Below are 51,946 nucleotides of genomic sequence, written 5' to 3'. Positions count from 1 at the left end.
TCTAAAACAAATACTGAAAAGTATTGAAAAAGTAGAACTACTAACAGGTGTTTTCACCTGTAAGAGTAGGTATGTGTCAGTGCATTTGCCAAGCTGTTAAAAGCAGCTTCTGCCCAGTAAGTGATAAAAGGCTCTATTTTTATCCACTAAGAATGCTGATATGGTATGAGATGTGTGGGGAAGATGTGTTTGATCAAGGTAAACTCCCAATTTAAGGAAACTTACAGGATAGCGAATCTCGTGTACTCAGACTTTCAGAAAGAAGATGAAAGATCAGAGTGCTTAAAAATCCTATTTAAGTCAAAACACTTCAAAATACTAACAAATCTTATTCATTATCTGATAAATACAAATTTAAATATAAGAGAATGCAACAAGTTATTTGAACCTGAATGCAGAGAATAAATACTTTATTAACTGATTACAGTTGAAAGTCACAAACAAAAAAAGGGTATATTAAGGCAGAGCCATATATATATATATATGACATACATATATATGACATATATATATATAGACAAATCCAAGGACTGTTACCGATTTACATTTTAATAACCTCTGCATTTTTCTTTTACACATTTAGGCAGTGTGCTTTCTTTTCTTCTCCGTTAAAGAAACAAATCTTAGCCAATATCTCAAAATCGTATTTTGATTATTTAACAGGGTCGTGAATTTAGACAATGACTAGTGTATCAAATGCTAACTGATGGTTTTCTCAGCATATTCTGTGCGTGGGGGTATATTTATGTTGCTGTGGAAAATCTGATAATCATCTTCTCTTTTCCAGTAAAACTAACAAATAAATGATTTTAATGGTCTTAACTAAACTAAGCTTGGACTTCCAAGTCCATCAAATGCCCAAAGTATATTATTCTGTGTCCTTCCTTAACCCTCCTCTGTGTGTTAAATGCCTGTAGAATACAACCAATGGCTGTACTTCAGACCTCTAAATTCTGAGTTTTTCAAAATCCCGAATGACTTCCTTATGCAAAGTGGCGATACAAATAGCAACCCTACATAGTGAAGACTATTTGTTCTTCTGTATAGCTCCCGTTTATAAAAATGGGCAACCACAAAAAAAAAAGAATAAATTTAGTCCATCTGAAAAAGCACTCCAGCTCCCTAATTCCACTCTTGAAGGAAAAGGCAGAGGCAAGTTTACATTATCCCAGAAAACTGAATAATGGCTTTATTTGGTATCTTCATGAAGCTTCTCCTTCCGTAGGAGACGTTGGTGTTGTAGGAGAAACTGTAACTGGTTTTCGTGTAATTCTGTCCAGTTCCGCGTGAACATCTGATAGGACAGGCTTCTGGCCTACGTTGAGGGAAAAGAAACAAGATTTATATGTAAGTCAAAGTATCTTTTATACCAATGTAAAAAAGTAATACAAACAGAACCACTTTAAAATGGAGTTGGAGCTGCCATCCCAGAGGATGACTCCAACCTATGGAACGTTAAAACAAAGCACAATAACCTTGGAATGGGCTGAAAGCATTGTATCCTAAACAACTGTTTTGCAAAGACAATAAGAAATCAGATTATTATGAGTACAGAACTAAATATTAAAAATGTTTAGAATTAGCATCCTTAATGTTAGCTTATCTGCACTATAGAAATGTCTTCTTACTGACATAACTGATGATGTAAGTGATATAATTGTTCCCTTTCTATTTCTCATAAGGTCCCCTGGCCTTGGTCTCCTAACTCCATTTAGGTTTCTCCCTGAATCAGTGTTTCCTGAATAGCTATTCTTTTGGATCAAAAATAAATGCTTATTGCCTCTCACCTAGTCTTTTAGTTTTTGGTTAACACTAAGTTACATAAACATCCTAATTTAAAAATAAATTCCCTCCTTTAAAATAGTGTATTACCAAATGGAAGTAAAACTAACACCTATCATTTAATGTCATAAAGATATTTTCAAAAAAGGCACAGGACAGTAAGAAGAGTAACACAGAAAATAACTAAATTTTGGAATCTGGACAGAAGATGCACGCACTGTAACAAAATAAATATTTATAGTACTGAGAAACTGAGGAAAGCCAAAGCGTCATTCAATTTATACCCAGAAACCTGTAAAAGGTTAAAAAAACAGGGTATTTGTGACAAGGGTGGCAAGAAGGTGAGTTTAAAAAAGGAGAATGGCTTAAAAAGTCTGTTTAAAGAGCAACAAAAGAAAAATAAACATCAAAATTCAAAACTGTTGGCGCAGTGGATAAAGCGTTGATCTGGAAATGCTGAGGTCGCCGGTTCGAAACCCTGGGCTTGCCTGGTCAAGGCACATAAGGAGTTGATGCTTCCTGCTCCTCCCCCCTTCTCTCTCTCTCCTTCTCTCTCTCTAAATGAATAAATAAAATAAAAATTAAAAAATTTTTTAAAAAATTCAAAACTGTTGTGCTACAAAGGACACTATTAAGAAAAGTCAAAGGACAACCAACACAATGGGAGAACACATCTGCCAATCCTTTATCTGAGGAGGGTCTAGGAAACAGATATTTAAATATCACTTAAGATTCAACAGTAAAAAGACAACCCAGTTTAAAAATGGGAAAATGATCTGAACAGACATTTCTCCAAAGAAGACATATAAATGGCCAATAAACACATGAAAAGATTCTCAACATCGTTAGCCAACAGGGAAATGCAAATCAAAGTCACAATGGGATAGAATTCACAAACACTAGGATGTTCACAGACACTAGGATTGTTCTAACCAGAAAGACGGACCGTAACAAATGTTGAAGAGGATGTGGAGAAATTGGGATCCTCAGACCCTGCTGCTGGGAATGTAAAATAGTGCAGTTCTGAAAAACACCTTGGCAGTTCTTCAAAAACTTAAACATAGAATTACTACGTGACCCAGAAATTCCACTCTTAGGTATGTACCCAAGAGAAATAAAAACAGATGTCCACACAAAAACAAACATTCGCCTAACCAGGTGGTGGCACAGTGGATACAGCATCGGACTGGGACGCAGAGGACCCAGGTTCAAAACCCCAAGGTAGCCCTGGCCGGTTGGCTCAGCGGTAGAGCGTCGGCCTAGCGTGCGGAGGACCCGGGTTCGATTCCCAGCCAGGGCACACAGGAGAAGCGCCCATTTGCTTCTCCACCCCTCCGCCGCGCCTTCCTCTCTGTCTCTCTCTTCCCCTCCCGCAGCCAAGGCTCCATTGGAGCAAAGATGGCCCGGGCGCTGGGGATGGCTCCTTTGCCTCTGCCCCAGGCACTAGAGTGGCTCTGGTCGCAACATGGCAACGTCCAGGATGGGCAGAGCATCGCCCCCTGGTGGGCAGAGCTTCGCCCCTGGTGGGCGTGCCGGGTGGATCGGTCGGGCGCATGCGGGAGTCTGTCTGACTGTCTCTCCCTGTTTCCAGCTTCAGAAAATGCAAAAAAAAAAACAACACCCCAAGGTAGTCTGGCTTGAGCACAGGCACATCAGGCTTGAGTGTGGGTTCATCCAGTTTGAGCACAGGCTCACCAGCTTGAGCACAGGGTCGCTGGCTTGAGCGTGGGATCATAAACATGACCCCATGGTTGCTGGCTTGAGCCCAAAGGTCACTGGTTTGAAGCCCAATGTTGCTGGATTGAGCAAGGGGTTACTCGGTCTGCTGTAGCCCCTGGGTCAAGGCACATATGAGAAAGCAATCGACGAACAACTAAGGTGCCGCAACAAAAAAATGGATGCTTCTCATCTCTCTCCCTTCCTGTCTGTCTGTCCCTGTCACCAAAAAAAAACAAAAACAAAAACAAAAACAAAAAAACCCATTCATAGCAGTATTATTATTCATAATAGTCAAAAAGTGGAAACGATTTAAATGTCCATGAACTAATGAATGGATAAATAAAATGTGGTATATCCATATAAGGGAATTCTGTTCATTAATAAAAAGAAATAAAATACTGAAATACTGAATTGTGGATGAACCTTGAAAACATGTGAAAGGCGGCAAATACGCATGATTCCATCTATACGAAATCTCGGGATAAGCAGGTCCACAGAGACAGACAGCAGATTAGCGTTGCCGCCGGACTTCCGGGGGAGGGCAGGAGTAACTGCCGATAGGCTGCCGGTTTCTTTTCCGGGAGATGAAAATATTCTAAAATTAGATTGTGGTGATGGTTTGCATAACTCGGTAACTAACACTATTGAACTGTCCGCTTTCAATGAGTGAACTTCATGGCATGTAAATCATATCTCAATGAAGCTGTTTAAAAAAATTTTTAGCTCTAGGTATACCTGACTTTTTGGCAGCTGGTGGTAAGCCAGTGGTCCCGCCTCCAGCTGCAGCGCCGGGGCTGCCGCCACCAACACCCGGGCCTCCTGGGGACCCAGTCTTTTTACTCAGCAAACTGTTGAAAAAATTTGCCAGGACACCTTCACTTGTAGCTCCAGCTATAGAACAAAAAACAAACACTTTCCATCAGAATGTTATTATTCTATAAGTTATTAGTTTTAGTAATCACACACAGAACAATACACTTAAAATTAAAGAGCTCTATATTCCAAATTCAAGTCTAGTTGGACCTTTAGGGGCTTGATAACTTCTCTAATCTACTCACACTTAAAACAAAATATAAGCAACCTTTAAATGTGTAAAATATTTATTTAAAAATTAGAATGTTATTTTTAAAAGGCCAAAAGTATTTTAAACAAACATGTTAGATGCTAATATATCTCTGCTTTGAAAGGAGTTCTTTGAAAATAACTGATAAAAACCATCTGCCTCAAATATTACAAAAAGTTACCAAATCCTCCTATATGTTTATGCATGCAGTTTTTTCTTCATGTTAATTACAGGTAACCTATTATAAAAACATGAATTTTTTCAATGATCTACCATAGGATAATGACTAAACACAAAGCTTTTATAAAGCTTACATCAGAGAAATGACATACAAAGGCTATACTGTAAAATGGCTCTCAGTATGATTAACTATGAGATTGTATCTATGGAGACAAAGGTGAGAAGCTATTGCACAAAAATGAAAATTACTATGGCAAAATGGGGTTCTAAGTAGATTTTTTTCCTATTGAAAAATGTGTTGTTTTCTCCGTGAGAAATGTACCTTTCATGTTTGGATCAATTTTTTTGGACCCAGCAGGGATGGGTGACACGCTGGCAACATTGGATGACACTGATCTGTTTGGAGTTCGAGGGGAGCCTCCTGGGACTCTTGGTGAGGCATCCTATGTAAGAATAGGAAAGCCATAATCATAAAAACCGAAAACTTCAATTTCACGAAAGTTATAAAAAGAAATTACTTAGCAACTGTACCCCATCTGTTCTACTGGTACTTTTACATTGCAAACCACTGACAAAAATGTTTAGCAATCGTGTCCTCGTTATTAGAAAACACAAGAGACCCATCACATTTTAGAATACTAACTTCCGCCCTGGCCGGTTGGCTCAGCGGTAGAGCGTCGGCCTAGCGTGCGGAGGACCCGGGTTCGATTCCCGGCCAGGGCACATAGGAGAAGCGCCCATTTGCTTCTCCACCCCTCCGCCGCGCTTTCCTCTCTGTCTCTCTCTTCCCCTCCCGCAGCCAAGGCTCCACTGGAGCAAAGATGGCCCGGGCACTGGGGATGGCTCTGTGGCCTCTGCCCCAGGCGCTAGAGTGGCTCTGGTCGCAACATGGCGACGCCCAGGATGGGCAGAGCATCGCCCCCTGGTGGGCAGAGCATCGCCCCATGGTGGGCGTGCCGGGTGGATCCCGGTCGGGCGCATGCGGGAGTCTGTCTGACTGTCTCTCCCTGTTTCCAGCTTCAGAAAAACGCAAAAAAAAAAAAAAAAAAAAAAAAAAGAATACTAACTTCCCCCTCAATGGAAAAAGAGGAATGTGTTGGATAATGAAGAGTGGTTACAAGGATAAGCTTTAGAGTCAGATCTGGGGTCCAACGTGGACTTACAGCCTACAAGCTATATACTCTCAGGAAAGCCACAATGTCCTTCAAAGCTTCCATTTCCCCAATAATAGCGCCTGCCTCACGGGGCTGCTGTGAGGATTTATACTATAGCACGTGAAAGTGGTTCAGCACAGTAACTGACGCATGACAAATTCTGCAAAACAGATCTTTACAACTTAAGTCATCTAAAAGGGAATCGAGTTAATCTTTTCAAATCTCACCAATTCCACAAAAAGTCTTAAATCAAGTTTATATCAAAGCATACCCATATGAGACATGTATATGATTAAAAAAGAAAGAACTAAAGCAATAAGCACTGCATTTTACAACTTTGTCAAGGTCGGCAATACTGACCACAGGCCTTCCAGCTGCAGTTGGTGGTTGCTTCGCTAAAAGGGACTGAGAAACACAAAAGAATTCTAGGTTAGATAGCCATAAGACGTCCTGCTGTATTTTTAAAGAAAATATATACAATAACAGTTTACCCATTAACCATACTCAGTCTGCTTCTGATGTAATTTCATACCTGTAGTTTCATAAGAAACACTTGGTCATCTTCTGCCATAATTTCCTTCTCGTGCACAAACTGAAACAAGCAGAGCAATGCATAAATGAGCAAGCCTAGAAACAGGAGAAGCAGGGCATTTGCTACTCATTTTTCCTAATTACTCAGAGACAGAAGAGCCATTACGTTTTTATTTCAGGGAAACCAGGAGCAACTTGCTTTTATGCACACCACCATCCATTTTCCACCCAGTAGCCAGACTGATCCTTTTAAAAGGTTAGGTCAGATTACATCACTCTGCTCAAACTCCCTCTCCAAACACTTTCCATCCCTCCTGGAATGAAATCCAGAGTCCTCACTGGAGCCAGAGGGAGGCCCTGTAAGACTTGAGCTCTGCCTTTCACCTCCTACCCTTCTTCTCCTCTCTTCACGCTTTTAGCGCACTCCAGCCTCCGGGAACGTGCACTCTGCCTTCAGCATCCTCCCCTCTTCTCACAAGCCCCGACCTTCCAACAACAGCACCCGGCCCAGCCTCGTCTCTCCCCTCTGCTTTACGGACCACCTGCGAGATGGCCCAGGTTTTGATTTACTGTTTACATCACACCCTCCTAGTTAGCACCACATCCCTGAACAATGGCTCCATAAGTACAGACAACTACAACAAAGCCAATTTGTGGATAAAAGAGAGACTGGGAAAAACTGTTGCTTTCTGATATATGTGTCTTTTTTAATAGACATCCAAACCAAAATACCACGCCAACCTATTTTTCATTTGACATTACTCTTCTTATTTCTCATTACCCACACAAATAAGACAGATGCTCAATGTAAATGTTTGGATTCTTAAGTAAGACTCATATTATATGTTAAATCAAAATTACTTTTTCATGAAACATGTACAAATTAAGTCAGTGAGAAGTACTATATGCAAACACTCATTTTTATACATTTCATAAACATCTCTAGTACTTAACTATATAACACCATCTACTGCTTAACATGAAATTAACATATGTGAAGAAAGAGTACCTTCTGAAACCTAATTTGAGTCAGAAGAGTAACAGGTAACAGTCAAGACAAAATATTTATGTGAATGGGAGTTCCTGGACAGTGTGGTAACTAATGACTGAGGAGAAGACCCAAGATCTGTGTCAACTAATAAAATTATTCTAGCAAGGCTTCCCTGGCTGTTGGCCGAGCTCTAGGTTAGAGAGTCCACAGGTTCTACCTATTCAGTATGTTCCAGATCCACATGCTCACTCACACTAGTCTAGGATTTCCATTAGAATATGGACGCTGAACTGATTTTTCTAATATAAATATGCTAAAGGCTAAGTCATGACTCAATAACTGAATAGCTGACTTATGTTTTGATAAAACAGATCTTTATTTTGAATGATATATTACCAACACCCAAATTACACTTGGAAACCCCTTCGACAGGAAAGAACACTTTTATCTTTCTACCTTACAATATGAAAATTAAGGACTTCCCCTTCAGGTAAAAGCCTAAATTGAGGCCCTGACCAGGTGACTCAGTGGATAGAGCACTGTCCTGGCGCACTGAGGTTTCGGGTTTGATCCCCGGGCAGGGCACATATGAGAAGCAGCCAATGAGCTCACAACTAAATGGAACAACGAAGTAGAAGAAGATGATGCTTCTTTCTCCCTCTCCCACCCCCTTATTTTCTCTCTCTCAAATCAATGGGGGGGGGGGGAGTCTAAGTATCGAGACTATATACTAAAACTATTACCTTTCGAACAGGTGGTTTAGTTATAATGTCTTCAAAATTATCTTCTGCTTTTAATGTTTGAAAATTTTCATGTAATATTCCTATTTTCTTATCATTATCCCACCCTGCTGGACTGGAAAGAAAGGCACGTGAGAAATTTTTAAGCATTTATATAGTCATTCTTTCTTTCAAGCCATGAACGCATTGAAGGGAACATTTTTATAAAAATAAATTTGAAAAAAATAAAAATAAAATAAAAAATAAATTTGACCAATTATAGAAAACTAATCTGCTTTAAAAAAAAATTATAGTGCTCATGTTATAGTTTACTAGTTTCCACTTAAAATGATTCTGAATCTTCCTGACTTTAAAAATGCCACTGTAGTTTATTTCGGGGGATGATGGTGGTAATTATTACCACCCCCCAATTTTATTCAGGTAACTTTTAAAAGCTTGTCTAAATTATACATTGGGTGCTTTAAGTTATCATTACCAATTAAAAAGTAGATATACTGATATATACCCCCAAAAGGTGGCTATAACAATGCCTTTTAGAAAGGACCCAGACCAGCAGTAACCCTAAAAGACAATGATAAATAGGTCAAGGCAGGTTACAAATAAAACAGTCTAGGAGATTCTCACCCACTCATCATGTAAAGTTCTGCTAGTCTCACCTCAAAACTGAAGGTGATGACTCACCATCAAACTGTAGCAACAATACATGATGAAATGATATATTTAAGTGCATACTTACATAAATACTGCATCTTTTTCCACTACAACAGCAGGAATCTTATACGGAAATCCATATAGCTTCTGAACGATGTATTTATATACTAAATCTATATTTTTGTTTTCTTTTACTGAAGTGTAAATAAGTGCTGCACCATCTGAATAATACCGTTAAAGAAATTTCTGGACAAATTCCATAAAGTTCTTGTTCTCAGTCTAACGTTCACAGCTGCAAGATTTATTAGTTTCAAAAAAAATATCCAAAGGTACATTATAGGGTAATCAAAATTTCAAAAGTATAAAATTCTTACATACAGGTTAAAATGCAAATAAAACATTTTATAACAAGCTATAATAAAATAAATCTCATTAATCTAAGAGAGAAATGGTAAATTTAGTAATACTGACCTCACTACTACCTGTATTTACACATTAAGAGGCCATTTGTTTTAAAGCTTCCTAAACTTCATGAAGGGGTATTATTTATCAACAATTGTTTTGTTTGCCTTTTCAGCAAAAATGGTTTGCACTTCTCTTCTGGTTTTTACTAGCTCCAGGAATGATGACTTTGGGGACAAACCTCAGGAGACCCACAAAGAGAGACGAGCCAATAGGTATTACCAGGAAGCCTTGAGAAATGTTCCAAGGTAGATTTCCTGACCAAAACTTGAGCTATGACAACCTCACATGATGATAATATTAATTAAATCAGATCCTAAGTTTTATCCAAACTACATGATAGATCAAGAGATCAAAAGAGGCCTGTGGGAAAGGGGTCAATGTGACAGATAATGTGGTCAGAGTGGCTATCTGACCTTTTATGACCATGCTAAGGGCCACTCTCTTGCACTGGCCATAGTGTCCTGAGAGAAATGGTAGCTCGGGTCAAAAGGGTGCGCTGGGAATAGACTGACTTCTGATCGGGGATATTCGTATTTCCTAGGACAAGACCCTAAAAGTGGTATCACTACTTACCATAAAACTCAGAAGAAACAAATATACTCTTAAGTAAAAAGCTTAATTGTGTCAACTTTTCATTAATGATCGTTCTCATGAGAACCAATTTGTGATAATTTGAAAAATTTCGAAGCTGAAAAATTTGTATTGCAATTAAAATGTTAAAGATAAAGATGATTTTGAACTGATGCCCTGACACACACACCTCACTTTGTTGAAGTGACTTGTCACAGTCTTTTAAAATCAACTAGCCCTACGCAGGTCTGAAATTTTCTTAGTGGACAGCCTCCTTCCTGATTACATTTCTGTATGTTCACTTTGAAGTATGGAATTAAATCCATGTTAAAAGAGACTGTTCTCAAATTTTGTAAGCTTCAAAGATAAAAAAGGCTATGTATACCTGCTTCCATTACTTCCACTTTTGTTTTCTTTTTAAAGGCTCTTATGTACACAAATGCCCTTTAATTCAACCTGACTCACCTATTATGTGACACAGGAGAGAAAGGGCCATGGAGCGGACAGAGAACTGAAGGAAAAGGAAAGGAAAACCACCAGTGTCGAGTGAGCCTATTCATTATTCAGCCACGCTTTCTACTGAGTGGTCCTTAAAGTAAATATCCATTAGTGAAAATGAAATCTACAGATACTATAAACATGTGTATATGACTTATTATTTCTACCTACTCCCAATATAATTCTTCACTTTTCAGACCCAAAAGCTCTGGTAGGAGAATGAAACTGCAAAATATCTGCTCCACAGCTCTCTCTTCGCTGAAGATATCTACAGTAAATTCTCTTAAAAGCATTCACTTCCAACCCTCACTTTATCCTCCTTTGAGATGTGTATGTTGTTCTTGGCTAATCTAATCCTTGCAACCTAGACTAGACAAGATTCCTTTTGATAGGTTTCTAACCTTGTGATCATTAAAATCACCCAGAAAGCATTTCAAAAGTATAGATTCTCTAGTTAACCATGGAATGTTCTAATTCAGTAAGTCTTATATGGGGACAGCTAGAGTTTGAAATCACTAGGTTAAGACTATCTGTGGAGATAACATACTAAACATATAAAAAATGAGAACACATAAGCCTCTGTGTTGATCATGCCCCACTGCCCACCCAATAAATGAACACCACCTTTTTTTTGCGTGGGGGGGAGGGGTAAGTGGTAGATCTGATTTCATTTATTCAGACTCTAAAACAGAATGTCAGTAATGACCAGCTAAAAGATTAATTCTAAGAGTACTGAATTAACCTATTTATAACTTAGAACTGAGCTTTTAAAAAGAGAAAACAATACATATTGATTTGATAACAATTTCATCTCATCATTTTAGGATAAAAACATAGATGGTATAAATACCACTTTTCAATCAGGATGTTTACAATGGCAACTCATTAGAATTTTCCACATAAGACTAATAATTATTTTTCTTAAGAATAATACTTTAAACACAGCAAATTAAATTTACATACTTTAATATGTGCTTTTATATCTCAAAATGCCCAGATATAAATAATTTGAGACCTAAAATGAAATTTCCAACCAGGGCAGAAGGAACAAATTTATAAAATTTCTAAAGTCCATCAATTTAATTCTTTTCTTTAAAACAAGCAAACAAACAAAAAACTTGGGTAAAGTACACTGCATCAATCAATGTATTAAAAGGATACACTGTAAACAAAACTTCCGGATATGTGACTGAATAAAATCAAAATGTTCATCTCTGTAGTCGTGTTCTTTCTCCAGCACACTGATGGCATCACACTGTTGAGATAAAATAATTCAAAATTAAATATAATGACTCAATCACTTCAGTTTAGGGTGGGGAAATATCACGAAACTACCCCTTTGATATGGTCATTGAACAAAAGGACCTAGACTATCAATTACTCCTATATGTCTAGAGACATTTAGCTGGAATCTTTATTTTATTTTATTTATTCATTTTTAGAGAGGAGAGAGAGGGAGAGAGAGAGACAGAGAGAGAGGAGAGAGAGACAGAGAGAAAGGAGGAGGGAGAAGCTGGAAGCATCAACTCCCATATGTGCCTTGACCAGGCAAGCCCAGGGTTTCGAACCGGCGACCTCAGCATTTCCAGGTCAACGCTTTATCCACTGCGCCACCACAGGTCAGGTTAGCTGGAATCTCAAGACTAATGAATAATTTTATTTCTTTAAAAGCATTGTTTTCTAGCCTGACCTGTGGTGGCGCAGTGGATAAAGCGTCAACCTGGAAATGCTGAGGTCGCCGGTTCGAAACCCTGGGCTTGCCTGGTCAAGGCACATATGGGAGTTGATGCTTCCAGCTCCTCCCCCCCTTCTCTCTCTCTGTCTCTCCCTCTCCTCTCTAAAATGAATAATAATAATAAAAAAAAGCACCTCTTACCTAAGAGTGTGCCTTATTAAAAAAAAAAAAAGGCATTGTTTTCTAAATTATATTGAATGTGGTGAGGACACTAAAGAGAAAGCTGTAGTACAGAAAGGAATGAAGAATAACAGGACAGTGCTAATTCAACTACTTACAGCCTAGAACAAAGTTTTCAAGATCTAAAATCTGTTCGAGTTCTATAAAACACTCTGCGTATCCAGGGAGCCTGCAGCTCTCACTATTGCCTCTTTGTTCCTCTGGTTATCTGATAACTCTACTGACCTTCATTTCTTTCCTCGTGCTTTTATCCACTCTCACTACAATTCATCAACAGCAAAGCAAGGGGGACTTACAGGCTATTTTTAAAATGTCACTAGTACAATCAATGAAACAATTTCTGAATTCTACTTGCCACAGAAAAATGTTACATAAAAAAAGGCATGTTCAAAACCACGGTATCCAAATAACTTCACTAAAACCCATCTAAATTGAGGTTTAAAATCTAAAAATAAACACTTAATAATGTTCATTATACCTAGTATTAGTTTGGGTTCAAATGTGGTATGTAATTTTTGTTGTGCGTATGTACATTTCATAGAACATAGAGAGTAATTATTTCAAATGACTAAAGATACTTATAATTATTATACTTTTGACACTTTTGGTGAAGCATGATAGTTTAGTAAAGAAATTTTTAATTGAAATAAGAGGATCTGGACCTGAAGCAAGAAACTCAGTCTCTCTGAATCTCAATTTCCAGTCCTTAAGCCGAGTTACTAACGTTCTTCCTCCACCCTGACAAACATATTCTTCCATCTCCCAACCCATTTAAAGCTCTTAAACCAAAGAACAACTGATAGTGCTTTCCATTCTGTGAAATACTGCAGATGATCTCTTCTGGCTTAAAATTTTTATGAATCATGACTCATTTGGTAACGATTCAGATAATAGACTTGACTTAAATGCTACCCTTCCCCAATTGTTACTGATAAATTTTGCAGTGTTTAAAGTAAAACTTAAGCTAGATTTAATTTTTTTATCATCTTTATCCCAAAGATGAATTCCATAACCTCTTTCAATTATATGTGCAAATTTTATGAAACAAAAATTATTAATAATTTTAGATCTCAAAAGGGTTTACTGTTCTGTCATTTTCTTAACTATTCCATGGCATTCTACAAACAATAAAGGCTAAATAGAAGATACATTTGAAATATAAATTATTTTTAAAGGAAATTTGGTTTTATTATAAAGTATATAAAGTGACAGACTAAATAAACAGAATTTTGATTTCAGCAATCCTATGAGAACCTCTTTAATAAATAAAAAACCCTTAATAAATGTGTTATCAACTTTACATAATGCGTGCTTAAAAGTTTATTTTATTTTAGGTGTTAGAAGTAGATGTTTAGGCCCTGGCCAATTGGCTCAGTGGTAGACCATCGGCCTGCCGTGTGAAAGTCCCAGGTTCGATTCCCAGTCAGGGCTCACAGGAGACAACCATCTGCTTCCCCACCCCTCCCCCTCTCACTTCTTTCTCTCTCTCTCTCTTTCTCTCACTCTCTCTTCCTCTCCCACAGCCATAGTTCAATCGGTTCTAGCGAGTTGGCCTTGGGTGCTGAGGATGGTTCCATGACCTCAGATCAGCCTCAGGCGCTAAAATAGCTTGGCTGCTGAGCAACAAAGCTGCGGCCCAGTCAGGCAGAGCATCGCCTGTAGAGGCTTGCTGGGTGGACCCCAGTCAGGGCGCAGTCAGGGAATCTGTCTCTGCCTCTTGCCTCTCACTTAATTAAAAAAAAAAAAAAAGTAGGTGTTTAAAAGTCTGTTTTATTTTAAGTACAAAACTTCTAATTTAAGATATTAGCATATAAAGATTTAATGTGGAAAAATTACAAAAATTAATACTTAAATTAACATCTTATCTGTAATTATGTCTACTAAATTGACTGTATAAGTCAAATTGGATTTTGGAAAATGATATTCAATCACAAACAGAATACCTGAAATAACATTTTCTTTCAAAAAAAATATATGATTAAGACCATAAAACCATATTGTGAATGTCATTCAATATTTTAAACTATTATTTCTATTTGTTAAGAAAAACTATCTAGGAAAAATAATATGTCAACTCCAAAAGGAGTCTAGGAAACAAAATAACTGTTCATCCCTGGTTCATATCGTAACAGAATCTCTAGGAAGCAAACTAACCTTTGTGCAAACTATTAGTACTGGAATGCCCAAGTTATGTGTAAGCGTATCCGCACCCAGAGGTAAAACCACACTGTCGTCTTTGTCTTCCTGTGACATGGTATTTCTTCTCTGAGGAGAGGCTGGGAAATCTTCTCCAGGCTCCACATATTCTTGAAAGTCCCTAATCACTGAAAATCAAAGTAAATAATTTAATAATAGTTTAGAACTTGCTTTATTTCAGCAAGTAGCTTTTCCTGCCATAATCTAAGTATATACAGTGTGTCTGTAAAGTCATGGTGCACTTTTGACCAGTCACAGGAAAGCAACAAAAGACGATAGAAATGTGAAATTCTGCACCAAATAAAAGGAAAACCCTCCCAGTTTCTGTAGGATGATGTGGCAGCATGTGCGCATGTGCAGATGATGACGTAACACCGTGTATACAGCAGAGCAGCCCACGGACATGCCAGTCAAGATGTGGACAGTACCAGAGGAAAGTTCAGTGTGTTCTGTGGCTCGCTAAATTAGAATCCGTGACCAAAGTGCAACGTGAAGGTTGGCACGTTTATAACGAAGTGCCACCACATAGGAATAACATTACTCAGTGGGATAAGCAGTTGAAGGAAACCGGCAGTTTGGTGGAGAAACCCCGTTCTGGTAGGCCATCAGTCAGTGACGAGTCTGTAGAGGCTATACGGGATAGCTACCTAAGGAGCCCTAAAAACTCTGTGCATGAGCCCACATCGAACTGCACTGAATAGGTATGAAACTGGGAGAGTTTTCCTTTTATGTGGTGCATATTACACATTTCTATCGTCTTTTGTTGCTTTCCTGTGACCAGTCAAAAAGTGCACCATGACTTTACAGACACACTGTATTTTACTACAGTTTATACTTCATCTTGTAAGGGAAGATACAAAAAGGGTTTGTGAAATCTAGTTCAAGGACAGTTCAGAAGCACTGGACCCACATTAATTTTAGGAAGCAGAGTATAACACTGAATGGCTCCAAAGAGTGGGGTTCAGTGTAGGCCTGGTTTAGTTTGCAAATTATTTGGGCAAGTCACAACCTAGCCTGAGAATTAATGAGATATTACCAACTCAGAGAAATTTTTAGAACTCATTTGTAAGACTATCAAAACCTTCCCTTAAAAAAAAAGTTCAAGTGAAGGTATCAAGGGTCTTAACAATGTGTACTTGGACTCGGTGATTACTCTTTGAGGATTTACCAAGGGGACAAGCAGGGAAGCAGTCACAGGGATTTCCATACACGACTGCTTTTTGTGTTAAAAGCAAAATGGATCTGGAAACAAGTTATCCACAGCATCGGATTAAAACAGTATATGGGGGCATATCATACAGAACTACAGAGGAGGAAAGTGTCTTAAATTTACACGGGGTCAAGGAGGAGGAGATCCTGAACGGTTGAGAGCAGTTCGCTGGAGAACAGAGAGGCACGCACGTACCCTGACAGCTCTGGGAGATACTACTCTTCAAATCAGAGGCGGAACTCTACGGTGGTTCTGGAGTTCTAGCATGCACCAAGTTTCTGATGGGGGGGGGGGGCTGAAATGTATATTTCTGACCGGTTCCCAGCAGCACTGATACTGATGCTGCTGGTCCCGGGACTAGTGCTACAGTATAAATTTAGAGGGGGGAAAACCTACAGGCAGTCAATGGCCAACGGGGAAAGAAAAGTATAAAGAGCAGTTAGACATTTTTCAATGATTTAGGACATATATTCTCCTAAGTTTTCACTGTTTCCTTGCATATAAATTCTAGTAAGCTGTCAATTCTCCTCAAAAAGTTATTATAAATGAACAATAATAAAGAAAGGCAGCACTCAATCTGTATATTTCCTTAAGCAAAGCATAACACTGGCAAGTGAAGCACTCTCAGTGAAATTAACAACTGTGACAGCTGGCTTGTACAACCTGTTAGAAATGACCCATCCATTTTCATAACTTCCATGAAAATTTCCAACTTACATGAGCATGTAAAAATATGTACTTTGTGAATCATAAAACCAGCTTAGCATCTTTATATTTATGTTGTGAACATCTTTTTTGACATATTTCATTTTGACAGGTTGATAAGATTGTTCTGCTTATCAAGAAATGAAATGGCTGAAAATGAGCAGCTGAAGACTGCAATTTTTTTAATCTTGAAAAACCACCTTTCAGAATGAACACATATAGTCTTTCGGCAAAGGAGCAAAGGCACCTCTATGAAAGAGTCTGCCATTATGGATGCGTGTCCAACTTGAAACTATATTGAAACCTAGCACATCATTAAAACTGAATTTCAGAAACAGTACTCACATTATGTTTCCTTCATTAAATCTTATTCAAAGTCAAAAATTACTAACAATGATGATTGCCAGTTAGGGAATTTGTACTTGAAATCTACATTAGCATTTCTAGACTACTCACACTTTTGTTCCATTTCTTTCATTTCTTCGGGAGGAATTTTCAATTTGTCAATATGTTCTCTAACAACACTTGCCCATTTCTGTAAAGAATCCAAAGCAGTCCAAGGCTTTGACATATCAACAACCAGCATAACCAGCGTGTCCTTCAGAGAAATGCCATCCAGTGAAAATTTAAGGAGGCCTTTGTGATACAGATCTCCATCTAAGATCCATACATTGCACCTTGTTTGATCTACAACAGACAAAGGAAAGTTACCAAGGCAACAGGATTAAGTTATTTCATCCTTCAACTAACGGTACTACTTGGTATTTTATGGCATTGCCACAGGAGAGGTATCTTTTTTGACAAGGTTCAACTATTTAGGTCACATCTATCAATTTAGTAAAGGCCTAACAAATATTCAGGGAAGTGATTTAACTGCCAGCACAGAACACCAGCACCCTCTACTTCATGCTTCTCGATCCCAAACCAGACTAAACGACATATTGCTATTCTTACCATCAGCAGATAGAGCCATGCATAGTCAAGATATTATATATAAAAATGAGAAGGCAAGTGATCTATAGAAGAAAAATAATGGCTGATCAGATAAGAAAAGCTGGGGAAATTACATATTTTATGTCCAAAAGTGAAAAGAAGATAAAAGGTAGTCAGCAAACAATCATAGGATACTAGTATTTCACTATCTGAAGGAAAATGAACTGAAAGTGAGCTTCTTCAATGATAGTAAGAAAGCTGAAGTCTGCACACCAGAACAACTGGAGATGTTTAAAACATATGAATCCCAATCCCCCCCAAAATAAAAGTATGCTAGGCATAACTGTTTGCTGAGTGGCATGACGTAGTAGGGCTCCCAGTGAAAACGACAAACTCAGAGACTCAGAGGAGCATCTGTGCACCTGGGGGCGACTTCAGGAAACCTGGGTCACAAACAGGACACTCACCATCCCTGTCTTCATCATGAACATTTAGGTACAAATATTCCAATCCTCTTCCTTTCTTGTACTCCTCTATTCCCTGAATTTTTCTAATTAAGCTTGTTTTCCCAGCTCCATCTTCACCTGTATAAAAAGACAAATCTTTTAAACTGTAACATGGACACACACACATACACACACGGATGCTTTCTAGTGCCAAGTGAAAAATCTAACTGACACCAGCTTCAACCAGAAGGGTCCTTTGATGGAAAACCACCAGGAAACGATGGAGTTGAAGGTGCAGACTTCACCTCCAGGGTGTTCCCTCTCAGTGTCTGTTCCATCCTATTATAAATGGCTTCCTCTGTGGGTATTTTTCAGGAAGCTCAACTCTTACGTCATCACAGTTTAACCTAGAAGAAACAAAAGACTCTTTGGGCTTTCTGGCTGTAGAATCTCGGGTAGACACTATGATGGCCCAGTGTGGGCCATGTGCCTACACACGGGCCACTCATGGAGGACAAACAGTACAGCAGATCTGACCAGGGCAGGGAACTGTGACTGTAGCCGCAGCAAACCATGTAGCAAGGGAGAGGGCTGGCAGTTAGGGGTAGTTAGCTGGGTAAGAACAAGGGTAGAGGGAAGGTAGAACACAAAAACAAAATGCAGATTAAAAATATTAATAGCAAAAAGTCATGTGATTTAAATGGCACAAGTTTAAAAAGTTTAAAACTAGGCTAGCTAGTCCATGTTTTGGTGAGGATTTTTTAAATATTGTGAACCTACTTAAAAAGTACATGTTGCTGTTTCATAAACTTACTAATTATTAGCAATATTATGTTAATAGTTGTTTCTTGGATCTAAGGACTTAATCCTGGAGATTCATGAGTTCTCCGAGAATCTAAAAATTGTTTTCATTTTCACGTTCAGCTTTAAAATAATTATGTATGTCTTAGATCTTCTGAATGACCATCTTTATATCTAAATGCAGCCGCAAGACTGCAATACCCACCTCGGCAGTGGTGTTTATAACCCTACCGGTGCCAAGCGGAGACCAAGTGGTACAGACGGAACCAGCACGCCCAACTCACAAACAGTGCCACAGAGCAGTCGTTCTACATTCAGTTGTACTGGCCAGATTGGTTCTTTTTATGAACCATTTTCCAACACTCCGTAACAATAAGTGTAGCCTTAAATAGGCGATAAAAAACTTGTCATTAAACGAGTACTTATTTTTCAGTACTATTTTTGCGGTGTTCTATTAAGATGGCCCATCAAAATAACAGCTTGGGTGGAAAGCAGTAGTATGTATGATAATGACATTGGTTCCCATGATGATCTATCATGCTTAAAATGGAAATAATAAAGTTAACCAGTGAAAAATAAAATACGTAAGTACTTATGTCTACTGTAAAACCTAAACGGCATTTAATTTCAGTAAAACATTTTTTATATTGAGTGCTAATCTGAATTTATCAGCTCTACTGCTTTTATGGCATTTCTAATTTGTTTTGGTTTTGTAATTGTTCAAGAACTAGAATCAGAAAGAATTTAAAGAACTTATATCTAGTCACCTCAATAGGCAAGCACATTAGACATAAAAATATTTTAAATCACTGTGTAAGGCGATCTATGAAGACCTTTTAAGGAGAATCTGAATAGGCAGAGTAGAGGAATTTTAAGGTAGTGAAACTATTCTGTATGATAATGCAGTGCTAGATACATGTCATTATGTATTTGTGAAAACCCATAAAATGGACACCACCAAGAATGAGTCCTCATTAAACTATGGACTTCAGGTGATAACATGTCAATGTTAGTTCGTGGACTGTAATAACTGTCATAAATGCGGGGACTGGGAATATTCAGAAACTCTCTGTACTTCCCACTCGGTTTTGCTGTGAACCTAAACCTATACTAAAAAATAATTTATTACCTTAAAAAGTGTCTGACCCTGTTCTAGAACTAAAAAAAAGGATCAGGATTTCTCTTATGGCAGGATTTCTCTTACTTTCCTGAAAGGAGTCCTCTAACTTAAAATGACACCAAATGAAAAATGATTATCCCATGGAAACAGTCCATCATTCATTTCACTGGATAACAAACAGTTCTCAAAACGTATCGCACTTACCTGGGAAGCCTGTTAAAACACACACTGCTGGGCCTCACCTCCTGAGCTTCTCACTCAGTAAGCCTGGGGTGAGGCCTGAGAACCTGCATTTCTAACAATTTCCCAGCGTTGTCAATGGCCTGGGACCACCTGGAGTACCGGTGCATCAGACATTTTCTGCACTAAGCCAAGCACTAGGGACACAAAGATTCGTGTCAATGCTGCTGTCCTCTAGGAACTCATAAATTGGTGAGGGAAAAATACAGAAGACAATTTCAAGATATTGTCATTTATGACTATACTACAGATAAGTGATAAACTAGGAAGCCACCCTAAGGGAAAATTTGGTTGTTTTTTAAAATTGATTTTTTAGAGAGAAAGGAAGGAGGTGAGAGTAAGAGAAAGACAATAGTTTGTTGTTCCTTATTTATGCATTCATTGGTTCAATCTTGTATGTGCCCTGACCAGGGACTGAACCTACAACCTTGGCATATTGGGACTACGTTCTAACCAACTGTGCTACCCAGCCAGCACCAGGAAAATTCTGGTTTTGAATTTTGAAAAGGGCTTTGAAGAGAAGGTAGCACTTTAGCCAAATCTCCCAGTGTTAATGAGCCATGGAGAGTTAGTCATTCTAGGAAGTAAGGAAAGCATATATACACAGGTCTGGAGGCAATGAGTGTCCTTCTAGAAAGGACAAATAATTTGAATGCATGAAATTTAGAATGTAATGAGGTCAACATGGTAGTGTGAGATTTTTTTCCCACCCTGTGATTTTGAAACATCTCACTTCCAGTAAAAATCAGAAGTGTTAACACAAAGAATAAAGAACATTTCACAAACACACACAGACTATAAAGAACTCTAATAAAATCTTCTCTACTTACAGATGAAAAAACTGAGGCCAGGCCACAATCACAAAGATTGTGGGAACATGGCAATATTCCAAGCCTCCCAAAAGAATCCCAGTCAACCTTCTCAAGAAGGCACCTTCCTTTTATTCTCAGGAGAAAATGGGATGAGGGAAAAAACAAAAGACTGTCTTACTCCTAAGACTATTCTAATACCAAAAGTACTCGGCACAGAGAAGATTCTCAAGGTGTTTAAAGAAGCACTTTGCTATTGAAACAAAATCTTTCTGGGAACAAAATTTCTATCAGCTACTCTTCTCCCCTCTTAGCTTCTAATAACATTTGGAAATTATACCTAGTTGAATATTAAACATTCATATTTTACACATATTCAGTCCAGTTCTTCTTTTCAAAGTCTTTTTTTTTTTTAAGACAGAGAAGCATAAATTCGTTGTTCCACTTAGTTGTACCATTGATTGCTTCTCATATGTGCCCTGACCAGGGCTCAAACCTCAACCTCAGGAGTCCAGCTGGCGTCCCCTGCATCAAACTGGTGACCTCATGTTCTGGGATGATGCTCTATCCACTGTGCCTCTGGCCAGGGCACATCTTTTCGTAAATCTTAAGCTTCAATTATAACAACCATTTTCTGTGCTGTCACTTTTCCTACACCTAAATGAACCTGACATGATTTGTCTTGATAGCAAATATGGGCGCTGAAAATAGACCTATTTCATAAAAGGCCTACAAAGGCCAATGAGGTCATATTCCATTCCATAAACAAAATCTCATTTGTTACCTATTTCCAGGAATCTTAATCTGAGGAATTTGCAAAGATGTAGTAGTTCCAGGTTTATACACATCCTCCAATCACATTATTTGTTAGGCTGGGTTTTTTCCTCTCGTTATATCTTTAGAAATTTAACCCTTGGCCTCCTCCCAGTTCTCTTTTCCTCACTATATAAATATGCCACTTAGAAGTGAACAGTCACTGCCTGACCAGGCAGCAGTGCAGTGGATACAGCGCTGGCCTGGGATGCAGAGGACCCAGGTTCGAAACCCTAGGTCACTGGCTTGAGAGCCAGCTCATCCAACTTAAGTGCAGGCTCACCAGCTTGAGTGTGGGGTCTCTGGCTTCAAAATGGGATCATAGACATGACCCCATGGCTTGAACCCAAGGTTGCTGGCTTGAGCAAGGGGTCACTGGCTCAGCTGTCCTTCCCTCCCCCTCAGGGCACATATGAGAACACAATCAATGAACAACTAAGGTGCTGCAACAAAGAACTGATGCTTCTCATCTCTCTCCCTTTCTGTCCCTCTCTCTCTCTCTCCTCTTACTAAAAAAAAAAAAAAAAGGCAAACAGTCACTAAACTCATACCCCACTCTATTCCCCATCCCACAGTTGAGTGACCTTCCTAAAACAATGTCATCATGTCTCTCTCCCGCTAAAGACGCTTTGGGAATTCTAGTTAATGACATGCATGCTGAAGCACTTAGAGGGAAGTATAGAGATATCAGTAACTCTCTTTGAAATGCATTTTTTAAAAAAGGTTGTAGTGTTGAACACATGATAATGAAAATATAGTTAAATGTTAATGGTAGAATCTAGGTTTGCGTATAAGGTCTACCGGAAAGTTCTGTCCGTTTCTATCACAACAAGTTTCGACACGTAAGCACATGTTTATCTGGCGCATGTGTGCCTCTCTATTTTTATCACTTAATTTATACATACTGACGTAGCAAATTAACTAAAACAAAGTTGATTCACGTTAGTCTTATGTGTGAAGTGATAGTGTACCATGGCTACTGATAAAGTTCATTTACGCCACTGTAATTTTTACGAATTTCAACAAGGAAGAAATGCTACAGAAGCATGTCTGTCGCATCCACCATATTCCCCGGACTTAGCACCCTCCGACTATCACTTGTTTTTGTCCTTACAAAATTTTTTGAAGGGCAAAAAATTCAAAAATGAAGAAGATATCAAACAAGCACTGGTTCAATTTTTCGCATCAAAAGATAAAACATTTTTCAAAAATGGGATATAAATTGCCCTTGCGCTAGCAAGAAATCAATAATAATGGCAATTATATTATTTAATAAAGTTTATTGACGGTAAGAAAAATTTGTATTGTTTTATTCCAAAAACGGACAGAACTTTCCGGTAGACCTTATATTAACTCTAAAATTCCTTCCACTTTTCTGTATGTTTGAAACTTTCAAACGATGTCAGAAAACAACCCTTTTAGGGTCTTCTTCCTGTTCTTGTAAAGGGCACACAGTAAAGGCCCCTAGCCTTTCGGCCCATCTTTCACCACGTCCCAGCACCCCAAGCGGGGCTCCAGCCACTCACAACTTCCCCTGCAGCAGAGGCCCTGCTCTCCCCACCTCTCAGTCTTCACACACGTGGTCTCTTTGATCTGGTATTCTTTCTTTCCCCACCCCACACCTGGGAGAACCCTAACTTAGCGTTTCAGTAGGAAGCTTGGACTCCACAAGTCTGGCTCAGTGCCCTTCTTTGTGATGTCCAACAACACAATGCACACTTGACTGGGTGGCTTTTTTAACAACAGATACAATATTTATTTCTCACAGTTCTGAAGTCTGAGAGGTCCAAGATCAAGGTGCTGGCACGTTTGGTGTCTAGAGAGGGCTGACTTCTTGGCTCACAGCCAGCCATCTTCTGACCAGGTCCTCACATGGCAGGAGGGGTGAGAACTCTCTGGTGTCTCTTTTATAAGGGTGCTAACCCCATCGATGAGGGCTCCACCCTCATGATTTGATCACCTGCCACAGGCCCCACCTTCTAATATCATTACACAGAGGGTTAGGATTTCAACATGACTTGGGGGAGGTGGGGTACACATTCACATTCACTGCAGCACCTGTTGGACATCCGTTGGATACACAGAAGATCCTTTACCAAAATTCCTATCTTTAATCACAACCACAGTCTCCATTTTCATAACTATACCTCATCTGTAACTCCCTGTCCTGAGCATTTACAATTTATTAAAATAATTCATCATTCATATTTATAAAACTCAAGTGGCCACCTCTCATCAGTAGTAGATCAATCAACAGTGTAAGCTCATAATACACACCTGCTTCACTGAACTTAGGAAACTTACTGGTCACTGGACTGTGCTGTTGGTACTCAGCTGCCTTTCCACAGCCAAGGTGAACAACGTCTGAAGATATTAAAAGTTTACCATGAATGAACGCTCTCTCTTTAATCTATTATGCAATTAGAAGGATTTAAAAATATTAATATTCAAGATGCTGGTATTTGACATTGACAGACATTCAAAAATCATCTTTAATGACCAAACCAAGAAACAAAACTCACTAGATTCCACATTATATTTGAAAAATAACACAAAGCGCCTAATAGTTTGAGGAGTAAAAGAAATTATATAAAAATACTCCACAGCTACTTCATTGTATGCAAATATACACCCTCAGAGTTGCAAGTAGGGCAGTGGAGCCCCTGTGGCTTCAAACAATGATGAAAGAATTCATCTACCTATTGTCTAGAAACTGTAAGAAAGCTTTATCATGCCTAACCAGGTGGTGTGCACTGCATAGAGCATCAAACTGGGACGCAGAGGACACAGGTTCAAACCTCCGAAGTCACAGGCTTGAGCACGGACTCATCTGGCTTAAGTGCGAGGTCACTGGCTTGAGCATGGGATCAGAGACATGACCCCATGGTTGCTGGCTTGAGCATGGGATCAGAGACATGACCCCATGGTCGCTGGCTTGAGCAGGTGGGTTACTCGCTCTGCTGGAGCCCCCTAGTCAAGGCACATATGAGAAAGCAATCAACAAACTAAAGAGCCACAACGAAGAATTAATTATCCTCTCTCTCCCTTCTTTTCTGTCTGTCCCTATCTGTCCCTCTCTCTCTCTGTCATTAAAAAGAAAAGAAAAAAAAAGGAAAGCTTTATCTTGAGCTCCTTGGCTTTCAGTTGGCAGTGAAACAGACACACCAGCTTTGCCTGTGCTGGCCAAATAGTTAATGATCTGTAAATAAACACTTAAACAAGTAGAGAGTTCCTGTTTAAACAAACTAATAGGAAAGTCCTATAAAAAACCCTTTAGTGTGTTAAAATTATTCTCAATATTTTATCTAAATTTGCACTTTAATACTGAATTCTCTTTAAGGGGACAGATCTTTAAAACAAATGAAAACATTTCATTAGATCAAATGCTATTTATAATAAGACTATTTTATGTCCTCATCCAGGTGTTGGGAAGCCTTTTCTATAAAGGACTAGGTAGTAAATATTTTAGGTTTTGTAGGTCATATACGGTCTCTGTCACATATTCATCTTTGTTTTTTTCCCCCAGCTCTTAAAAAATGTGGATAAACAAATCCCATTCTTAGCTTGCTGGCCACACAAAAACAGTCTATAGGCCAAACCCTGTCCCAGTGAATGGACCAAAAGAGGAGAGATATGTTAATCAGATTACAGTGGAAATCTCCACAGCAAATCAACCTGCATTCCAAATTATTTGTCTGAACCCTGTCCAAATAAATCATACTCTGTGAGCCAAGTATAAGATCCAAGAATTTAAAAGAATTTCTGTTTTACCTTAAGGCAATAAGAGCCATCAATTCTCACTAAGCTCAAATTTGAAAACCAAATTGATTACAAGAGAAAATCTCCATAAAGTCACCAAAACCGTGTAGGAGTAAACATTTGCTCATAATACTATTTTAACTCCTTAACAGATCTCTAATTCAATAACAGGACGTAATGTTCATGAACTTTACAATGATAATTTTATTAACAGATTAAAAATGAGAAGATTTGGAATATATAATTTCTTCCAAAGCCCAGTGTCGCTGGCTTGAGCCCAAGGTCAATGGGCTTGGCCTGAGCCCCCAGTCAAGGCATGTATGAGAAGCAATCAATGAATAACTAAAGTGCCACAACTACGAGTTGATGCTTCTCATCTCTCTCCCTGTCTGTCTCTCCCCCACTTCTCTCTCTCTCTCTCCCTAAAAAAATAATAAATAAATGAATAAATAGAGGTAGTAAAACCAGACAATCTCTATGGTGATGGATTTAAAGTTCTATGACTATTATCATTCATTACATCTTGATAAGTAATACACTAGAAATAAAATTCCTTCATGAGAAGTCAATGAACCTGACCAGGCGGGGGCACAGTGGATAGAGCGTTGGACTGGGACGTAGAGAGGACCCTGGTTTGAAACCCCGAGATTGCCAGCTTGAGCAGAGGCTCATCCGGCTTGAGTGCAGGCTCACCAGCTTAAGCACTGGGTCACTGGCTTGAGCGTGGGATCACAGACATGACCCTATGGTCGCTGGCTTGAGCAAGGGGTCACTCTGCTGTCGCCCCCCCCCCCCCATCAAGGCACATATGAGAAATTAATGAAAAACTAAGGTGCCGCAACAAAGAATCGATGCATCTCACCTCTCTCCCTTCCTGTCTGTCTGTCCCTCTTTCTCTCTGCTGCTCTCGAAAAAAAAAAAAAAAAAAAGTCAACAGTGTTTTAAAAATAAAACGAAAAACATTAAACAAAGCAAAATACTTAAGTACACAATACATTAATACCTATCTTGAGCACTACAATGTATGCCACTGTTTGAATTGTTTTTCAAACATCACATAAATTCTTCACGATAATCCTAAAAGGTAAACATTACATTCTGAGAGAGAAAGCAACTTGCTACAGAAAGGTCATGATCTGAATCCAGCAATGCTCCTAAATACCATGGACATTGCCACTGTTTCTGCAGCAGCTTCTAGTCTTGACCAGCTCAATAGAGGGGATGACAAAAGGAAAAATGAAGCAGTACCTGTACTCTGCCTCCCTTTTCTCCCAGTTTCCTCTCCTGTGTCCTGGAAGGCTACAGTACTGTACTCTTCCTGCTTTGCACAGGTGTATGCCTGATGCCTGTTCTATGCAGAGCTTTGATTCACATTTCCACACCTCCTTGGACACATTATGATTCATAGCATCTTGATAATCAGAACAGCGAGAATTATAGCCTACCACATTCCTTCTTTATCCAAGTGAGATATCAACATTGTAAAGTTGACATTTCTGATCTGACCTAGCATGATGCAAAATAAATCATCCTACTTTATCTGAAAGCTCTGGTGACAAGAACCATAAGGGTCTTCACTGGAACTACTTTTGAGCTCAGACCTTTTGCACAGCCTCCCACAGGTTATCTGCATGACCCAGGCAAGGTGGGGGCTTTGGTCTGCTCCCCATCTCACAAAGAGCATCTCCTGCCCCAGCCAGCAAAGCTGGGAGAGGTGGTTGTTAACCAGCTGCAGCATCTGCACCAGTGGTTGTAGATAAACATGTATGCATGGCTGTTCAAGAATACACCTCTCCAAAAAGAAAAGAATACACCCCTCCAATATGTTAAGGAGTGCCTATATATTGGAAAGTTAGACAAAGACAAGTTTGAATCCTAGCTCAGCTGTGTAACCTGGGACTCAAAATCCTCTTCTGTAAACAGTGACCATGCTACGTAATAAAATACCTACCAGAACACCCAAGTAACAGGCATAATAAATGTTCCTATCCCATTGGTTGGCCAAAGCCCTTCCTTTGAATATCATCATTCAACAATCCACATTACATTTAAAAATAAGAATTTGTCTTTTGTTGTTTGTCTCACTCTCAGACTGCCTAGACATGAACTGAAAACCATTGAGTTTAATTCAATAAACATTTACGAAGGCCAATAAATGTTAATTCCAATGGTTATTAACAGTTCCCATGCTCCAGAAGGTCAAAGTCACACTAAAGCAATAATTCTTAATGGCACATATTCTACAGTTAAACGGCCTTTAAATTAAGATGGCAATTTTTAACCTATCCACCAGATAGGCAAAGATTAAAATAAATAATTCTCAGTATTTACTGGCAATGGTGCTAGACAAATAAGTACTCTCACATACTGGTGGTGAGGATATAAATGGTACAACTTTCCTAGAGACTGGTAATATATAAACAGGCTTAAAAGGTAATACTTCTGACCTAGCAATTCAATTTACAGGAATTTATCCCAAAGATAACACTGGGCAGGTAGAAAATGAAGTATAACAATAGAAATCTACCAATCAATTATTATTATAGTATGGCCATAGATGTTATTCAGTCACTGAAAGGGAGAAAACCGTATCTACTGCCATGAAAATAATCCCTCTGATACATAAAGTAAAAAACAAAAAAATCTGATTTTGAAACAGAATATAAGGTATGAGCCTATTTTGTTTAAAAAACAAATGTTTACAGAAAAAATGAATACTATCTATCTTTAGGTGATGGGATCATACATTATTTTCATCTTTGTCTATTTTTCCTCTAGCAAAAAACATGTAATACTTTTATAATATAAAATAATGAATCCCAGCCTGACCTGTGGTGGCACAGTGGATAAAGCATTGACCTGGAACTCTGAGGTAGCTGGTTCAAAACCCCGGGGCTTGCCTGGTCAAGGCACATATAGGAGATGATGCTTCCTGCTCCTCCCCCCTCCTCCCCCCCCCCACTTTCTCTCTCACCACCCTCTAAAAATGAGTAAGTAAATTTTTAAAAAAATAAATAAAATAATGAGTCCCAATTTTGAGATGAAGATGTTTTAGACATAATTTCTTTTAGTTCTTTTAATCCCATGAAGTATGAAAGAATCTCAACTAGCAGGTCAGGAGGTTATTATCTGCCCGCAGTCCCCCAGCTTCAAATGGTAGGGAGGGCCGAGCCCTAGACCTGGGAACTCTGGGGAAGGACTCCGCCACCCCTCAGCTCCCGTGGTCCTTTCCACCAGGTTTTAACTACTGCCTCACGTTCTCTTGCCCACAGCCCACAGTGTTTTCTTCTCCCCACCTTTCCAACAAAATCTTATGTGACCGTTTTACCCCTTCTATCGTACTGACATCCCTGATTTTTACCACTTTGAGTCTTTCCCACAGGAGTTCATAAGCCCCTGGAGGGCAGGGACTGAGTCTTAGCCTTGTTTTCCCCACATGACTCAGCAAAGTATTTTATGCACAGCACGTTCTGATGAATAAAAAATAACCTGTGACATCTTTCTAACAGTCACTGTCCTGATTTTACCAATAAAATAAGGCCCAAAAAGGTTAGTTCATGGTCACTCACTTATTAATAACAAAGACGCATGCTGAACTTGGATTCTTTCTTTTCCCAACTCTGGATTCTTCTCAGTTTTGGATTTTCAAAGTGCTTTTGCTGATATTCTCTCACGTGGACTTCACCCCAGCTGAACTATTGCTCTACCTTGACGGTCTTTAATCCCAGCTTCGCACGAGATGAATGGTTTCCGACCGAACAATCTCGTTACCTTTAGTCAGCCCTCACACAGAAACCATGTGCTTCCTCGACAAGTGACTTCTCTGGACAGATCTCTAGATCCACTGTGGATATCGGGAGGTTTCCTACTTGCAATAATTCAAGCATTATAGAAGCTAGTTTTATTCCTGAATAAGAAAGAAGACTATTTCAAATATACTTCTTGAGGATGCTCAGCATTATGTGGGATTTTTTTGACTGCACACTATCCTGGACTAGTGCCTTCACTTCTTCAGGGAAAAAGAGAGAGGCTCTAGATTTCTTCCCTGGGTGGAATCAAACTGCCCACATCCACAAGGAAATACTTGATTAATTTAAACCCAAATATATCTTCAAAACATTTCTTTAAAAATATTTAACAACTCGCCTGACCAGGCAGTGGCGCAGTGGATAGAGCATCAGACTGAGATGCAGAGGACCCAGGTTCGAGACCCCGAGGTTGCCAGCTTGAGCACAGGCTCATCTGGTTTGAGCAAAGCTCACCAGGTTGGACCCAGGGTCACTGGCTCAAGCAAGGGGTTACTCGGTCTGCTGTAGCCCCACGGTCAAGGCACATATGAGAAAGCAATCAATGAATAACCTAGGTGTTACAACGAAAAACTGATGATTGATGCTTCTCATCTCTCTCCATTCCTATCTGTCTGTCCCTATCTATCCCTCCCTCTGACTCTGTAAAAAAAAAAAAAAAAAAAAAAAAAATTTAACAACTCAAAATCTTTAGAATTTAAAAAATATATAGAGATTACCAGAACAGACAAGACTTTAGGGACCACTAAATCCAAACTTCTTAATTTACAGATGAGAAAGACAAGACTTACACAATTTACCAAAGGACTAGTTTTCATTAACTCATGTTGGTCTCAAATCAGAAAGTTATACTGATGTCCTATCTATGAGCCAGACACTGTACTGGGGCCTGTCTCCATAAGTATCATAGGAGACAGTGAATTCAATTAATCTAAATTAATGAGATTTTTTTTTTCTTTTTCTTTTTTTTTTTGTATTTTTCTGAAGCTGGAAATGGGGAGAGACAGTCAGACAGACTCCCGCATGCGCCCGACCGGGATCCACCCGGCACGCCCACCAGGGGCGAAGCTCTGCCCACCAGGGGGTGATGCTCTGCCCCTCCGGGGTGTCGCTCTGCCACGACCAGAGCCACTCTAGCGCCTGGGGCAGAGGCCAAGGAGCCATCCCCAGCGCCCGGGCCATCTTTGCTCCAATGGAGCCTTGGCTGTGGGAAGGGAAGAGAGAGACAGAGAGGAAGGAAGGGGTGGGGGGTGGAGAAGCAAATGGGCGCTTCTCCTATGTGCCCTGGCCGAGAATCGAACCCGGGTCCCCCGCACGCCAGGCCGACGCTCTACCACTGAGCCAACCGGCCAGGGCTAATTAATGAGATTTTTTGCAGTGAAACTGATACATCAGAAGCCTCAGATAAAATTCCTTCATAACTGCTCAACACCTTCTTACATTTCCTACAAAGACAGCTCCTTTTCCTCTAGGGAGACAGTCTAGTGCAGTGATTTTCAACCTTTTTTTTTTCATGGCACAAACACACACTAATTACTAAGGTCAGTGCCCCTGACTAAATACAACCATTTTCATCTCATGGCACAAATAAATTAGTTACTAAGGGAGAAGAGGTCAGGGCCCCTTTTTCTTTAGTAATTAGTTTATGAGTGCGTGACTCTGGGTTCAGGCTGCACGATTTGGAATTTTTACTTTGCTTCTTTCTGGCTGTGTAACCCTATGGCAATGTACTTAACAGCTCTGTGTCCCTTTCCTGATGGTTTTTAAAAAATACATATTATTACTATTATTATTATTGATTTTTAGAGAGAGAGGAAGGAAAAGAAGGGAAAGAGAGACAGGAAAATCGATCTGTTCCTGTACGTGCCCTGACCAGGGATCAAACCAGCAACCTCTTCACGTTGGGACAATGCTCTAACCAATGAAGCTGTCCTGCCTTGGCCATTTCCTGATGTTTAAGAGAATAATCAGAGTATGTAAATGATCTTATATGGCTAGTACATGTAAGTGTTCTATAAATATTCATTGTTCTTGTTATTATTATTATTTCCTTAGGGAGTTTTCTTATCAAAACATGGGAAAGTAACCAAAATATGAAGAAAGTACCCTTAAAAGTAGCTATTAAAACCTAATTACAGCCTTACCAGGCGGTGGCGCAGTGGATAGAGCATTGGACTGGGATGCGGAGGATCCAGATTCGAGACCCTGAGGTCACCAGCTTGAGCGTGGGCTCATCTGGTTTGAGCAAAGCTCATCAGCTTGGACCCAATGTCGCTGGCTTGAGCAAGAGGTCACTCAGTCTGCTGTAGCCCCCCAGTCAATGCACATATGAGAAAGCAATCAATGAACTAAGGTGTCGCAACGAAAAACTAATGATTGATGCTTCTCATCTCTCTCTGTTCCTGTCTGTCTGTCCCTGTCTATCCCTCTCTCTGACTCACTCTCTGTCTCTGTAAAAAACAAAGAAACAAACAAAAAACCCCTAATTACAATCACTACAATAGAAATACATTAAATATAAAGGGTAAAGACAAAAAAATAGTTCCTAAAAGGACAATTTATGAGTTAAATCCTAATTAAAATACATGTACATACAAAAAAAGACATGCAGAAGTTTTGCCTTCAATATTAAAAACAAACTTTGCTGAAGCTCATTCTCAGTGGTTAAACATTAATGCCAGTGTTTTTGGGTTTCACTAGGAGTCAGGCCTACCTAGTGCTTAACTGCTTAAACACAAGTGCCACACCCAGAGTGGTGTCTCTCATTAGCTACATCCTAGAATTTCAACAAATACCCTATTTGGATGTCAGTTTCGCTCAAAGATTGCCTTTTAAAAAGTTATGTAGTATGAAGAGTACAGAGCACTTTCTCTTGTGGGAACTTCTATCAAGTTGGAAAGCCAAGCCAGAGTCACAGAACAAGATCTTTATAGCTGTGTGACCTTGGAAAACTCGCTTAAACGGTCTCTAAAATACAGTACCTCATCCAAAACCTGGCGCTAACATCGACCTCCCCGATTTGGGTGCGGGAAGGAGGATGAGGAGGGAAACTAAGATTTATGTGAAATGCTTGAGAATGGCTCACACATTGCTAGTCCTGCCCCTTTTCTCGTATAGGCAATAGGAGAGGAGGCCCAGTAGCAAGCTAAGGTTAAACTGTAATTTGTGTGTGGGATACATTAAGCTTTAATCATCATTCCTATTATAGGGTGTTTCTGGAAATGTAAAACCTTCTTACAGTCTCAGATTTGTTTCTTTTAAACATGGGACTCCAGAGATCACCATAATTCATGAAAGGCACATCCTCTTGCCTAGCAACTTCAAACTCGTAACAAAGAAAACCACAATCCCTATTTATATATTTATTCCCCCAACCAGCATAGACTAAATGTTGCTATAATATGTGATGGGAAATATCTTTAAGAAATCTTTAGAGGTATTTTAGGAAATTAATCCTGTTTATATAGGTATATAATCAGTATAAAAATCTGTTATTAATTTCTTCCAAAGCTGAAAAGGACTTTGATGAAAATCCCAATAGTACTCAAATAAAAAATTTTAATTTCAAGTTCATATAACTTGATCCTAGATAGAGCTTTATGAACTATTAAGCTCATAAAAAAGGAAATTTAATCTATCCTAAGTATGGAGGAATGGAAGAGCCTGGAGCCTCTAGTAAATATACTCAGTCACATGCACTGACCCAGTGTTAAAAGCAGGTTTTCAAAAATGCATGGTAAGAAGAAAGAAAAACATGGTGTAACTTCAGTGCAAATTAGAAACATCAAGAAATGAACATGCCTGACCAGGCGGTGGCGCAGTGGATAGAGCGTCAGACTGGAATGTGGAAGACCCAGGTTCGAGATCCCGAGGTCCCAGCTTGAGCACGGGCTCATCTGGTTTGGGCAAAGCTCACCAGCTTGGACCCAAGGTTGCTGGCCCAAGCAAGGGGTTACTAGGTCTGCTGAAGGCCCGCGGTCAAGGCACATATGACAAAGCAATCAATGAACAACTAAGGTGTCGCAATGAAAAACTGATAATTGATGCTTCTCATCTCTCTCTATTCCTGTCTGTCTATCCCTATCTATCCCTCTCTCTGACTCTTTGTCCCTGAAGAAGAAGAAAAAAAAAGAAATGAACAAAATTGTCACTTTTGTTTCACTACAAACAGAACCATCTAAGTAATATCTTTTTTTTTTTTTTTTTTTTTTCTGAAGCTGGAAACAGGGAGAGACAGTCAGACAGACTCCCGCATGCGCCTGACCGGGATCCACCCGGCACGCCCACCATGGGGCGACGCTCTGCCCACCAGGGGGCGATGCTCTGCCCATCCTGGGCGTCGCCATGTTATGACCAGAGCCACTCTAGCGCCTGAGGCAGAGGCCAAGGAGCCATCCCCAGCGCCCGGGCCATCTTTGCTCCAATGGAGCCTTGGCTGCGGGAGGGGAAGAGAGAGACAGAGAGGAAGGCGTGGCGGAGGGGTGGAGAAGCAAATGGGCGCTTCTCCTATGTGCCCTGGCCGGGAATCGAACCCGAGTCCTCCGCACGCTAGGCCGACGCTCTACCGCTGAGCCAACCGGCCAGGGCCTAAGTAATATCTAATGCACAGGAATAACTAGGAGGAACTCAAAAATGAAAACAAAATTCAGGAATCCTATCTTTACAGTATTAATATTTGAAAAAAGTCTACCTTAAAACAATCAAGATATAATTCACTTCAATTTAGTCACACTGTCTTAAGTCCATTTTAATTTACTAATCAATAGTAATTTATTTAAATTAGTAAATTTCACACATTTTCTTTTGGATCCTAATCTATCACCTGGCTAGTGTGTGATAGGGCTATGACTGAACCCAGGTTAACTTGAAGTGGGCTCTTGCTTTTTTTTTAAATAATTTTTTTATTATTGATTTTTAGAATGAAAGGAAGGGACAGGGACAGAGAGAGAAAAAAATATTGATTCGCTTAGTCACTTATCCATGCATTCATTGATTGATTCTTATATGTGCCCTGACTAGGGATAGAACCTGCATCCTCAGCATGTGGGGATGATGCTCTAGTCCAGGGGTCCCCAAAGTACGGCCCGCGGGCCGCAGGCGGCCCCCTGAGGCCATTTATCTGGCCCCACCGCACTTCTGGAAGAAGCACCTCTAATTCATTGGTGGTCAGTGAGAGGAGCACATTGACCATCTCATTAGCCAAACCCATAATTCGCATTGAAACACTGGTCAGTTTGTTGATTTAAATTTACTTGTTCTTTATTTTAAATATTGTATTTCTCTTTTTGTTTTTTTACTTTAAAATAAGATATGTGCAGTGTGCATAGGGATTTGTTCATAGTTTTTTTTTATAGTCTGGCCCTCCAATGGTCTGAGGGACAGTGAACTGGCCCCCTGTCTAAAAAGTTTGGGGACCCCTGCTCTAGTCTAACCAATTGAGCTACCCTGCCAGGGCCGGCAGTAGGTATTCTTTTTTTTTACATTTTAGTGAGAGGAGCAGAGGCAGAAAGACAGACTCCCACCTGCGCCCCTACCAGGATCCACCCGGCAAGTCCACTAGGGGGCGATGCTCTGCCCATCTAGGGTCTTGGCTGTTGCAACCCGAGCCATTTTTTAGCACCTGAGGAGGAGGCCACTTCACCACCCTCAGCACCCAGGGCCAACTCGCTCGACCCAATGGAGCCAAATTTGCGGAAGAGGACCAGAGGGAGAGAAGGAGAGTCAGAGAGAAGAGGAAGGGATGGAGAAGCAGATGGTCCTTCTGTGTGCCCTGACCAGGAATGAAACCAGGAACATCCACACAACCGGCAGCTGGGCCCACGCTCTACAACTGAGCCAACCAGCCAGGGCCACAGTAGGTACTTTCTATCACATTAAAAACAAAGGTAAAAACTAATTTTTCAACTAACTCCATGTAACTTTAAAGAACATCAAGAATCATATTCTAGCTTGGTAGCAGTTCATGAAAAGTAAGTAATTGCTTATATATCTACACAGGCCTATTAAAACCAGACCTTATCAAATAGATTTGATTTGTTGTCTGTTTTTAGACGTAAAATAGCAAAAATAGTCTTGAGACATCAATACCAAAGTTTTAAAATTTAACCATCATCTTATAAGCCAAACTGCAATATCTCACATTAAAGCAGGGAAGAAATATCTCGTATAAATGACTCAGGAGCTACGCCTGCAAAAATATGAACCTGTGAAGTGCTGTCCCTCCCTGTCCCTCTACCCCACCCCCGGAATCAGTAAAGAAACAAAATACATAACTTCCAGAGAGCAGGTGAATTGAGACATTGAACCATTTTCCTTATTTACATCCATCTGGCCCAAGGAGCTGAACTAGAAAGGTGTTCTGCTGACCTTTGTAAATTTCAGAATGATAAGTGACAGTTAAAAAAGGCAGCTGCAACACAAGTCCACTGGACGCGAAAAAGCTGAATCAAATAAGAACATTTATCACGAATACCAGGTCTCATTTCTAGCTTCTCTGTCAATTATACAAAGAGTCAAGCTATTAAATATTAATGGCATGCCATTTGCACTGGAGCTCTTAAGAAAGAGCCTCCTGCTACCGATTTGTTATGAAAGAAAAACCGTCCTAATTTTCTAGGTAAACTCCGAGCCACTAGAATCCCTCCGACGGGCTATCGCATTCTGTCCTTGCCAGGGCAGGTTGTCAGGGCCTTCTCACATCCAGGGCAGGTTGTCAGGGCCTTCCCACATCCAGAGGAGGAGGAAGGGCTCTGTAAAGGGCGAGTCCCTGCAGGTTCAGGTTCGGGCGCAGGGATCCTGGTTTCTCTTCTTCCCAAACTGTCAGCGAAAGGTCGCACGGCGGGGCGGGACGGGACCAGGGTCCGCAGTCCACACGCACAAAGCGAGCCGGCGAGCCGGCTGAAGGACCGGACCCCGGCCTGATGGGGGCCGGGCGGGGCGGGGCGGAGCGAGGTGGGGGACACTTACCCAGCAGCAGTACGTTCTTCCCCGCGGGGAGCTTGGATCGCGAGCGGGTAGAGACCTCGCTGAGGATGCAGGACCTAACGGGGAGCAAGGCGCACGTTGAGGCCGGCGGCCGGGGCCACAGCGCCGGAGGGATGGACACGGCGGCCGCGGCGCGCCTGGGCGGGGGCTGCGGAGAACGCAGTGGCCTGGGCCCGGCGCCGAGCTCCGGCGGGCACGGATCCCGAGGCGTCCGCAGGGCCGGGAGCGCTAGCGGGGATGCAGGGAGGGGTGGGGTCGTTACCAAAGGTTCTGCCCGTCCTCGTCGTCGCCTGCTGCAGCGCCGCCGTTGCCCGAGGTTAGCTCGTTGGCCAAGGAGCCTCCGGTGTAAGTCGAGGCTAATCCCGGCGGAGAAGAGCCGAAGGAGCTGACTCGCCCCACAGCCGCCATTTTGATCGGGAATTACACCACTCCCGGCAAAGCTGAATGAGCTACGCGGCCGCTACGGCAGCGGCGGCGGCGGCGGCAGCGGCGGCGGCGGCGGGAACCCGGATATGGAGCGTTCGGCGCACGGGAGCGAGGCGTGGTCTATGGGGGCGGAGCCCCGGGACCTGCAGGCACTGATGGAGCGAGCGAGCACGGACTGCGCGTGCGCCACAGACTGGCGGGAGCGGAAGGAATGCGCGTGCGCGCAGGCCTGGTAGGCCGATCTGCTGCAATCCCGGGTCGGCTGAGCTCAGCGTGTTGAACCGTTTCCCACCGCCCCACCCGCTGCCCTGGACTGCTGCAGGGCGGATTGGGGTGTGTCAGGTGAACAGTGCTCCAGCCCATTCTTTAGTCGGGTCCACAAACCTCGCAGCCGGCGTGGGATTCCTGCACTGTCATTGCCGTTCCACCATTCAGGCTGAGTGGGTGCTTCCCGGCGCCTAGTTGGAAATGGGTCGCTCCGCCCTGAAAGAGGCCGTTGCGTAGCTGGGGGTCGGCAGTGTTATTGTGGCCCCTGATTTCTGGGCTTCTTTGCATTCTCAAATAGCGACGTGTTGCTCAAACCTTTGTCATCCATCAGAAGCAGGTTGCCCCAGCTCCTAAGCGGTTACCTGACGAAAGACTATGTGAGAGGCTTGTTTTAGTGGTCAGGATTTTTGTGAGGCGGTCTGAATGAGATTCGGAAAGACCCACTAAGGGAGTCATTCATCCATCCAGTGAACAGACGTTTATTCAACACAATGGCAGACGACGTACGGGAATACACAAATGATAAAGAAGTAACTTAAAATAGCTCTAAAATGACCCCCTTTTGATCAGAACTATACTGGTTAAATATATTTGGGTGCCTGAGCCCCATGTCCAGAAAAAAGTTGTCAGTTTTAAGGCTCTATCCTAGTAGACCTTGTAAGAGCAGTTACTTAATAGAGTGGCCTTTGAACATCATCACTGTCATCTCATATTTGAGGATCACTTGATAATATATGACCTCATCAGTGCTATTAGGCTAGTGAGAAAATCCACAGCTAAAGATTGCTTGGTATACATTAACATTGCAGTTAGAAGCCTAAAGGCTTTGGAAGCTAACGAATCTGAGTTCAGACTTAGCTCAGTCAGTTACTGACTATGTAATCTTAGACAATTTCCTTAATCTTGCTGAGTCTCCGTTTCCTTAGCTGTAAAATGGGGTTAAAGGAACATAGAGTAGTTATGAAGATTGAATGGGATGATTCTTGTGAAATGGTTTAGAACAGTGACTGACAAATTTTAGGTGCTCAATACATGTTTATTATCAGTGACTGATATTTACCTTTCAAACCATTAATAGCTGACCAACCCCTGGAATTGATAGGCCTAATGAACTCATGTAGCTAAAACTCTTGATGTTTTTGTTTGTATAATTATGGAAGGAACCAGATGCTGTCTTGGGATCCTAGGCTTTCTGTGGTGACAGGCGGGATGGGGACGCCCAGGAGAATGTGAGGCTTTAAGTCACTGCTATGAAGAAGAGCTGTTTACTGCACTGGGCCCCACAGAGTTGACTCACTTTCTGTTCTTTATTCCCTCAGGGTTTTTTTTCCTCAGATAATTTTCCCTCCAATTTTGTTTATATACAGAGCTGTCAGTTCCATATCATATTTACTTAGTCTGGGTAAAGTATGAATTTTATCATCGTGTCAGGCTTCTAATGCCACATGACTTTTAGATGCCCAACTACCCACTTATACTGAGATCACAGTTGTATTCCTTGTGGTTTTATGATATCCCTATTCAGCACTAGTCCATTAATGTAGCTGACAAGATTGGCCGTTTATGAATGCTCACTATATGCCAGCCACTCTGCGTTGTGTGATTTGCAATCCTCATACTTTGTAAGGTGTCAGAAATTTAGTGACTTACCCAGATCACACAGGTCAGAGCTAAACTGAGATTTTTTTAACTTTCCACTGTGTCAAATGGCCTAGGTCAAATCATGTTGGAATAAATGTCCTGGCAACTTTAGATGCTTAGATCATAAATAACCTTCTATGGCCATCTCTGTATAACAGAAACAGAGAGCCTATGTATTATAAGGAGGTCTATAAAGGGAAGAAATTCAACAGTCCCTTGAAATCTTTGTTGCCTAAATGCTGGTTACAATTCAGCTATTTCCTATATTATGATTACTTTTTTTACTTGCCCAACTTTTTTTTTTTTTTTTTTTTTTTTTAATAGTCTGAAGCTGGAAACGGGGAGAGACAGTCAGACTCCCGCATGCGCCCAACCGGGATCCACCCGGCACGCCCACCAGGGGGCGATGCTCTGCCCACCAGGGGGCGATGCTCTGCCCCTCCAAGGCGTCGCTCTGTTGTGACCAGAGCCACTCTAGCGCCTGGGGCAGAGGCCAAGGAGCCATCCCCAGCACCCGGGCCATCTTTGCTCCAATGGAGCCTTGGCTGCGGGAGGGGAAGAGAGAGACAGAGAGGAAGGGGGGGGGGTGGAGAAGCAAATGGGTGCTTCTCCTATGTGCCCTGGCCGGGAATCGAACCCAGGTCCCCCGCACGCCAGGCCGACGCTCTACCGCTGAGCCAACCAGCCAGGGCCCTTGCCCAACTTTTTGTTATGACGAAACAACTGCCTTGGTTTACATTTGCTTGGATTTCTATGTCCTTAATTCTAATACAGTCTCAAATTTTTATCCCAGTTGTGTAAAACTCTTCATTCAGTATTCTGATCATTTCATCTTCTTGAAGACATCTTTAAGAATTTTCTAACCTATGCCAATTGGAATTGGTTGTTCTGTTTACCTAATACCCAGGTGTCATCCTGGCACCTCCTTTCATTGTTGTCTTGGGGCTCCCCTTGTCTCATTCTTGTGCCATCTTCCTTCTTCTTACTTTAATGGAGAAATCCTCCAGTTGTTTTATGAGAAAAGGTGTATGGATATATTTTTGGAGATTTGTGCATCTAGTCAAGGCCAGCCAAGAAAAGAGTGGCATTCTTTTTTTTTTTTTTTCATTTTTCTGAAGCTGGAAACAGGGAGAGACAGTCAGACAGACTCCCGCATGCGCCCGACCGGGATCCACCCGGCACGCCCACCAGGGGCGGTGCTCTGCCTCCCAGGGGGCGATGCTCTGCCCATCCTGGGCGTCGCCATATTGCGACCAGAGCCACTCCAGCGCCTGAGGCAGAGGCCACAGAGCCATGCCCAGCGCCCGGGCCATCTTTGCTCCAATGGAGCCCCGGCTGCGGGAGGGGAAGAGAGAGACAGAGAGGAAAGCGCGGCGGAGGGGTGGAGAAGCAAATGGGCGCTTCTCCTATGTGCCCTGGCCGGGAATCGAACCCGGGTCCTCCGCACGCTAGGCCGACGCTCTACCGCTGAGCCAACCGGCCAGGGCCTAGAGTGGCATTCTTAAGGGCATACTATCAATAGATGAAAGCCTAGTGAAGTAACTATTTATAAAGGTGTGAACACTGTTAAGAAATGGGGCTAGCAACAGCAGGAAGATTTAGGCCTGCAGGGGAAAGAGGAAGAAGTGTTGACTAGAATCCAGAGAGACGCAGGTATAGGAAAAGATTACCCAAAGGATCTGAAGTTTTCAGTGAAGGAACACAGGACTGATCTCTCTCTTTCTGCCCCCTGGTAACCTGCCAATATCTTACACTGGCCAAACCCAGCCAGAAGCCAAAGGGTAAGAGAACTCAAGTGAAGGAGTCCATGCAGGTCTACCTCCCTGAGCACAAAGGATAGAGAAGTTTGAAGAAGGGATCTATAGGGGCAAACAGAAGATATACAGCACACTTTATACATTCGAAAATGTATTTAATCTATGCTCACTTAGTGATAATGTGGCTGGGTATAGAATTCTTCGTTTGTCAAGTATCTTCGCACAGTGTTTTAAAGGTATTGACTCCTGTCCGCTACGTTCTAGTGTTGCCATTGAAAAATCCAAAGCCAGCCTGACCAGGCACTGGTGCAGTGGATAGAGCATCGGACTGGGATGCCAAGGACCCAGGTTCGAGACCCCAAGGTCGCCAGCTTGAGCGCAGGCTCACCTGGTTTGAGCAAAAAGCTCACCAGCTTGGACCCAAGGTCGCTGGCTCGAGCAAGGGGTTACTCAGTCTGCTGAAGGTCCGCAGTCAAGGCACATATGAGAAAGCAATCTATGAACAACTAAGGTGTCGCAACGAAAAACTGATGATTGATGCTTCTCATCTCTCCATTCCTGTCTGTCTGTCCCTGTCTATCCCTCTCTCTGTCTCTGTCTCTGTCAATAAATAAATAAATAAATAAATAAATAAAGGAAACATTTAAAAAAAAAAAAGAAAAATCCAAAGCCATTCTGATTCCTAATCCTTTGTTGTGTTTTCTTTTTACCTCTCCTTGGAGGCTTTTAAAACTTCCACAGCTTTTCATTTAACACATTTACCCCCATTCCAGTATCTGTACTTTCGTACAAATTATCCTGCCAATTATCATAGAAGAGTAAATCCATAATCTTACACTAAAAGCAGTCTTTTATTTATTTATTTATTTATTCATTCATTTTAGAGTGAGGAGACAGAGAAAGAAGGAGGGAGGAGCAGAAAGCATCAACTCCCATATGTACCTTGTTTAGGCAAGCCCGGGGTTTTGAACCGGCAGCCTCAGCATTCCAGGTTGACGCTTTACCCACTGTGCCACCACAGGTCAGACAAAAGCAGTCTATTTTTATACTAGATTCCATCTCCTTAACTCAAGGACATTGCTCCAACAATCTTCCCCCTTTTTTCCTACATAATCATTTATTGATCTCTACTAGATCATTTCCATTAGCATACAAACATGCTATTAATTCTCCATCTTAAAAAAAAAGAAAGAAAAAGAAAAAAAATTCTTAGTCCTACTCCTTTACCAGCTACTGCTTGTTTTCCTCCCTTTAACAGCAAAACTCTTTAAAATAGTTGTCTTTAGGCCCTGGCCGGTTGGCTCAGCGGTAGAGCGTCGGCCTGGCATGCGGGGGACCTGGGTTTGGTTCCCGGCCAGGGCACACAGGAGAAGCGCCCATCTGCTTCTCCACCCCTCCCCTCCTTCCTCTCTGTCTCTCTCTTCCCCTCCTGCAGCCAAGGCTCCATTGGAGCAAAGATGGCCCGGGTGCTGGGGATGGCTCCTTGGCCTCTGCCCCAGGCTCTAGAGTGGCTCTGGTCGTGGCAGAGCGACGCCCCGAAGGGGCAGAGCATCGCCCCCTGGTGGGCAGAGCGTCGCCCCTGGTGGGCGTTCCGGGTGGATCCCGGTCGGGCGCATGCGGGAGTCTGTCTGACTGTCTCTCCCCGTTTCCAGCTTCAGAAAAATACAAAAAAAAAAAATAGTTGTCTTTATTGGCTGCCTTCATTTCCTCTTCCCCCTTGCCCTAACCCCACTTCAATGAGACTTTTACCCCTATGACTCCACAGAAACTGCCCTTATTCTTGTTGTCAATAACCTTCTTGTTGCTAAATCCAATGGTAAATTTTCCATCCTTGTATTTTGTGAGCAATGCAAGACACAGTTGACCACCCCTTCTGGATATTGTTCACATGGCTTTCAGGTCGCCATGTTCTCTTGGACTTTTCTCCCTGCCTCACCAGCTGCTCCTTCCCAGTCTTCTTCGTCATTTCCTCATTTTTCTGACCAATTAAAGTTAAAGGATTCCAGAGCTCAGTGCCCGGGCCAACATTGCAACTGCCTCGGCGATTTTCCTTAGTATTTTACTGGCACATACGCATGACATGTCACAAAGGACAGCACCTGAAAGCTAAACATATTGTAGAGAGAGATTACCCGTTAGTGCTGGAGGGGCTTGAATGCTGAGTCATCTGTCTACTCCTCGGTGGTTTCTATTGATACTTACTCCCTTGGTAATCTCGTCTAGTCTTATTACTTTAAATTCTATCTGTATGATTAAACTCCCAAATTATCTCTCCAACCCAGAGCTCCATTTGGAACTACAGATTAATATATCCACTGCTTCTTCCACATCTCCACTTGGATGTCTAATAGCAGGTCTCAAACTCAACATGCTCCAGGCTGAACTTCTGACTTTTCCTTGCCTTTCCCCCTAGGTAGCCACTCTTTGTTGCCTGATTCTTTCTTGATTTATCTATTTTTTCTCACTCCTCACCTAGAATCCATTTGGAATCCTGTATGTAGTCTCTAACTTCAAAATATACCCAGAATCTAACTTCCTTTCATTCATCCACAATACCACCTTGGTCTGGGTTATCATCTCTTGCCTATATTACATTAAAAGTCTCAATGGGCAGCTAGATGAATCTTTAAAAAATATAAATCAGACCTGTGGTGGCGCAGTGGATAAAGTGTCAACCTGGAAATGCTGAGGTCGCCGGTTCAAAACCCTGGGCTTGCCTGGTCAAGGCACATATGGGAGTTGATGCTTCCAGCTCCTCCCCCCTTCTCTCTCTCTGTCTCTCCTCTCTCTGTCTCTCCCTCTCCTATGTAAAAAATATATATATATATAAAAATCAGACCATGTAACTCCTCTACCCAAAACCTACAGTGGTTCCTCATTATAAACAGAGTTAAAGTACTTAAAATTACCCACTGTTGTTCCTTAAACATACTGTGTTTCCCTTTGCTTTAGATTTTCGCTGTGCCTTGAAAGAGGTCAGGAGCTGCCCAAGCCAGTCTCTTTCCCCAGGTGGCCACTTAGCTAGCTCTCTCTCCTCCTGCAATATCTTTGCTCAGTTATGAGTTTCCTGAGGAAGTCTACCCTGACCACCCCATTTAACGCTGCAACTTGAACCTTCATCCCTGGATTTCCACATTCTTCATATCTTGCTTGCCTTTTTGTTTTCTGTAACGCTTTTTGCCTTCTAATATAACATAAAATTTACTTATTTATTAGAACTTAAGCTCTGTGAGAGCTTCACCAATATACCTCAAACACTTTGGGCCTAGAACACAGCAGACATTCAGTAGTGTTTTTATGAAGATATGAATGAATAAAAAAATTTACTTGGCCCTGGCCGGTTGGCTCGGTGGTAGAGCATCAGCCTGGCGTGCAGGAGTCCCGGGTTCGATTCCCGGCCAGGGCACACAGGAGAAGCACCCATCTGCTTCTCCACCCCTCCCCCTCTCCTTCCTCTCTGTCTCTCTCTTCCCCTCCCACAGCCAGGGCTCCATTAGAGCAAAATTGGCCCGGGCACTGAGGATGGCTCTATGCCCTCTGCCTCAGGCACTAGAATGGCTCTGGTTGCAACAGAGCAACAGCCCAGATGGGCAGAGCATCACCCCCCGGTGGGCATGCCGGGTGGATCCCAGTCGGGAGCATGCGGGAGTCTGTCTGACTGCCTCCCCGTTTCCAACTTCAGAAAAAAAAAAAATTTACTCCTTGTCACCAGGATTGTAAAATATCTTTCTTTCTTTTTTTTTATCTTTTATTTTTTATTTTCCAAGTGAAAGGAGGGAAGATAGAGAGACAGACTCCCACAAGCACCCTGACTGGGATCCATTCGCAACTCCTGTTTGAGGCTGATGTTCTGCTTATGTGGGGCTATTCTCCCAACTGAGCTATTTTTAGCACCTGAGGCAGAGAATCCACAGAGCCATCCTCAGCACCCAGGAGCCAGTGTGCTCGAACCAATCGAGCCATTGGTGCCAATTGAGCCACTGGTGCGGGAGGGGAAAAAGAAAGAGAGAGGAGGAAGAGGGGGGAAGGGTGGAGAAGCAGATGGTTGCTTCTCCTGTGTGTCCTGACTGGGAACTGAACCTGGGATATCCACATGCCAGGTTTATGCTCTACCACTGAGCCAACTGATCAGGGCCTAAAATTGTATTATAATAATAGTGATAATGATGATGATGCATGTGGTTGGGTATATGTGTGTTTTAAAAGAAGTGAGTACAAAAAAACTCTTCAACACCTGAAAGCAGGTGCTCTCATTTACAGTATTTAACCATTTTTTCATATAAATACTTCTAAAATATATTACACATTCTCTTGCTACTTTGACAGCTTGTTTGAATACAGATTCACTTTTTTTTTTTTTTTTTTACAGAGACAGAGAGAGAGAGGGATAGATAGGGACAGACAGGAACGGAGAGAGATGAGAAGCATCAATCATTAGTTTTTCGTTGCGACACCTTAGTTGTTCATTGATTGCTTTCTCATATGTGCCTTGACCGTGGGCCTTCAGCAGACCAAGTAACCCCTTGCTTGAGCCAGCAACCTTGGGTCCAAGCTGGTGAGCTTTGCTCAAACCAGATGAGCCTGTGCTCAAGCTGGCGACCTCTGGGTCTGGAACCTGGGTCTTCAGCATCCCAGTCCGACGCTCTATCCACTGCGCCACCGCCTGGTCAGGCCACATTCACTTTTAATTAGAGGCTCTGGCTTCCTTAGGGTCATCGATAATAAATAGTACCTTGCTGTTATCGGAACTGCTTAGATCCTACTGGGATGCCCAGGGGTGTACCCAGATGTCCTTTTCAGTTTTGTTTCTGATTTAGCTGAGCTCCAGGCCCTGGAAGTGGGAAATGGAATGCTAGCCAGAAGAGAGACAGCTACTCCTCTCTCCGGCTTTCTATCTTCTGGAAGTTACACATCTCTCTTCTCTCTCGGTCAACCATCACCCCCTGATCACTCATCAGCATCCTAAAGGCCATTGGGTATTTCTTTCTCACAAGAAAAAAGATCATTTGGCAGGTGCAAGAGCTCTGCAGAAAACTGGTTTGAGAGGGAACCTTCTGGAGGACTGAGATGAGGATACAGTCCACTTCCTCTCTCGGGCGGTGGGGCGGGGGCAGTGCCTCCCTCTGTTTGAGAACTGGAGTAAGGTAGCCACCCCTCCAGCCTCTTCCTGTTGTAGCAGCTCCCACAGCCTGCCTCCAGCAGATTTTCAGATAAGACTCACTTCACCCACTGTGCCAAATGCTGGCAATCACAGTTCGTATAAATGCCAGCTGAAAAGCCAAAACCAAGAGATAAGAAAATATGCAAAGAGATGAGCAGACCCTTAAAGTTTGATGCTGTGAGCAACTCAAATAATAAAATAGTATTGGAAGGAACTTCAGAGGTCAAACAATTTCTCCCCTACTCATATATGAAGTGTTGTTGTTTTTTTAAATAACATCCCTGACATTTGAGACAAAATTGTAATGTTAGGATTGGCAGAGGCCTTGCTAACACCCTTTGCCAGCAGGAAACCCAGGGATCCAATTAGAGGGAAAACAGACTCCCAATGTTGCTTATCTTTGCTTTCCTTTTAGTCATATTTATCTTATTCTAAATTCCTCCTTTGAATAAAATGATACTGTGCTGTAATTAATACACAATATTGAATGTAAACAGCAATTGAAAAATAAAATTTTTTTTAACAGAATGAATGAAACAATGGGTATCTAACTGATTTTCAGTCACCAGTCCTTTTATTTTTATTTTATTTTATTTTTTGTATTTTTCTGAAGCTGGAAACGGGGAAAGACAGTCAGACAGACTCCCGCATGTGCCCGACCGGGATCCACCTGGCACGACGCTCTGCCCACCAGGGGGCGATGCTCTGCCCCTCCGGGGCGTCGCTCTGCTGCGACCAGAGCCACTCTAGCGCCTGGGGCAGAGGCCAAGGAGCCATCCCCAGCGCCCGGGCCATCTTTACTCCAATGGACCCTTGGCTGCGGGAGGGGAAGAGAGAGACAGAGAGGAAGGAGAGGGGGGTGGAGAAGCAAATAGGCGCTTCTCCTATGTGCCCTGGCCGGGAATCGAACCCGGGTCCCCTGCACGCCAGGCCGACGCTCTACCGCTGAGCCAACTGGCCAGGGCCCAGTCACCAGTCCTTTTAACCTAACCTCCTACTCCTCCCCTCAGATTTTTACCAGGTTAGCCATTATAGAATGTCACATCTTAGATAAAAAAGAGGAGGGTGGGGAAATACCTAACAGAAGAAGATAGCAATAGACTTTCTTGGTGTTTTTATATCCACCTTTGTAGAAAACACTAGAAAGAAAATCTGCTCTATTTGTAGGTCTGAAATGAAATGCAACCCCACCTTTAAAAAATAAAAACCAATGCCTAGGTATGTATATGTGTGTGTTTGTGTGCAAGCATACGTTAGGACTTAAATTTTACAAATAAAAAATGTTTATTTGCTTAAATATACATCATCTTTCCGAAATATTTTTTGAAATTCTTAAATAAGGTAATTATTAGAATTGTCTTTTCATTTCAGACTGAGCTCCTCACCACACTATAAGCGATTCATTCCTGGAAATTATGTGATGAATGAAAGTAACAACCTATAAATCAATGCACATTCCCAGTAGCTTGAGGGCAGTGAAATGCACAAGGAAAACAAAGAGACTATCCTTTAGGCTAGAAGAATATCCTTCATTGAAGTGTTTTAATTATCTACTTAGACATTTTAGAATAAAGAATAAAAAAAATTTTTAACATTCGTAGTGTCATCATTGTTACAATCTGTTCTTTACCACTAGACAAAAGAAAGAAAAGGCTTTGCTGATTAATGTATTGTTAGCTGGGTATTTACTACATATATTTTCGGAGGATCTCATTTACTTGTCATCAAATACTCTGAAGTTCAAGTCCATTACCTTTTTTAAAAAATTTTTTTTGGCCCTGGCCGGTTGGCTCAGTGGTAGAGTGTCGGCCTGGCGTGCAGGAGTCCCGGGTTCGATTCCTGGCCAGGGCACACAGGAGAAGCGGTGACCAGGGGTGCTTCTCCACCCCTCCCCCTCTCCTTCCTCTCTGTCTCTCTCTTCCCCTCCCGCAGCCAAGGCTCCATTGGAGCAAGGTTGGCCCGGGCGCTGAGGATGGCTCCATGGCCTCTGCCTCAGGCGCTGGAATGGCTCTGGTTGCAACAGAGCAACGCCCCAGATGGGCAGAGCATCGCCCCCTGGTGGGTGTGCCAGGTGGATCCCGGTTGGGCACATGCAGGAGTCTGTCTGACTGCCTCCCCGTTTCCAACTTCAAAAAAATACAAAAAAAAATTTTTTGTGTGTGATATTAATGCAGCTTATTTCTGAGATTTCCAGTGTTTACATTCAGCCACCCTCCTTACTTCCGGAAGGAAATGATATCTAATAACTGATTTAATAGCTTGAGATATGCCAAACTCGATCATAAAAGTCATTCAGTTTTTCTGCTCTGGCAGCCCTATATGAGGCAAAATGGAATAACTATGAAATCCCCTGGCATTAGAAATGTGCTCTTTTGTACCTGCAGGTGATTTCATATTTATAATAACTGAATCTTCTTTTAGAGTTAATTGTTTTCTTATTGCTTTTACTAATAGAAAGCCTAGAATTATGAACTCTTATATTCTGCACCAACAAAAACATTACATGTGTTTTCTTTCCTCCGCATAGGAAACAGTACAAAAGAGTTGCCCAGTGGGAAATTTCTTATAAGCAAGACAAATCAGTTCTTTTATACCATATAAAATGAGTTGTTTATTTGAAGGTGTTTAAGTAGATTCTAATGATCTTAAACTTTTTACCTCTAGGAGACACAAAGTAAGAGTTGCCTCATTTTGTAAAAGTGAAATCAAGAAGAAAATCCTTTCTGATCCTTCCTCAGTAAATCCCAGAATTGTTTTGAGAAGTCACGCTCATCTTATATTTCAGTTCAGCCTTTGGTAAGTGAGGAATAGCCAGAGAACCTATTAGAATTTTCACCATGATATATTTTTATTTGGATACACTAGCTTAGGGGTGTGTGTGTGTGTGTGTGTGTGTGTGTGTGTGTGTGTGTGTATATATATATATATATCAGCTTATGATCTCATGGGTTTAAAATTTGTTTTAAATAGTGGCAATATTAGCCTGACCAGGCGGTGGCGCAGTGGATAGGGCGTCGGACTGGGATGCCGAGGACCCAGGTTCAAGACCCCAAGGTCGCCAGCTTGAGCGACGGGTTACTCGGTCTGCTGAAGGCCCGTGGTCAAGGCACATATGAGAGAGCAATCAATGAACAACTAAGGTGTTGCAGCGAAAAACTGATGATTGATGCTTCTCATCTCTCTCCGTTCCTGTCTGTCTGTCCCTGTCTATCCCTCTCTCTGACTCTCTCTCTGTCTCTGTTAAAAAAAAAAAAAGGATTTAAATAGTGGCAATATTATATTATATTGAGTCTGACATTTGAGACTTTGTCCATACTATCAAATCTAAGTATTAAACAATGTTAATGCTAAATCGAGTGATGTAGACAGCTAATTTCCATCATTTAGATGTATTAAAATGTTGAGATTCGATGTGCATGGAGTAATGTGTCCAGGCTCTAGAGTCTGACCAATCTGAGTTCAAATCCAGACTCTGCCACTTACTCTCTTTGTGACCTTGGAATTATTTAAATTCTGGAGACTAGGTGTCCTCAAGTCTACTAGAGTTGTGAGGAGTAAACGTAATCTGACATATAGTAAGGATCCTATAAATGTTAGCAGAAATGTCTGTTGTTATTTGAAATAAATTTATAACCTTATAAATATATAAGGTGTTTTGTAGAGCAGGGCATCTCGATGTTTAAATGGTTTAAATGTATGTATGAATTCCGTGGAAATTCATGTCAGTTAAAATACTGATTCTAATTTGGTGAGACTGGGGTGGGGCTTGAGAGTTGCATCTCTAACAGCTTCGAGGTGGGTTTTCATACTGCTGGGCTACAAACCAAGGTTACGCAGTAGAAAGAACACAACCTTTGGATTTATGCACCTATAGACTGGAATCCTGGCCTCAAACATGTTAGCAATGTGGCTTTAGCAAGGACAAACTTCCTCATAACTAACATGGGGACAAAATGTATTTCTAATTAAATCATTTTTTGTTCAATAAAAAAATAGTGTACTTGCTTGACTGGTGGTGGTGCAGCAGATAGATCATTGACCTGGGATGCTGAGGTCCCAGGTTAGAAACTTTGAGGTTGCTGGTTTGTGCATGGGATCATCAACGTGAGCCCAGATCACTGGCTTGAAGCCCAAGGCTTGAGCGGGGAGGGTGGGAGGCTCCAGTTCGGCTGCCCCTCCCATCAAGGCACATATGAGAAAGCAATGAATGAACAAATAAAGTGATGTAACTACGAGTTGATGCTTCTCATCTCTCTCCCATCCTGCCTCCCTCCCTCCCTCTCTCTCTCTAAAAAATAAATAATAAAATGGTGAACTCAAACAGTACCTGACATATTGTAGGTGTTTAACAAATCTAAGTTCTATTTTTCTAAAATAAATTGTCCATTCGATATGGGAGAGACTGTGATAGTTTCCCTTCCCGAAAAAGACAAAAATTCCAATTATCTTTGAAAACTTCTTAGAATTCTATCATTATGAAATCAGCTTCAACATTGATTTAAAAGTTTATAATTGCATGGCAAGCAAATCAATTCATATAGAATGCTGTGTACACTGATTGAGGAAATGCCCTAAGCGAGTAGCGGGGTCTAAATCAAAGGGTGTAGAATTTTTGCCAGTACAGATAGTGAGAAAAGAAATTAGTTCATGAAGCATTTTATTTTACTAATATTATTTTTAGTATGGAAGATTTCAAACATACATTATCATAGAGAAGCGGTCTGATGAACCCCACATCCCCATCACTCAGCTTCGGTAGTTAACAGCACGGGGCCGATCTTATTTTAGTTTGATTTCCACCTTCTTCCTCCATCTCTGAATTACCTTAAAGCAAGTCCAAGACATGGTATCATTTCATCCATAAATATTTCAATACACATCTTTAAAAAAAATAGGACTCTTTCTTTAAAAACATAACCATAGCACCATTATACTAGTCATTTTAAACAAATATACAACTATTGAACTTATAGTGTTTCTTTAAATTACCATCAATTTTTTACTACAGGTCATGAGATACACATGTAACGTAGAATTCAAAATAGCCCAACACCTTAGAACAGAGTCCATATACTTGTTCCCTAAACACTGCCGTTATCTAAGAGAGCAGAACAACCATCTTATCTGCAGGACTGACATTCTCAGCATCCCTCCCCTCACTGCTCCTGCTGGTTCCTAATTGGTCTGCCAAGCCTAGGTGTCAATTTCCTTTCCGCATTGTCCTCTGTATTCTGAGCATTCCCTGATTAATTCTCTCCAGCTGACAGGAGAGTGCTTTTAACTTTTGCCAGGAGCAGGGCACTCCTGGCAAGTTGATCAGGGTTCTAAACTCTCTCAAAGAGCTTAGAGTTCTAGGATCTCATAAAACATTAGAGCTGGAAGCAACTTCATAGTTGAGCCACTAGATATGAAAAGTGAGGGACAGTAATATAAAGTAATTTGCCCTGTTTCATGGTTACTTAAAAAAAAAAACCTCTCAAAATAAGGACAAAGTAAGTATTTCACATCCAATCTGACTTTCTACCATCATTAAATTTCAATCAAGTTTTGTCTCTTATTTTACTACATTTGGTATTAGTCTCTCAAACTACCTGCTAAGGGCTAAACACTTTTTGTTTTTGTTGTCTTTGACAGCTCAAAATAGATGTGTATAGAACAAAAAAAGTTATTGAAGAACATGAAAGGCTTTTCAATGTTATTTCATCAAAATCCTTTTTAGCTCTGGCCAGATAGTGCAGTTGGTTAGAGCATCGTCCAATTTTGCCAAGGTTGTAGGTTTGATCCCTGGTCAGGGCACAATGAGAATCAACCAAGCCTTGGCCAGATGGTTCAATAGATAGAGCATTATCTCAGCACACCAGATCCGGGTTTGATCCCCAGTCAGGGCACATACGAGAAGCACAACTAAATGGAACAACTAATTGGAACGAGTTGATGTTTCTCTCTCTTTCTCTTTCTTCCTTTTCCCCCTTTCCCTCATCTTTCTCAAATCAATGGAAAAAAATAAAGAATCAACCAATGCATAAATTAGTGAAACCTCAAATCAATATCTCTCTCTCTCCTTTCCTCTCTCTAAAATTAACAAAAAGAAAATTTTTAAGAAATCATTTTTAAACCCATATAAAATTGCCATTTCAATTTCTAATTATAAAATATCTCAAATATCTAAGTATACAAAAGATATATTTATTGATACACTAATAATATAAGTACTCTATAAAAGTAATGTAATATCACCAAGGAAAGTCTTTCCCTCTTAGAATGTTGTAAAGAAAGCCCACTCTACTCTTCTTCCCTAACCCTTTCTTCCTTAGAAGGTGCTCTTTATCTTAAAAATAGGTGAATTTCATTCTTTGCAGATGTATGTTCCTACATTCAATTGTTTTTTTTTTAATCTTTTTTTTAAATATTTTATTTATTGATTTTTAGAGAGAAAGAGAGAGAGAGAGAGAGAGAGGGAGAGAGAGAAGGGGGAGGAGCAGGAAGCATCAACTCCCATATGTGCCTTGACCAGGCAAGCCCAGGGTTTCGAACCAGCAACCTCAGTGTTCCAGGTCGGCGCTTTATCCCACTGCACCACCACAGGTCAGGCCATTCAATTGTTTTGTATGTT

The 51,946-nt window shown here is 41.3% G+C and overlaps 1 protein-coding gene across 1 annotated transcript; it reads right to left on the bottom strand.

Annotated features, from left to right (window-relative positions):
* Positions 1 to 392: 392 nt before the first annotated feature.
* DYNC1LI1 (dynein cytoplasmic 1 light intermediate chain 1) lies at positions 393 to 36,626 on the bottom strand. The gene is made up of 13 exons (XM_066350946.1): positions 36,344 to 36,626; positions 36,064 to 36,137; positions 17,771 to 17,887; positions 16,827 to 17,057; positions 14,414 to 14,583; positions 11,506 to 11,599; positions 8,897 to 9,032; positions 8,164 to 8,275; positions 6,431 to 6,490; positions 6,259 to 6,303; positions 5,067 to 5,187; positions 4,237 to 4,392; positions 393 to 1,315 (listed from the first exon to the last, which is right to left on the bottom strand). The coding sequence occupies exons 1-13, from the start codon at positions 36,487 to 36,489 to the stop codon at positions 1,203 to 1,205; spliced, it is 1,575 nt and encodes a 524-aa protein (XP_066207043.1). The 5' UTR covers positions 36,490 to 36,626; the 3' UTR covers positions 393 to 1,202.
* Positions 36,627 to 51,946: the final 15,320 nt, after the last annotated feature.

Source organism: Saccopteryx leptura, chromosome 10, assembly GCF_036850995.1.
Source record: "Saccopteryx leptura isolate mSacLep1 chromosome 10, mSacLep1_pri_phased_curated, whole genome shotgun sequence".
Classification (NCBI taxonomy): Eukaryota; Metazoa; Chordata; class Mammalia; order Chiroptera; family Emballonuridae; genus Saccopteryx; species Saccopteryx leptura.
The sequence above is the reverse complement of the archived record's forward strand: the minus strand, read 5'-3'. Positions and strand labels throughout refer to the sequence as shown.

Excerpts from the sequence above, each read along its gene's own strand:
- DYNC1LI1 (XM_066350946.1), bottom strand. The coding sequence starts at position 36,489 with ATGGCGGCTGTGGGGCGAGTCAGCTCCTTCGGCTCTTCTCCGCCGGGA. Across the intron at positions 17,888-36,063 it reads GAAGAACGTACTGCTGCTGG|GTGAAGATGGAGCTGGGAAA; the intron begins GTAAGTGTCCCC and ends CTTTTTATACAG. Across the intron at positions 8,276-8,896 it reads GAAAAAGATGCAGTATTTAT|TCCAGCAGGGTGGGATAATG; the intron begins GTAAGTATGCAC and ends CTTTCTTTCCAG.